A 72,089-nucleotide genomic window follows, 5' to 3' on the forward strand; every position below is an offset into this window, starting at 1 on the left:
AGTGAAACAAGCCAGGAGAGAGAGTCAACCTTAACGTCGGCGATAAAAGGAAGGCAGAGCAGAATCTCATCATGCAATGCATGGAAATGTACATGAATGAGTGGGAAAATTATATAACACAAGTATATAGACATTGCAATTTTTACCTACCCGTTTTATTATCTTTACGTCTGTACTGGGACCACAGTTTTGAAACACTTTGACTAAAATCAACATGTATCCTTCGGTCATCGATCAGAGCATTATCCATCTGTCATTAGAAATAATAAAAATGAACAAAGTTTTGCTAAAACAAAGCAGCTATAAGACTTCTCAAAAAAAAAATACTTTAAATTATAAACTATTTACTCATTTATTCGATAGAGTAATTGGATTAGTCTGAATTAAAAGTACAAAGTTTATCATTTCTATTCTTGTTGATGTCCATTAGGTTAAAGCACACTATCTCCGTGTTTTTCATGGCTTTCAAAATGCATGTGGCAAAGGACACTCCACCACATCACAAATAGATTATGCCTACAGACTTCAGAAGACAATTAAAAGGGTAGCAATGTAGCAACATGAGGTCCTATTTTTTTCCTTTAGAATCCTTCTGATTTCAAGTTCAGGATGTCACTCAAGTAATTATTTAGATGAGGATAGAAGCAGAAGAGATGTCAGGCATCTCAATAGTAGTCTTTAAACAAGTAAAAATGATATATTAGAAAATGCCAGATGGAGGGCACAACTCATGTACACACAGTATACAAAAAGGCAAATCCAAGAAAGAGAGAGAAAAGAATTAAAGACCAAATCTTAAAGTTAAGGACATCAACAGAATCAATCAAAGAGCCAGATGTTTCATAAGAGTGATAATCAAAATCCATTCAGTATTTATGCACAGTTTCTTCACATCTTGATCAGGATAACACTCTTCAGCTGAAAGCTTTCCATTCCCGTTGTAATCTCACATCCCAACTCCGCCCTCCCCCGACACTCTGCCTCACCAACAAATCCTCCACAGACGCCTCCCTACTATTCCTTTTCACTGTTAGAAACCCTATATAGCTTACTAATCTCCAACTTTTCCTCACCAAACCCTAACCCTAATTCTTTAAAATCCTAGCAGTCTAGAACTTTCAAATCTGATTTGGTTTCTTTCACCTTTGTCCTATGTCATTATATATTCATTATTATCAAGTCTAGGAATTTCTCCTACTTTCCTTTACAGAGACACAGACAGTAAAAGAGAGTGCTCAGTTCCGAATATGAAATGACATTCTGTCTAGGGGATTCATGTTAATATTATTGTCTAGAAAATCCTCTCTCCTCGCATAGTTTTTAGAGTAACTTAAGGAGTTAAGGCACAATTCACACCTGGACAGTGGGATAAATGATCCCCACTCATATGGAAAAAGTGTTAGCTTTACTCTTTACCCAACTATTTATTCTATATACCTTTTTATCTATTCTTTTTACACATCAAATGCTGAAGCAACACATACGTGTATATGAACAATAAGGAGGGGGGAAAAATGGAAATTATGTATCATCAATCTCAGCTGTATCAATACCCTCTATACCAAAACATGAGGAAAAATGGGAAAAGTTTATTTAAAAGGTAAAAGAACATTGAAGTAGGGGCAGAAAAGTACAGTCCAATATTTCACATGAACCAAAGATTCTCCCCAAAAAACTATATTTTCAAGAGAAATTGTTACAATGTGCAATCTTGGTAAACCTTACAAGAACAGAATCTTACCAGCTTAAGCACTAGATGCATGTCGTTAGTACTTGATCAAGGACATTAGATATGCAGGCAGATAAGAAATATATATACGCAATATTTGAGAGAGAGACATCATTTCAGTCTGACATACCTTAAAATAAGCTTGTTCACATGCCTCATTCGTCTCAAACTCTGAAGTGGGAAAAGTAAATTGATTATAATCAGAATATGTCATCGGAAACTTGATTCTATAACAGATAGGAATAGACTATTAATTAGGCAACTGAAGGTATGCAAATCACTTGGCCACATATAGAGCAGGGTAGAAAGAACCAAAAATAAATGCAACAAAAGAGAAAGATAAATCTTGATATCCATGCTAAACTATAAATTCCTTTATTTAGTGGAAAAATCTTTGTAAAGATAAACAATCTTGAATGTTGTTCTCAGCTGTTCTTTCCCTTCCTTATTTTGTTCTATTTGTGGTTGGTTAGAAGCAAGGATCGCAGGTCATCTTAGTTGAGTAATTTCTCTTTATTGATAAGTTTTTCCTCACCCTCCACCTTGCTCTTATAAGGGAAAGAGGTTGCATTTGAGCTAAAGCTCATTGGCATCATACTGGCGTAATAATAATGTCCAAGTGAAAACTTAGGGATAGCCATCAACCTAAATATATCCCTCCTTTCTCCAAGCTAAAGATAAGGCACTACATAAAAAACCAGAAGAATTTTCTGTAACAGTTTATCACATTTTAAGTTACCTGTGAATAATAATAATTTGTTGTTGTTTATAATAAAAGAACTGGAAATTAAATTCTATTTGTTAGTCCAGTTGTCTTTGCAATCTGTATGTGGAAGTCAATGAAAATGTTCTGAATACCACATCAGAGGAAAACCAGAAGGGGGGGGGGGGGGGGGGGATTAGGTGTTGAAACCAAAATTCTGAATACCACATCAGTGGTCATTTCAGATTGGCCACTGGAACAGAAATGAATATTTCGGTACTAGTGCGTACCAATGTACTGTTTCAGGATTACCACTATAAATATTTTATATTTGCAAATATATATACTCATAAAATAAATTTAAGAACTACATAATTCATGCCATTTCATTACTCTGTAAAATTTTTAAAACATGAACAATAACCAAATAATTTCATATGTACCATCTTAGAATTATTCTCAAAAGAAAAATAAAAATAAAATTTTTAGAAATAGTTAATTTAAAAAATGAAAATTTACATAATTAGGTCTGATTTGGGGGAGGAAAAATTACCAAAATCCCAAAGTTCAAAAAGAATTACAATTTTAACCAAATTCTATTCCGAGCCAAAATGGAGTTTTCATCCAAAATAGGCCAAAATGCCTAGAACACCCAGGTATGGCCAATATTTGAGTTAAAACACAACAGAGGGTTTTATGTACTGGTTTATGCACCAGTATGGTACTGCCCGGTACGGAATTGGATTCAAAAACACTGAATGAAACTTTACTTTCTCATGCACAATAAATAAGACTTAAAAGGTATCCTAGCATAAAATGGCAAAAAAGCCACTCACCTATGAAAGCATAGCATAAACTGTCTCCAGTCTTAATGTCACGAATTATTTCAGCCCTGTCACCAGCATTTACTTATGATGAGAAATGCATCTAGCAAACTACAAACTAACAGGCCCCAGCATAATTAAATAATACCACAAGAAAGTTCTATCATTACTTACGATAATACAGTTCCAAAACGTGAAAAGATGGTATGCAAGTCCTCATCCTGCAGTAAAAAAATGTGAATATTAAATACGACCTTTACATGACCGACTCATTAACAAAGGGTTCAATAAGTCTATCAGAATTCAGATTGTTATTGCATTCTAGAGCAGCAGCTTCCTAATAAAAGGAAGGATAGACATTCCCTATCACTATGAGAAAAAAACACTCACTTCAGTAACTGGATTCAGTTTACAAACAAATAGCACATTATCAGGAGGCTTTATTTCAGCATCAGGAATATCTCCAATCTGTATGCAGATCAGGCAAAGAAAAAAAGAAAACAAATAAATAAAATTAAAATGACGACATAGTTTATCAAAATTGGAAATTTAGGCTAATGAATACTGATACCAATATACATGTACCCAATACTTACACTTTCAAGTACAACTGCTCTGGAATGTGCTTCCTTTGTGCGGAGAACCTCCTCAAGCTCTGAAGCATCTAACTGCTCATCCATGGGCACCCAATCATCCTCAAGCCGCACATTATCATCAACCTAGTTACAACATTGGCGTATAAGTCATAACTTTCAAACAAAGATGCTTGCCTAGAAGCCACCATATGCTCAGAGAGCCAACAAAAAAAATTGAATTAACCTAGTTGACCCAGTCATCTATTCGCCTTTTTATTGCACTGCACCAAGTAATATTAATTTATTTACATCATTTTGGACGTATTAAACTAACATCGAAATATCTGCCAAATTAGAATTTTCAGAATTCCTAGTTCGAATCCCTAGGCAATGACCATGACATCAAGATGAAAGCACTCCAACTTGGTTTTGAAGCTTTTGATAAGCATATGATTCAATTAAATTTCTGACAAACATTAAAATGACTAAGATTTCCTTATGACTCCTTTCTAATTAGCTTCATCTCTCCCCCAATTATGATTGATTAATATCTGTATTCTGGTCATTACCTCATCTTTTGGTTTTCCTTCTGGCGAAGCATCAGGAATCAAGTCAGCTATCTGGGGAGGATCATCAAAAGGATCATCCAGTATGTATGTGTGTTTGATTCTGTTCAATAAATGAAAATGCAATAAACTTTGGTATCAAGAGAAAGTCAAGAAAATTTTAATTTCAGAAGCATAATACATTGTCACTACATCAACAAAATAATATATAAAGAGAGAAAGAAGAATCAACCGAATATTCTTAAATGGTCGGCCCTTCTCATCCACATAAGCTTCATTTATCCTCGTCAATGTATCAAGCCCTTCTGCGATCTCCCCAAAAACCTGCAATGACCCAAAAACACTATTCAGATAGATTATACACCAAGAAACTCTCCTCGCATATCAAAATAGAAACATTTTTATCTAGAAGGGGATTTCACTCTCTGCAGCCTTATACAGCAGACTCAATATTTCCTAGAAAAAGGTTTGGTCCCCAGTCCTAACAAACCAGTTCTTCATTCTTCAAAGTGATGGTTGTCAAATTGACTAACATCCCCCCTCCCCCAGGGAGACAAATTCAGTTATCATGCCCCAAATCTGCCCTTCAAATGTAAAAGTGTATTACAAAACAGAACCCCCCTCATGTCTTTCCATGAAACAGCTTGTCAGAAGGTCAAGCATCCCACACATGTTAAAGCAAGAACCTAATACTTTTGTTGGACAACCATCAAGGCAAACTAATGCATGACAAGCTTAAATTAAGCTTAATCACTCAATTTAAGGCTGCAATTTAGAACCACAAGGATCTCTTAAACGCCAATTGGATGGTGCAGAACATAATGACTTTACAGAAGGAAGGGACAGATAAGTAAAATGTTTTCAAGTCTAAATGCTGATAGAGAGTGACACTCATTCCATGAAAAAGTTTGCAAAAATCAAGCTTTAAAAACAATATTACATATTGGTCTCCATATTGGTGAGCTATCAAAATGATATATATTAGGCACTACGGACATTGTACTATAGTGATCAGCCTATATGGATTACCAATCCCAAAGAAAAATAATAATAATAATAACTAGCTTATATGGATATGATTGGGTAACAAGTCTATCATCTAAATTGAAAGAATCTTTTTAATTTCTCATCAAGGAGTACCAGTTACTCAATACAAAACCAATAACTTCCATCCGAAACTCATACAAAAAACAAAATAACTTCCATTCGAGACCAGCATAATGTAGTTTATATAAATTTGTGTACATGTACAAATTTACCAGAAATGAGCAACATAATTAGGACTCCCACAAGATTACAGAAGCAGCCACACATTCAAATATCAAACACACAAGAACCTTCCGGTCAACATTGCATCCATGATGTCTAAAGGAAAATAAAGCACTAACCACAACCTTCCCAAAAAATGCAGACTAAGCAAACCAAACAAAGAGAACTAGAAAAGAGCTGAAGCACTCCTCCCCCTCTATTCCCATTCTCTATAAAAATAAATAATAAATAAGTAAATAAATGGCCTCTCTTAATCAACAAGGTCAAATTTTAAAAAAAATAAATAAATAACTAAAATAATAATAATAATAATAATTTGTAATGGTTTTCTCAGCATCAGAAGTATGTCCACATTTCTGATTAAACCAATGAAATTAAACAAGCACACAACATCACAAAAGAGACAAAAAATATCATAAAAGTCAACAATTCTTTATTCCTTTGAGAAAGCAGCAATTATTAATTCAAGATATAGTAACCAACAGGTCACTGGGATCAGAAGACTCACAGTGTGCTTCTCATCTAGATAGTCAAGATCATCACGCAGTGTGAAATAGAACTGAAAACAAAAGCAATTTTAAGAGTAAATAAATAGGCTAGGATTAAAACCAAACAAACTCTATTTCCCAATAAGATGCAGAAGAAACTTTGAATGCGTCTTCATCTTCATAAAGCTATATAAAGCAAAAGAATTCTCGGTACCATTAAGAAAGAAAAACACTCTAATACCTGAGAAGCATTAAGATTCTCTCCAGCACTGGCCATGGCAACAGTGCCTGTCTTAGAATGCTTTAAATCATGATGAATCTCATCATTGAAAAAGCGAGCTTGGTCGCCATAAAGAAATCTGAAAGTAGAATGTAGAATGGAATAAGTACGTTCTGCCTCGTTATGTAAGAACTAAAGTTACTTATAATAGCAGATACCAACTAACTAGACTATTGTCATTTTATTAATAACCAATTGCCCTAAAAGCTTAAGTTAATAGGAAATAGTGAATTTAATCATTTCACCATAATTCTAACACTCCCTCACATGTGGGTCCAACGCATGGAATTTTTAACTCATTAAATGGGAAGTAAAGTATAGACAGGGTTCGAACTCAAGATCACATGCTCTAATACCATAATAAATTACCAATTGTCCCAAAAACGTAAGATGTTAAAAAATGGTAAAACTTAATCATTTACCCATGATTCTAACATATAGAAGGTGTAACAAATTAAATCCTAAAATTCTAAAATACAAATTAACCCTAGGGTTTCAAAATGTAACGAATTAATCGCTCAGCCTATATAAAACCCCAAACACAATGCTTATCCAATCAAATGTGCTAAGGTTTAAAATTAAATCTTTTTAAGCAAATATGATATACATACATATATGTGTGTAGGGAAAATGATATATAAATTTCTAGTCAGCTTGCTTCAGGAAGATGTTCTTACTTGTAGATTGAATCGCCACCGGACCCGGTACCGGTGGGGTCACCGGTTTGTGCAGTGAAGTCCTTCTGGACCGTGTGAAATAGACACCCATTGTAATACTTGATTCTGAATCAACCATGTTATAATAATAATTTGTAAAAATTACACAAATTTTATAATTAGTTTCTGAAGAAGATACACATTTGTTTGATCGCAACCTGTAAAAATAAATAAATAAATTCTCAAAGCTAATGAATCAGTTAAAGACTTACTTGCAAAGCTTCAAGAAGTTTTTGGAGGTCAAGGGGCACTTGTCTGTGTGCAAATCCACCACTATGTCCCCTAAGCTCGTCACTATCAGCACCGACATCCTTATCAATTTTTGGTGAAGCGAAGCGAAGCGAAGCGAAAGGGCGATAAGAGATGAAGCGAGAGTAGAGGCGGTGGTGAGCGGTGGTTCTCGGCGACGACAAGGTGGGCGAACGATTTCTGGGGGCGAGGAGTATCCGAGTATAAAGCTACGAAACTGTCTCCATTTTAACTATTTTTTACATTCAGTGGGCTAGGGGAACGACGGCGTTTCCCACAGCCCTTTAGTTTCTTTCCTTTTTTTTTTAAATAATTTTTTTCAATCTTTTGAAATTAAACAAAAAAAATCCAAAACGATGTGGTTTTGGTAAGTTAACCGCAGCATTTAACAGAAGATTAAGGAAGAACTGAATTAACTATACTTGAAACTTATAGGACTAAAATGACAAAACTCTAACTTAGAGAATTGAAATGACAAAATGTGAAATTTAAATGATCAGTTTTGCATTTTAACTTAAATATTTTATGGTCGGTCAACCTGTTATTATATTTAGGTTTGACTGGCAATTTTATAGTAACCCAAACACACATAAATGTTTTTCTCAAAAATAAAAAATAAACACAAATGCAAAAAATATTTTTCAAAAATCAATTTATGTAGAAACAAATACAAGAATTTAACCTTTTTAAGTTCACTTAAAATTTCAGCCAAGTCAGTTGAAATCAGAGTTTAAAATTTAAAACTAAAAAATGTTAAATTCATAAATATTGTCATTTTATAGAGTGAGAATTTATCTTCAATAAAGAGTAACATTTATCTCATCGATTGCAATATTTTTTCTTAGTAGACTATGGCAAATATAAGCCTAATTAATTTATATTATGGTAATTCTTTAAAAAATAAAATAAAAATAATAATGTGGGGGCAGAATGGTCAAAACACGCATTTGGGTCTTGGGCCTGATTTGGTGGAGCAAATCTGTCCGAGCATAGCCTTTGAAGCCCATAAGCCAGTTCTTGCTAGAAAGGTTGATAAGGTTGTCCAAGAAGGGGCATCTCCTCGGCTAAGTCAAGTGAAGATCATGTGACACGTCATGGTGTTTGGAGAGAGAATTCTGGAAGGTCTGTTGGGTAAAAATATTTTCCACATAGCTATAGAGAGGAAGAACGCATGAGAAATATCATGGAAAAAACTGTTACCACCGCATTAAAAACTCTGCACCTACCTCCTTGGCCGCATTAATGGAGAATTGATCTCTGAACAATAACAATTAGCCTTACTACTATTGCTTGGAGACTTCAAAATGGCGGTGAATGGGACAAGTATCTAAATTGATGATCTGGCACATACATGGAAGATAGAGAGAAAAAGGAAGGGAGGATAAAAGGAAAGGGGGAACATTCAAGCAGGGGGAGGAAAAAAAGAAAGAAAAATATTATTGTACACACTACCTTTAACTATACTCGATTGTTGAAAGAGGAAAGGGCAATACAAGATATCCTCGGCCTACGTCCGAGGAGAGTTTCTGTCACATAATCATTTCATTGCACGTGTATTGGCGATTTAGCCCACCATATTTTTTATCTAACATTCATAAAATCTAGGGTTCTAGCCCACCCTCTACAAATTGGATTGTATAAGGCCTTTTGGGCCTGAACTCATCCCAAGGTTGGGTCCGGGTACAAATTGTGCACTTACAAATAATATGGTATGGTATGAAATATAATAGAGAATACATTAAAAACACTCACATAATAAACTATCTTTTTTTTCCTTTCTTTTATTTCTACCTCACTTATATATATATATATATATATATATATATATATATATATATATATATATATTTTTTTTTTTTTTTTTTTTTTTTTTTTTTTCGGATAGGTCTACCTCACTTATATTGTTAACCCTATGGTTTTAAAAACAGCCAACTGGATCCATTTTTTATTCTTTAACCGTTCTAGTTTTAAAACCATAGTTAACACCCTCAACGTCCTTAAGGAATATATTGTTTTACATGAAACAAATGTCAATGGGCAATTACCAAGTAACTACCCCTTGGATATGTTGCCACGAACATTAAAACTATCGCATACAACTGCATGTGATCTTGGTCCATATCTTGCACTACCAACACACCATCAAGGCCTCCATTAGAGCATCCACAATAGTGGTGTTAAATAACTATATTGCTATTTTAAGCACCACCAATACTTAAAAAGTATGTTGCAGTAGTGGTGCCATGGCTAAAAAATAATAATATTTTATTAAACTTTTCTTAATAAAATATTTCTTTTGATTTTTGTTGGTTGAGTCTTCTACAATTTTTTTTTTTTTTTAAATGGCACAATGAAGGTCTTGCCATTTGAAGATTATAGTTTAATTTCTCATTTTGAAAATGCTGATAGTAGAACTGTTGCCTTGTACTATGTGATGTTCACAATCTTTATGCCATTTTTGTGTTACAAACATCAAGAAAAAAGTTGCATACATGGTGGATGTGCGTTCTCTCTGTATATATCCTTGTGCAAAGTTGCTTGCACTTCTCCTTGCAACTATATTCCTTACAAGATTTGGTGGATTAGCATTCTACGAAGTCAGTGAGAGTAGCTTTGCTAAGCTCTTTGGCTTGCTTGGACTTTCATAGTTGACATGGTTAGTACTATGCAGAGGGTTGTTTGTCTCCATAAGTTCAGGAGGCATGTTGAAATTTGCAATGGTGGTTGGGCTTGTTTCTTAAGCTATCTCAAAAAAGGCGGATTCACTACGTACGGAAAGGAAATGATGAAATGAACCACGTAATTAAGCCTGGACTTTCATGGTTCATTGAAATGAACCACATAATTATTTTTTAGCCCTCTCTCTCTCTCTCTCTCTCTCTCTCTCTCTCTCTCTTTATATATATATATATATAAAGAACCACATGCTTATTTTTCAATGGAATGACAAATTGTTGATCTTCTTGAGTGTATTTGAGTTTGATGCACTTGCATAATCTAATTTTCATTGGCAATCTTCGAGCAATATCTAGATTTCCATTAACCTTTGGATATTGTTAAGATATAGTCTTGGAGTGATTGGTTTATATCGTGATTTAACTTTGGAAAGTTGTTATGGAACTTTTGAGATACCACCATATGTTATTTATATATTACCAAAAGTTTTATCTTTAAGAAATTAAGACATTGTTGAAAGCATGAACTTAACTGTTGAATTTTATGCCTAATTATGGTTCTTGAGATTAATTAGAATAGGAAAATGGGTTGATATGAATTATTGAGAGTTGCCTTGTTAGTGCAAGGTTCCTGCCGAAAGTTTAGTTTCAAACATATGTTGAGTGCATATGAAGTTATACTTGATGTTAGCACCCTTTTATAACATTTTTAGCATTTTGGTTCCAAAGTTATCGGATGGTGTAAATTAATGACTCTTGAAAGGGAATCTGCAAAGTGCAACGTCGAATGATAATAGCAATGGCAAACAAATGTACCTCATTTTGTTGATTTATCTCATTTCAGTTTTCTTGTTACATTCTTTCTTCCTTGGGATTAGCTTTTGCGGTACTAATTTACTCCAATTATATAATGAGAAATATTACTTTACATGGTACTTATATAATTCCAACAAATGTACCACAATCAGTGATGGGACTATACTTGGACTTGGGGGGAGCAGTGCCCCCCTCCCCCAAAAAAATTTTCATTTTTTTTTATAGTATATGTATGTGTATTAAATTTAGCAATTCGTTTCAATAAATTTGTTATTTGCCACCCTCCAAAATATTATTGATCTTTTTAAAGGCTATAAAAAATATTATTGATCTAAAATCTGAAATAAATTTAACAAGCTCAACAACAAAATTTACCAATATCAATTTTAAGCCCAAACAACACCCCAAAACAAACCCACACAAGACACAAACAAAAAATAATATAAAATAAAAAACTCCTAAGCCAATTCTAACTAGTCTAAGTGAACACCCACATAGGGATGGCAATGTGGCGGGGAGGGGCGCAGCCTAAGGATGGGGTCTTCGTCCCTGCCCCGCATGGTTTTGTCTTGCCCCATCCTAGCCCCGCCCTGCATGACGGGGAAAACTTTCTCACCTCATCCCCGCCCCTTGGGGACCCACAAAGCCCCGCCCCACCCTGTAAAATTTTACTTTTTGTTAATTTGTCTTACAACTAGTACAATTTTTTTAATGAAACCTATTTCATTAATAAAAATATACTTGAAATTACAACTAAATTTATTCCATCAAATTTAATCAATTTTTAGAAAAAAATTGAATAATATATCTTAGTGTTTAAGAAAACAATCACAAAAAAAAAAAATAATAATAATAATAATAAATCTCATAGTATAACACATAACAAAAGAAATGCAAAGAATCACATTAAGTAGAATAAAATAAGCTAATATTGATATGTTTGTTTAAATAGTAAGGTTTTAAGGTATGAAAAATTTACAATTATAACTCTTAGCAACGCGAGGCAGGGTGGGGTAGGTCTAAAAAGTCTATACCCATCCCCGCCCTGCCCCGTGGTGTGGGGATAAAATCTTGCCCCATACCCGCCCCACCACCTTTTTGGGGTGGGAAAAACTCGCATGAGGCGAAGCGGAACGGGGCAGAATTGTCATATCTGGACTCATCTGACAACACACAAGACACCCAAAAAAATGTTTTTTTTTTTTAAAAAGGTTTTTTTTTTTTTAAAAACTTAACTTTCTATTGAGAAGTGCTACGTCAACAACATTTTCAAGATAAATCACACGCAGTAAGTTGTTATTGGTTCTAATTTGAATCCACAACTTAAATTACTTATTTACCAATTCATAATAACCAATAATAACTCACCACTTACAATTTGTTGTAAAAATATTGTAGACATAACATTTCTTTTCTAGATGAATGCTTATTTGGAGCTTCAAAAAAAAAAAAATTGTTTGTACTTTTGCCTCCCTAACTTCAAGTCCTGGCTCTATTCCTGACCACAATTTCTTCTTGATTTTAGTTTCCTCTCAGTATAACTTTTAATGTATTACATGTCCTATTATAATTTTTGTACTTCTTTCTTATATAGTAAAATTAATGTCTTATTTAATGGTGCAATGTCTAAGTACTTCAACACTCAAATCATTATGTTTTGACTTTGTGTTATAAGTGGATTCTAAAGCTAACCTTAATTGTTAATATTTTGTTAGTATGGGCCTCGCTCGTGCAACCCAAACTAATAATCTCTGTATAACTACTCAAACACCAACTTGGATTTTTTTTTTTTTTTTTGAGAGAAAAAAAGGCTTGTAACAGACCAATAAAAGACAAAATGGCATTTTGCTACTCCGGTTTTGATGTTAAAAATCATGAAAATCTCTTCATACTCCCTCTAGAGTATTATATATTTTCTATGATGAGTCAAAAGCCAATTAAATTGATATAAAGTGAAATTTGGTACAATATTCATGTTTTTGTCATCATCAAATGATAACAGTCAACTCAATTTATCCCCTCATAGACTAAAGTAAACACGTGTAAGCATTAATCTCAAAATAGTTTGCTCATGGATAATTTGAGCCAAAAAAGACATTTGCTAGGTATCTCCACCATGAGATTTAATGGAAAAGAGACAAAAATCTTCACATATAAATAATATAAATTCAAGATCAACATAGATTAGGTCACATGTTATATGTCATTCATTGAATACCAAATTTTGCACCTCTTTACCACCAGTATAAACTTGATCACTTCACACAATGATCAATCTTGCTCTCGCTTTACATCTTATCAATCCCAAAATGGAAAAATAATTTTCTAAAATTAAAAAAAAAGAAGGTGAAAATACTATTTTCATTCCTATATTTTCACCTCATTTCTACTTTGTTATTTAGTCCCTAAAATAAAATTTTTTTAAAAAAAAACGTGTTTTATTTTAGTTCCTACCGTCATCTCACTAACAAAAATTGTCTACGTGGCAAACAGAGTGTACAGTTGGCACACTAAATGCTAACGTCAACATTAAAATAATAAGAAAATTTTTTATTTAGCATTTTAAAAATGCCATGTCTTTTAAAATTAAAATATTAATTTATTAATTTTAACTCAATAAAAAAAAAAGAAATAAACAGAAATAAAAATTAAAAATCATTAAATTGAGATTTAGATTTAGCTCGAGTAAGAACCATAAAGACACAAACTCAGAAAATTCAAAACCCAAAAACATCAGTCACATATCTCCAAAAAAAAAAAAAAAAAATTCAAATCCAGGTCAACACAAAATTAAATGCAAATAAAACCCCTCACATGACACCAAAACATCATAGGCTGATCAATTGTTTTCTATTTTCACACCACACGGCCACACTTTCAGCTCAAACTTTTTCTCTCTTGGCTCAAACTTTATCTCTCTAAGTTCTTGGGATCTTGGTTTGATGGGTTTGATATGGGTTAGAAAGAGAGAGGCTGAGTCGGTTTGATCTAGGTTAGAGAGAGATGTTGAGATCAGTTACGTTGTCACGGCATGGCTAGCGGCGACATGTGGGTTAAGATCAACCAAATGGGGAGTGATTTTAAGAACTGTGGCGGTCGGGTTCTGGTTTTTATTTTCCTGCGTAATCTGGGTTTTTTCTCTCATCTCACATTAGATGTTTTTGGGTTTTGAATTTTCTGGGTCTTGTTCTTGTCTGTTCTTCCTCAGTCTTTCTCTTTCTTTGACACACTCTCTGTCTGAAAGCTCTTTGTGGGAGTGTCAATGGTGGATCTGAAGTTAACATTTCTGAAGGTATAATTGGTTCTGAAATCAGAGCTCCTTGAAGACTCTGCTTTTGAGTGGATAGATGATACTCGTCAATGGGTTGAGCTGGTTCATTTCCTTTCCATCTCATATTCCTATAATGTTTCTCATTTGCTTTCTCATAATTCAAGCTCTTCTTTTTGCTCTTTCATATTTCATAAAGTTTCTATTTTTTTCATGGCGTTGATTATTATTTTTACTTTATAGGAAGCTATAAGTTCAGATGCCATTCCTTACATGTTATCCACATTTTTTGCTTGAAACTAAGAAACCCCAAAAAATCAATCAATGAGAATGACTGTGTTTTGAATGGCTAGTACGAGAGATTTGGGTTAACTGATATTGTTAAAAGAGTCTTTGGAAAACATTGAGATGGTAAATGGTAATATGCATGTACTAAGAACTAAGAATTGTAGATCTGATGTTAATTTTTTGGGTTTTAAATTTTCCGGGTTTGTGTTCTTGCTCAAATGTTTAATGTGTTCATGTTTAATTTATCAATTTTATCTGGGTTTGTCAAGATTGTTGGCATGAATTCTAATGTGTTCATGTTTAATCTAATGTGGATCTGAAGTTTAATTTTGTATTCTTATTTTCTGGGTTTGTAATTTTTGGTTTTTAATTTTGTGATCTTAGATTAGGGTTTGTATTCTTGTGGTTTTTGTTCAAAATAAACTTAGATCTTAATTTATGTAATTTTTTTGGATTTAATTCTATATTTAATTTTTTTTATTTAGTTAAAATTTGATAAATTAATTTTAAGAATTTAGGTGCTAATTTGGCATCTTTTTAATGGCATATAAATTTTTTTAGGGTAAATTACGTATTTGATCCCTATTCTATACATCATATTTCAATTTGATCCCTAACCTTTTAATTGTGTCAATTTGGTCCCTAACCTTTCTTTACCGTGTCAATTTAATCCTTACAGTTATCTTTTGGATGAAAATTAATGACATGTCTAATGGCCAAAATAAAAAATTAGCTTCTATTGATGTGATAATAAACTAAAATTTTATTTTGGCTATTTGCTATGTAAACAATTTTCATCTAATATATAATGGCAAAGACTAAATTGACACGACATTAAAAGGTTAAGGATCAAATTGACACAATTGAAAGGTTAAGGACCAAATTGAAATATGGTGTAAAGGCTAGGGACTAAAGATGTAGTTTACCCATTTTTTATTATTATTTTAAGAGAAGTGTTACGTCCATAACATTTTTACAACATTTTCACAACAAATCACCGGTGGTTAGTTGTTATTGGTTCAAATTTAAACTCAACACTGAGATTACTTTTTTAATCCAACAATAACAACTAGTAACAACCTGTCACTTAGAATTTGTTGTAAAAATATTGTGAACATATCATTTCTCTTATTTTAATGGCTACGTCAGTATTTAGTGTGCCAACTATACACTCCGTTTGCCATGTAGACAATTTCCATTAATGAGATGACGTTAGGGATTAAAATAGAACACGTTTTTTTAATTTTTTGGACTAAATTTGGTAAAATTAAAAAGTAAGGATTAAAGTGGAAATGAGGTGAAAATTTAGGCACGAAAATAGTATTTTCGCCATTAAAAAATATAGCAATTACATAGTAAATTCTATAGCATCCCAATAAGCATACACACATGAGCATAATAGTTACATATTGACATATATAATTATTTCTTGTGGTGAATTAGACTAATACATTATATCTTATTATGCTCATCAACAATACAATGATCAACTACTCAAAATATATATATATATATATATATATATATATATATATGTATATTCACCAAATTTATTTTCATAGAATTAACACGAAACGAATTATATATGTCAATATGTTACTATTGTTGGTTAATTCTAAGCATGAGGTATTTGTCAAAGTATACGAAACAATATGAACATAAGGTCTATGTCAAAATTGATGTCAACAAACAAGTTGGATTCTATATTTTTAGATAAACTGAAGTAAACAAATGAAGAAAAAGAACACATGCGCTTAGGTTCATTCATATCCAATAACCCGACAATGTAATTCCTCAAATTAATTGAAAAGAATACTTGAAAATTCATATCCAATGATCCATCTTCAAATTACTTGAGAATTCATATCCAATAACCCATCTTCAAATTACTTGAAAATTCATATCCAATAACCTATCCTAAATTACTTGAAAACTATTACATGAAAATCTATAGATGTCATCAAACCCATATTCCCAAAGGCTTAAATTGTCTTAGCACTAGTTATAGGAATTATGACCCACTCAAGCTGTGCTGCATCTTCTTTATCAATGGGACAAGGTAGTAGTTTAAAAAAAAAAAAAACTCCCAGACTTTAAGTCAAAAATGTGAAGGTAGTTATCAAACTACCTCAAATGATAGATTGCATTGGGCTTAACTCCTTTTGCTGCAACACAACATATAGCCGAATTGTTCAAACCCACGTATACAGAGAAAAAAACTATCTGCTCTCCTAAGTCATGAACTGGCACCAATTCGTGCGTAGAAAAATCCATTTTGAAAATCAAAAAACAAAAAACCAAATTTGGATTTTCTGCCAAACTCATCTTCACAATATATAGCAGCTCATTATCAGAGTCAACAAGATAATCTTTTGTCAAGTAATCTCGAGATGATTTAAGAAAGTTGTTTCTGGTAACTTCTATAAACTGAAGATCTGTTCCTACGATCTGAGCACTAAACAATGCATATCTAGGAGGATGGCATCCAACTTAGTCAGAAAATAAATACTCCCTCCAAAAATTGTCGCAGCAGCTATTTGAGTCACTCGCTCAGACTCAAACAATTGTTTCTTAAAATCTCTATCTCCAGGCTTGCAATGGAAGAATTCAAATGTCACAATGAAAAATACGTAACAATCATCAGTGGAATCAGCCGACACTGAAGAAAGGAGGCAAATATCAGAAATGTGGTAGTGTTCCATCATCGGAAGTGGCACCACCTCTTTAGTTATCAAAATTCAGCAAAGAAACAAACATGGGCTCATCCTTCAAAACCAGCCATTGGTTTCTAGTAGCACATACGAACTTCTTGTGCATCTCCAGAATACTGCATGTGAAACACTGACTCTCTAGAATATTGCTACTGTATTGGCTGTCTACAATTGGATATCACACATCAACTGGATGGCACATTGACTCTCTATACAGATAGTCAAACCTTTGTTGATGTGTGTCATCCAGTTGTAAACAGTCAGTACAGTAGCAATATTCTTAAGAGTCAGTGTTTCACATGCAGTATTCCAGAGATGCACAAGAAGTTCGTATGTGCTACTAGAAACCAATGGTTGGTTTTGAAGGATGAGTCCATGTTTGTTTCTCTGCTGAATTTGATAACTAAGGAGGTGGTGCCGCTTCCGATGATGGAACACTGCCACATTTTTTATATCTGCCTCCTTTCTTCAGCGCCGGCTGATTCCACTGATGATTGTTACGTATTTTTCGTTGTGACATTTGAATTCTTCCATTGCAAGCCTGGAGATAGAGAATTCAAAGAACAATTGTTTGAGTTTGAGCGAGTGACTCAAATAGCTACTGCGACAATTTTTGGAGGGAGTATTTATTTTCTGACTAAGTTAGATGCCATCTATGCGTTGTTTAATGCTCAGATCATAAGAACAGATCTTCAGTTTATAGAAGTTACAAGAAACGACTTTCTAAAACCATCTCAAGATTACTTGACAGAAGATTATCTTGTTGACTCTAATAATGAGCTACTATATATTGTGAAGATGAGTTTGGCAAAAAATCCAAATTTGGTTTTTCGTTTTTTGATTTTCAGAATGGATTTTTCTACGCACGAATGGGTATTAGTTCATGACTTAGGGGAGTGGACAATTTTTTTCTCTGTATACGTGGGTTTGAACAACTCAGCTATATGTTGTGTTGCAGCAAAAGGAGTTAAGCCCAATGCAATCTATTATTTGAGGTACTTTGATAACTACTTTCACATTTTTGACTTAAAGTCTGGGAGTTTTTTTAAAAACTAATACCTTGTCCCATTGATAAAGAAGATGCAGCATAGCTTGAGTGGGCCACTGCCACCACGCTCCACTGCCCACAGCTACTACCACAACCACCACACACAACCTCAACCCCCAACAACCAAAATCACACACCCTAACAGACTGAAAACCAAATTACAAGCCCAAACCTAAATCACAAAACTAAAATCAAATCATAGAATCAAACACAAATCCAAACTAAAAATCCCTTATTTTCAAACCTTAACAACCAAAACCAAATGAAAAAAAAAAAAAAAAAATATCTCAATTTTCAATTCCCACACTTGCTAATCAAACAGGGAGCCAAAAAATAAAAACCAAGAAGGAAAATAGAAAGAGCTAAAGAGAAGAGAGTTCGGCCTTGAATTGAGAGAGAGAGATTCCCATCATGAAGTTGGTGGTGAGTGGTGGCGTGCTTGTGAAGATTGTCCATGGAGGTTTAGCCTTGGAGGAGAGGAGCTTAAGTTGAAAAATAGAGAGACAAAGTTGTTGGTATAGAGAGAAGTGAAAACTAAGAGAGGAGAGAGAAGAGAGGAGGAAAAAAGATTGAAAAAAAGACGGTGGAATAAAATATTGATTTTTAGTTTAACTTGTTGTTACAGTGAACTGTTATAGATAATAGCTCACTGTAGCTGAGTGCAAAAAATTATAGCATTTGACATATTTGATGTAGTGTGTATTTTGTGTGTTCGTTATTATTAATAGCATTTTAGCATTCTTGATGTGAATACTCTAAGTGTTGTAATTATAAGATCCCAAGATGGTGGAAGGCTATTTAAAATGGTAGCTACTTGCATTTTGTATAACACAGAATTATCGGTGTTAGCCAATTATTTGGCAGAAAGTTCCACTATATTAATATGACCACCTAAATAATCACCTTCATTTATACGTGTACTATTAAATTTATCTGATAATAATTGAACATGCGTGTCAGATTTTGGTCCATATTTAGCTTTTAAGACTTCCACCAATCCCTTAGCAGTTTCTTTATCTTCAAACAGAAGGTACTATATTGTTTTTCATATGGTGTAATATAGAAGCTTTAGCAAGTAAGTCATACACTTCCCACTTATCTTTGGCTTTAATTTCCTCATGGTCATTTTTATCTATTGGTACATGTTTTTTTGTTGACAATGTATATAAAGTCATCTCATGCATTAATAAATATTTTATATGATGCTTCCATGATCGAAAACTAATGCCATTAATAATTTCAATACGATTAGAATCAAATGAGATATATAAAAATAAGTATAATGTGATAACAAAATAGAATTATTAAACACACCAAACTTAGAGTCTGTTTGGGATCCGCTTATTTTGCTGAAATTGAAAACTTATTGCTAAAAGTACTGTAGCAAAATAATCTAAAAGCTAGCTGATTGTTTTTTGGTTGAAAGTACCGTAGCTGAAGCTTAAAGTGCTGAAAGTACTATAGCTAAAGCTGATACTGTACCTTCCAAGTTATGTTCCATTAACCTTTCCTAAATAGACCACCATCATTTAAATAACATAAGTCCAAGTAACTGCCCATTATTACACACTCATAAGCATCTTTTCATTATTGCAATTCATTTAAATAGCCCAAGTAACATTGTGTACATAAGTCTCTGGAGGAAAAATAAACATTGTGAACATAAAAACATGCGACAAATAAGAGTAACAATTTATCAATGAAAAATTTACCTACTATGGAGTTATCCTGCTGATGTGTGAAACTATTTTTGGATGTTGTGAGGACTGTGTAACTGTTTCTACAGAGGTAGAGGAGTTGTTTCTGTAGCTATATCTCTAAATCCAACAATCGAATTCTCTATTTGCAAAAAGGCCCTTCCTAGCTATTATATGGTGGAGAATCTAATGCCCCTGTGATGACTAATGATTTAGCCTCAAGCAAACTGCGATTGAAACATACTTCAAATTATAAATTTTGATAAGTAATTACATGAAATTGTTTGTCTAGTGGGTAGAGCTAATCTCAATAAGCAAAAAAATAAAAATAAAATCCTAAGACTATGGGACACAAATAAGTATAATTAACAATTTAGAATAATAGAATCTTATTTAGCATGTCCATTCCCATCATTGGAACACTAGTGGCCTCCATAAACTGTATACTAAAAGAAAGCGGGGAGACATGTCATAGCCTATCTTTGCAACCAAACCCAAAGTTTCCCAACTCATTTTTTGGTTGATTTGAAGTCAGAGACAGTGAGATCTAGTAGGACAATTGATGTTTAGCTTAAATCACTTCCATTTCCCAAGCCAAACATGTCTTCAACACCACTTGCCACCCTCTTTCTTCGCTCAACAATCATCTCTGAATATGCCTTATAAAAGAGAATGATTCAAAATTACTTTCCTTCATTTCTTCTTTTTGTTTCTGTTTCTCTAAATGCAAATACTAGAACAGCTAATCCAAATTCTATTTCTTTCTAAAATTCCAAAAGGAAACAAACGGTATGTGAACATGTTTTAAAGAATCCTAAGCAGATTTATGTCTATCTATTTCATGGTTCTTGATCATTCCCCCTAAATTCTTAGCAAGGGAATAACATGATTATTGTGAATAACTATTCAACTTAATCTATGGTTTGCATGAAATAATAACAAGGTTATCAACAACAGGCCTTGGAAGGGCTAGCACAACAATTTGACCATCTCCTTGAAAGCCTTAAAGCCCGAACTAAAACATTGAAACTGGACTTTCCCAGGTTTGCAGGGCAAAATCTTTCTACTTGAATATATTCTTTCTTCCGCAAAAAGGTTGTAACATGACCAAAATTACAAACCAAAAAAAAGCAACAAAAATGATACAACTACGTCACAATAGAGTTCAATAGATATATAGTTATGATGGAAAGAGTCAAGCAAAGTTATTAGTTTACATATTGTTCTGTGCAACCTTGGGCAGTGATATAATGTAAGAACAAAACCCAACATCTCTATAGCTATTTCACACCTTTCTAACACTACAGAAAATTCATACAGCACAGACAAGAAAACAAGAGTAAAAGGAGAGACCAAAAATTGTACTAATAAACAGGGACACTTCTTAACAAAAGGCTAATAAGTTCCCTAGCCTTGATCATAATATATGAGTCCCTATCTTTCTGACACACAGAGAAGAGAGAATCATGAAATTAATCTTTCAAATGTAAAACAATGAAAAATAGAAACTTCAGGTAGTATTTAGAGAGTGCCCAGTATGAATCAACAAGAGAAATATGATTTCATCATTAAAAGCAAGTACAACATGCAGTCCGTGGTTTTGTGACCTTTTCTAGATGCCTCATTGCCATTGGTTTTCTAGAACCAGGACACAAATGTTTTAAAAGAGAAACACTCATATGTATGCAAACAACTTCCATATACATGTCAAATCGTACATGTAAAGCATCTCGTCATGAATCAGTAAGTTCAGTCATTAGTAAATGTTATTTCAGCAACTAAAATTCAAGAATCCCAGATTTATAATGTCATGAAGCCCTTTCAAGAACCAAAAAATCTTATGGATAATGGTTCATCGTTGCTTCAACAGATGTATCTTATTTCCATAGATAGCTCATAGAGGCATTTTATCAAACAGTTAAGTGCATTTCAATTAGAGCCACTTGAACCGTAAAAAACATAAAATCTCCGAAAATATCTTTATAAAACTAAATCAACTCAGTTCACCAAACCTCACAATGACTCAAAAAATTGAAACCCACAACAACATTGCTATGCACAGTTTACCGATGGATACATGCCCACATAGAAAAATATGAATGAAACCCACACAATCCAAATACAAACAAAGACAGGAAGACAAACCCACATAATTAAATGAAATACAGAGGAACCCACAGATAAGTCACACAAAAATACAAAACCCACAAACAAACCCATACAATTCCATTGATGTTTTGTTCATGTAAAATTCGGCCACACCCAACAAAAAGGGAAAACACACCGACACATCAAAAAACTCCAAAAATTTAAATACAACTCACATGGGACTGACATCGGCATCTCTCCCTCACAGTGGCAGCATCAGCTTTATGTTTGATATTCTCTCACAGCTAAGAAAATCACTGGTAAGGGTTTGTCCGAATAAAGGAATAAAGTGGTTGTTAGTGGGTTTGTGTATCAAATGCGAAGCATAAATTTGGGCAGTTGGTGGTAGATGTAAAATTTAAGAGCTTGAGGAAGAAGATGGGGCATTGATGAGGAGGTTGGGCTGCCAGAATTGAAGAAGGTAGATCTTCCAAGATATGGCTGAAGAGAAAGCAATTTTTCAAAAAAACTGCATTTTTTCTTTCAGCTATGGGCCCCATGAATAGTGAAAAGGGACCCACAAAAATAACTAAAATGCTGAAAATGCAGCAAACTTTCAGTTATCTAAAAGCATGCTCCGGTCCGTTTGGATAGAACTTATTTTTGAAAATTGAAAACTAAAAATTAAAAATATTGTAATAAAATAATTTTTAAATAATTAAAAAATACTGTTCATACCAAAAGTTACTGTTTATTGGCCTAAAATTACTGTTCATGACCAATAAACAATAACAAACACGCGTAAAAAAAAATAAAAAAAAAAAAGACGTGGACGCACGTTTGTGCTATCCAAACGCCTAAATTAAGTAGAATAAAAATACTTATATTGGCTTTGAAAAATATAAACACACCAAACTGGAAAATAAAATTAAAATGTATAATAAAACACACTTTTGTATATATATATATAAGCACACTATTTAAACGAAACTATAAAACTATTACATATTGATGTGGGATGAAAACACTCAAACCACCCAACCCGTCCATGGACGGATATCACCTCGGCAGCCGTCCAGAAGTTATCCTCAGGACGAGGGTAACGAACAAGGACGTCCAGAGGGTGAGCGAAGTTACATCCCTCGTCCGTGGGGTGCGCACAGCCTACCCTGAGAAGACTCGTCCACATGAAGATCCATGGACTAGGATTTTACATTTGGAATCGGCAGGTGCACACGACGAAGGAAATTCAGGACGAGGGTACCATACTTGGGAGAATCTCCGAATAAAATGTGACAATCCCTTATCCCACGCATAACGGTCATGTATCCGTTGTGAAATAGAAATGTAACTCCTGGACGGTTATGGCAGTTACGTTTCAGCCTCGAATCCAGGAGAGGTTCCCATTTCAATAACCGTCTATGATGGCACTATATAAAGACTGATTCAGACAAGGAAAAGATATGTTCAGTTTTCACTCCAAAAAAGTTGGAACTCAAATAACTTAGAGGAAAAAACTAACTTTGCCATCGGAGGATTTTTGGCCGGCAGCCCCGGTCGCCTTTGATACGCTTTTCTTTCTTTTTCAGGCCGTAGAAAGAACCAGTAGTCCTTTCAAGTCCGAAGCATCCAGCCTACTGATTTTCTTGGCATCATCACATATAACAACACTTGTAGTCATTCATGTGTGATGTATCCCTTCTTATATGCTCTTCTTGGGTTTTGACACGAATATCTTTTAAATGATTTTACGTATCTTCTCTTGTATTGTTGGGAATTCAAATTGCATCTTTGTCTTAAGGACCTGAATATAACTCTCCTCTCTCAAATTTGCTAAAAAATCCTTTTTCTTTTGTAATGAGGATTAGAAATACCTTTGACTTGTTTACACTTTGAATTCTGGTTGTTTCAGGCTTGAAAATGAGGATAAGCTTTTCTTCTATTGCTGTTAGTGCGAAAATTATTTTCCAATTTAAGTGAATCAGTAAATTTTTGTTTCAAGTCTAGAGACTCAAGACTTATGTCACAAATTGGACTCTGAGTTTTGGGGCTTGTATTTGAACTCATATCATGACTTGAAGAACTCCAATTCTTAATTGCCTCGCGTAGTGGGCTTGGAAGTTTTACTGGAGGCCTAACACTTTTCCTTGCTGTATGTTTAATACGTGGGCCCATTTTATGTGAATATATTAATGGTGTACTATATTGCTTTGTGTCTTGGACTTTGGGAGAGTCTTTGATTAAATAAGTACACAAAGTTGTATTTGTGGTTGGCTAAAGGAGTCAACGTTGCATATTGAAGCAAGATAAAATCACACAAAGATCTGTTTAGATCCAAATTGGAAGAATGCAAAGGGGTGTCTTCTCCTTCAAGCACTGAAACAATTTCACTTTGAAGCGGTGCTTGTTGGATTCTCTGCCTGTAGTGACGTTCTTCAAACTGTTATTCTTCTCTGCTTTTATGGTTCTCCAACACAGATTCTTTGGCAGCAACTTCTCCAAAAATTTTAGTTTTATCAACCAAATCCAAAATTTCAAATGTGTCACTATCATATGGGGTTTCTTCAATGTTGAAATAAAGGCGGCGTTTGTTTCGACGGTAAATAACTTTCAGAAAATGTTTTCAGCATTTGCGGGTGCTTGGCAACACCTGAAATTTTGGTCAAACGGAAAATCTAAACCATTGACCGTAAAATAAACCCTCCCCACCCGTAAAACATTTTCCATGTCTATTTTACCTTCAAATAGAGTTTTTCGCTGGAAAACAGAGAAGGAGAGGGAGAGAGCAACGACCCACACCAGAAAATAGAGAGAGAGAGCTAGAGGGAGATCGCCGAATCGGTCAGATCACGCCGATGAAGTCAAGATCACGCCGTCCTCAACCTAAAGGCCCGCCGTCGAGCTCGCGCTGGGCGAGATCGAGGCGCGATCTCGCACCGTCGAGCTCGCGCAGGGCGAGATCGACGCGCGATCTCGCGCCGTCGAGCTCGCGCTGGGCGAGATCGAGGCGCGATCTCGCGCCGTCGAGCTCGCGCAGGGCGAGATCAATGCGCGATCTCGCACCGTCGAGCTCGCGCCGTCGAGCTCGCGCCGTCGAGCTCGCGCCGGCGAGATCGGTGACCCACTGATCTCACTCTTCCTCCTCCCTGTCTCACCTCCCTCTCTTAGTTTGACCGAATGACTTGGCCATGGTGTTTTATTTGATTTTTGTTTGTTTAGAAGTTGATGGATTGTAATGTTCTATTATAAACTTTGTTTGGAATGTGAGAAAATGGTTGAGAAAATGTGAGAAATCAGTAAAAATTTTGCATTTTCAGAATGTTACCAAACACTTGAAAATATTTTCCAAAGTATTTTTTAAAATGCCACCAAACACCTAAAAATATTTTTCTTTCCCGAAAATATTTTCACCTGAAATTATTTTACACTCGGAAAATATTTTACACCCAATCAAACGCAGCCAAAGTTTGTTAGTCTTTTGGGTCAGTCCAAAAATGGGTATGTTCTTGTTCTTAAATTTCCAAACCATCAATCTCAAATTCGTGTGAATTCAATGTTTCTTCTTGTATATTTTCTTGTTTTGTATAAGAATCCTAATATTTTTCTTGAAGAACTAAATTTTCATTATGGTGTGATCACCTATTACTATTATATACTAAGTTACTAACAAGCATCTTACAACATAGATCAATTTATTTCCTCCTAACCCCAGCATATGTTTACAATGAAGGTAACTGAACCTAAACTTTCACACATGCAACACCTTCATCCACCACAACTTGCTTATGGCTAAGCCCATTCAAGGTTGCCATAGTCCAACACAACACATGTTGTACACAATATACATTACTGCTTACAACCTACCAAACTAAGACCATAAAGCCAACATTAACACAAGGCCACAATCAAGCCTTAAAGCCACTGACTTATGTAAGCTATGCACTCACAGGGGCAACAACACCTGCTATTGCCCACAACATGCCTCCTTCTTGCCATGATTTATATGGCTATAATAGGTTCAAGGTGCCACTACATGTTGCCACTGCTATTGCCTCTCAATGTTTTAGCTTCTAACTCATGGTGAGTTATCATAGCAATGTAAAGATTTTTCTTAATCTGTTTAATTTTAATTACCTCCCACGATTCTATCTCTCTCGGTGGTGTGTGGAAATAATGGCTTGGATGGTATGAGTATGAAGGTGTGGGTCTTAGGTGGTAGTAAACAACATGTGTTACTATGGCTTGCGATAGTGCTTGTCTGTAATTAGTTGAGGATGACCATTTTTGTGAGTTTAAAGAAGATTATAGGGTGTGGGTGGCATCTTGTTTGAGGTTTTGATGTTGTTGATAGATTGGATCTGAGATTGTGGCAATTTGAGGTGTTAGGTATTAGGTAGTGAGACTTTCGGTTTCATGATTATTGATTTGTAACACTTCAAATTTGTTGAATTGAATGATCAATATTCAAAATCTTGGACGACCTTAAAAATAATTTTATTATTATTTTTTCAGTTACAATATAATTTCAACTTATGATTAGGGGCCCAAGTGCTTGCAACGGGTGTCACGGCCCAAATCTAAACTTTAAAATTTAGAGCATAACCGGCATATTAATATCAAGTTTACCTCAATACTAAAACAAACCAACTAAATTTGAAGGTTCTTATCAAGAATCGTTTCTTGTATTCCTTTGTATTTCCTTGCATAAAAGCCATAATATACAAAATTGATAAAAACTTTGAAACTTCATTTCATTTCGAACTTTGCAAGATTACAACTTGACTATAATTTAAGATATTCGTGTAAATATTATATAACTAAACGTTTAGCAAAACTTATATTTACAAACCTAACCCTAAGGCATATAACTAGGGTTCAAAACAAACTAAGGTTCTGAAATACAATTGTGCTTAAAATGATCAAGTACATTTTGATTCCTCCTATACAACCAAAGAGTCAAACTACTATACCAAAAAAAAAAAAACTATACATTCTAACAAACAAAAATCACAGATTCCTTGCCGCATCTAATACTCTCGCTGTTTCCAGGAAATAACTTATGCACTGAAATATAATAGGGTGAGCTGCGAAACCCATTAAGGTTTTAAGCTCCATGAGAATTTAATAAGAATAAATGTAAATCAAATATTTTATGGATATACCAACTTTGATAAATAGTCTTCATACTATTCATTCTATTCTTAAAAATAACTTATGAACTTTCAGATGAAAATACATCATTTTCCTTTCACATAATAATAAAATGACATAATAAGGAACTTAAACATAATTCAGTAAACTTATCTTTAAATAGACTATAAAATATTTTATCATAAACTTTTCATCTGACTTATTACATATTCAACATACCTTTCTTATCATCATACTTTTCTTATAAATTCCAAATTGCTTAATAGCTCATTCATAATACATATTAGTCAGATCAATTGTAAGTCTATCACAACTTTGGGAGGCTTCCAGCACATTGTGTCAGGCATTCAGCATTCCCCACAATGCTAAGAAATCCTAGGATCATATTAGAAAGTACCACACCTCTTTTGGTGTGATCATATCATCAACCATGGGGGTCGATTGGCATCTTCCACAACTTGGTCGTTCCCAATGAGGGCGGGTATAGCAGAATCCTCCCCACGTATAATGGCCAATCAAAATTTCCATGAAAATGCAAGTAATAGAACCCCTACTGGCTGATAGGGATGGCAATTTCTGCCCAACCTGTGGGTACCTGACCCGACCATAATGGGTTGGGTTTTACCTGGCCCGATAAAGAATAGGGTCGAGTTTGGGTTTAAAAAAAAAAAAAACCCAAATCGAGTCCGAGTTTTTATAAAAACCAGCCCCAATCCGGACCCGGACCCAGACTCGACCCGATTATTTCCTAATTACTAGAATACTACTGTGTGTGTGTGTGTGTGTGTGTGTGTATCTATACAACCTAACACCTCACTCTTCACTCTTCAGCTCACTCAACCGCCTCTCATCTCCAAACTCTTCTCACTTACTCTTAATCTCATTCTCAATCGGACTTAGTTTCACACTTTCACTTCACCAAACTCTTCTCTCACACTCTCACTCACTCTCAATCTCACTCTCAATCATTCTCCGCCAAACTGTTGCCCTTGCTTTGTCAATGTCAGTGCCATTGACCATAAACTATAAACAGGTAACTTCCTCCCATTTCTTATTTCATTTTGCTTCCTTTCATGATTCTTGTTGATTAATTGTGGAATGTTTTGAGATTTTGATAATGGGAACAAAACCCAGTGGAGTGAGGGTGTGGGTGTGTCGATGGCTGAGGATCGACGGGTGGCCAGCAACCTTACTTCCTTTATCTTCGCTAAATATGTGAGGTTAGGTCAGTGGATGCTGATGGTGGTGGGTGTTTGGCATTATTAGGGTCACGGTATTATTTTTTTGTCTTACTCTGTTTACTTAGCCCGATAAAGAATAGGGTCAAGTTTGAGTTTAAAAAAAAACCGAACCAGGTTTGAGTTGGGTTCGGGTTTTTATAAAAACCCAACCTGAACCTGGACCTAGACCCAACCTGGTTATTTCCTAATTACTAAAATACCACTATATATATATATATATATATATATATATATATATATATATATATATATATATATATAAACCCTAACACCTCACTCTTCACTCTTCAGTTCACTCAGCCGCCTCTCATCTCCAAACTCTTCTCTCTTCTCTCTTACTCTCACTCACTCTCAATTGGACTCAGTTTCACACTTTCACTTCACCAAACTCTTCTCTCACACTCTCACTCTCAATCATTCTCCGTCGGACCGCCGCCCTTGCTCTGTCAGTGTCATCTCCGTTGACCGTAAACTATAAACATGTAACTTCCTCCCATTTCTTATTTCGTTTTGCTTCCTTTCACGATTCTTGTTGATTCATTGTGGAACGTTTTGAGATATTTGTTTACCACCTGACCATGATTGGAAGTTAGCCAAAGATATTTGTGGGATGTTGAAGTTGTTTTATAGTGTGACTGAATTTTTCTCTGGTCGTAAGTACCCCACAACTAATATGTATTTTACTTTGGTGTGTGAGTTGAAAATAGCATTGAATGAATGGAGTTTGTCTTCAAATGAGATGATAAATAGGATGGCAGAAATCATGCTTGCTAAATTTAATTTTTATTGGGCTAATGTTAATGTTGTTATGACAGTTGCTGCTATCTTGGATCCAAGATATAAGATGAAGTTGTTGGAGTTTTAATGCCCTAACAATTATGGTGATAATTCTGATTTGGAGATTGAAAAAATTAAGAATCTTTGTTATGATTTACTTAATGAGTATGGAGAAGTAGATGAGTCCCTTGTAGATAATGAAGGAAGTTCTCATATGCCTGCAAGTACTTCAAATTATGGCACAATTGAAATGTAGGTTGACTGGGGCAATGTCATCTTTTGATATGTTTGTGAATAATAGTTCAAGTAGTTCAAAGAAACATGGAAGTGCTAGGATAAAATTTGATCATTTCATTGATGAGGGAGTGTTGAAGAGGAGTGAAGACTTTGATATTTTGGCATGGTGGAAAAGTAATGGTTTCAAGTATCCTACTTTACAAAGGATTGCAAGAGATATTTTAGCTATGATTTATTGATTTATGATTAAATGATTATCTTAGCTATGTGATTTATAAATTTATAATTAACAGGTGATTTATGATTAATAGTCTATGATTTGGCATTTGGACCACATTATATGGGCTTGAATCTACATGTTATAGGGCTTGAATCTAGGCAAGAATTAATCTGGGCTTCAAATTTTTTTTTTTTTTTTAGGTTGGGCCACGATTTGAGCTGCGGATTGGGCCCAAATCTAGTTGGCCTAAGTGGGGCGGGTTTGGGCCCCGAAAAAAAAATCCGTTTAATAAACAGACCAGGTTCGAATCGCAAGTCGGGTCTGGCTATGAAAAAACCCGGCCCAAACCTAGCCGGTTGCCATTCCTGTTGGTTCAGTTCAAATCATAACAATGGAATAACCCGAAAACTATATTTTTCTAATAATGATGCTTTTACATAAATACTTCATAACATTGGCATATTTACTTCATTCTTAAATATTATGTTCGCAATATAAATAATAGCATCAATATGCTAAAATTATCATGTATATAAGATTGAAAAACTCATTAACATATATGTTTACTTAAATCATGCTTATATGTAATATCTTTAATTATATTGTTTTGATGCATAATAATTTTTTAAAACAATCCTTATACTTATCAACTACACATGTCACATATCCCTTATCTAAAAACAGAAGACGCGAGAGATTTGTAAAAGGAGCTCAAGTGTCCACATTCTTGTTCTCGTCACCTAAATGAAGGACCAAAACTTATTACTAAAAAAATTTCCTAAACATATAAATTTATACATGAATCACAATCTAACTCTCAAACTCGAGAAAATCTTAATTCCCATCTCAAAAGGTTCACACAGCACAAGATACATTCATCAAACACATTATGTACCAAACCATAGAGAAACCAAGACATACAAAATTTATCTATGATCAAAACATACCAAAAGATGAGCATACTAATTTATAGCTCAAAACATTCACCTTAACTTTAGAATTAAATCCTCAAAGTTAAGTGTATCATTTACTGCTCACTGCTTATTTCAACAGCATATACCTCATTTATAAAATACAAATGGGCTATCTATTCACATCCAATTTTCATGCAATTTTACAAAGCCACTCCTTTGGATGTCTAGTAGATGTCATATCAATTTCAGAGTCAAAGCATAAAACCATGATTTACTAAAAATCATACAAGACAACATACTCAAATTTGTCCTAACAGAATTTCATTCATCTTAGAAATTAAACCATTATTTTTTTATTGATCCAATTGCTATGAGGTCAATTCCATTACAACCATGTGTCTTAAAATTCATAAGAATTACTCCTATCATTCTAATTCACATAATATGATTTAATCTAGATTTTTTATGTTGTAAACACTGAATTTGTCACAGTGACAACTTTAACATATTTTCTCACAAAATCATCAACTAATTGCAATTGGCCTTCATTTCGTGTGGGTGTTTTTACACCTATACTAGACATGTTAGAATACATTAATAGGCATCCAATTGACCATAATATCTTCAATCTTTCAAATTGCTAACACAAAACCACAAGTTTTAGCTTCTATAATCAAATTAGAGAATGAAGAAGGGAAACTAAAGAAAACAATTACACCATCAAAATACCCAAAACAAGATATAGTTTTATTTACTTATCACAAACTTTGAAGCTAAAACTTTAGTGTTAAGCTTTTAATTTCTTCTTAGAGAGAGAGAGATATATATATATATATAGATATATATATATATATATATATATATATATATATGGTTTCGGTGAGAGAAAAGGAGGGCCGCTAGTGTGAGATGGTGCTGTCGATTCTAGAACAAAGAAAGAGGAAAAGATAGAAGAACAAAGAAAGAGTTCTGGTGCAGCAAAGAAGACAAGGGAAAAGAATTTGGGTGGGGCATGTGTCTCGCTAAGGGGGGAAAAGGTTGATGAGTCACCCTTACAAATTTTTAAAATTTACTTACCACCCCCCCCTCATAAGCTTATATTCTAGAAAGGCCCAATGAATAACATAGTTATGCATATACACCCATACCTTATAAAACTTCTTTCCATAACTTTAAAAAAAAAAAAATCTATATCTTTTAAAACATCAAAATATCAAAGCCTAATGCACTTGAATTAATTAAGATAATACTAAGTATATAAATCCATAAATTAATCATGCAATTAGGCTAAGATGTTACAACGGATCTTGAGTCTTATCGTGGGAAGTACGCCTTGGCCTAGGGTGGACCTTGACAGAGGGTGTAAATAAAGTCGCCACCTATATTAGGTCTAAGAACTATATATATAGTGCCCTTGTGGAATGACTAATCTTTTACCAGAGCACATGCTTGGAGTTTAGGTATGAGAATGGGAAGGTCTTAGACACCCAACCCTACCCGACCTGTAGGTCGGCCTCTACTTAGTGCGTTCCAAATCCTAGTCACATCAAATGGTCTTCTAATAAGTTATTCTAAACTCACACATAGACACACACACACTAACATGCATCTAAAGCAATTAACATCACATATTGTCCCCAAAACCTAGCATTCATCTATCATAACATTCAAACATCTATCCAGGGGCAGCAAAATAGTACATACAAATTATCATAGTGCAGTGGCATTTGAAAAAGCAAAATCAAGTATAATCACTTCCAAACTTCAAGATGTTCAACCAAGCATATTCTCACCATTTAAACAACTCGTGTTCAAATAAACAAATGCAGCTATGCATGACTTACCTCACTTGCCTCACTGCATTACACCTATGCATCAATGCATATTTATGTTTTATGCATGTTCATGGCATTCGATCGATCATGAAACCCTAACCATCATTTAATAAATAAACAATACAAAACATGTTAATCCACTAACTCCAAGACTTAAACATGTGAAGCTAGACCAGACAGAGGCATGCGAAAGAAAACAAATAAAAAACAAAGAAAACTGAATCTTGGTCTTTGGGCACGAGTATGCATGCGCATACATAGGGTATGTGTGCATATCCTAGTTTTACGCGGACATGTGCATGGAGCATGCATATGCATACATGCTCAGAAACTCAAACCTAGCAACCAGAACAAGAAAGAATCAAAACAAGAAATCTAACAACCTATCATGCTTCAAATATGAATGTATAATAAACCTAAGTTAACATAAGTAAATAAAACATTTTAAACATGAAAGTAAACAACAAACAAACAAAGAAGTGAAGAGCCAAGGTTTGAACCTTTATCTCAACACAAGAACTTTCTAGAGTTTTGACTTAACCATTCCCCTCAATCAATATAATTAATATCAAAACCAAGAAGGTTAGTAAACTTTTAGAACTCAAAAGCCAAGACCAAAATAAGTCACAACCAAGTAAAACTTGACCGAAGGATGTTTTAATGTTTAAAAACTCCCTCTTTGATTCACTATTTTCTAGTAAATCTTGTATATGTTCCTCCTCCCTTGTAAAAGTGTCTTTTAAAATTTTTGATAGTGGTCGTAGAGGGGTATTGGGTGGCTCCTAGACGATGTGGGATTTACTCTATACAAATTTATGCCCAAAAACTTTCCTTTTATATATTTTGAGACCCTAGATGCGTGTGCATACTTGGGGCATGTGTGCACATGCCCTAAGTATGCGTATGCATACTTTAAGTGTGTGTGCGAACATGCGTGTATGCGTATGTATATTTAGGGTTTTTTCTGTACTTTTATTTTCCAAAAATATTTTTTCAAGTCAATATTTTACAAGATTGGGCCCTAAATCAACTTTTTAGGCCTCATAGTGATGTTGTTATAGAGGAACGAGATTTTGAGTTGTAAGGGGTACAAAATGAGATGTTTACAATGGCATCTATTTTATAATAATTGATCTTTATCATCAGGTTAAAACACCAAATTTTTTTGATAGAGTAGTGCTGTTGTTGTTGCTTAACAACTTGTGACAAAGGACTCAACAAGACTTGGTTAAAAGTTATATTAGAGCTCCAACATGACTTTAAGGTTGTCTACATTGTTGTAGTTGAGTAAAATAAAATAAAATAGGCAAAAAACTCATTTTAGTCCCTACATTTTCACGCGATTCCCACTTTGGTCCCTAACTTTTTTTCCACCGCTTTTAGTCCCTAAAATCAAAAAAATGATCTCGTTTTTGTCTCTACCGTCAGTGCCCTAACGGCAAAGTCCTAGATAGTAGACGGTAGCTGATGTGGCGCTGACGTGGCAATTAAAATATTATTACAAAATATTATTTGGCATTTTTATATGCCACATTAACATTTTAATTTTTTTTAAAAGGCATGTCAGAAAATTTGAACCAAAAAAGAAAATAAATTAAAAAACAAAAATTAAATCTAATTAAAAAACGGTTTAAAACTCATCAAAAAAAAAAAAAACGGTTTAAAAAAAATCTAATTAAAAGATCAAATCAAATTCTCTTCTCCTCTCTCTCTCTCTGAGCTATGGTCTTTCTTTTCCTCTCTTACTGGTGGTGGTGGTGGAGTCATCCCACGATGAGGAGAGGAATGAGTAGCGGCGGACGGATCGAGTTGCAGTCGACGGATGGACCTTAGTCTGTGTTGGAAGGAGCCGATTGGGTTGGAGGTTGGGTCAAGAGAGAGATCGTAGATCTGGGTTTGGATGAGGCGATTGTTGAAGAGTAACGGCAGACGGATCGACTTGCAGTCGACGGATGGACCTTAGTCTGCGTTGGAGGGAGCCGATTGGGTTGGAGGTTGGGTGAAGAGAGAGATCGTAGATCTGGGTTTGGATGAGGCGAGTGTTGAAGAGAGAGATTGTAGATTTGGATGAGGCGATTTTTGAAGAGAGAAACAGAGGTGTTTTTGAAGCATTTCCTGGTTGAAGAGAGCAACGGAGGGCTGTGATTGAGAGACGATGGGCTTGGGTGTGGGTGTTGATGTCGAAACTGTAGAAGATATCTGGTGATGGAGTTAAGGTTGTTGCTGCTGGGAAGGAGGTGGTGGCCAAAAATTTGAGAGATCGGAACTCATGAAAGACTCGATGATCGATGCGTTGTCGTCTTGTTCTGGGTTTTTTTGTTTTTGTTTTTTTCGAGAGGATGTGGATTTTTTTTTGATTTTATGGGTTTTTTGTGTGTTTTGTTTCCCAAGAAAATTTCTGGGTTTATGGGTTTGCTATGAATTGGGTTAGTTACTATGTTTATGGGTTTGTTTCTTGGATTTATTTTTTGTTTTTTTGGATTTGATGGAGATTGGGTTTGGTTGCTGGATTTGGAGTTTGCTAGAGATTTGTTTGGTTGCTTCTTGGATTTGGGAAGAACATGAAGAAAATTTCCTCTTAGTATTTAATTTAATTTTTTCTTCTTTTTTTGTTTGTGTTCTTCTGATATGGGTTTGAGTTCTTGATTGCTGGGTTCGGGCTGTGAAGAACACAAATAACAAGTTGAGGAACATGAATATTAAGAAAAGAAAATTTTAATTAAAATTTTAAATTAATTAGATTTAAGGTTTTTCTTAAAATTTAATTTTAAATTTTTTTTCTGACATGGCTTGTAAAAAAAAATTAAAATGCTGACGTGGCATATAAAAATGTCAAATAATATTTTTTAATAATATTTTAATTGCCACATCAGTGCCACGTCAGCTACCGTCTGCCACCTAGGACTTTGCCGTTAGGGCACTGACGGTAGGGACAAAAACGAGGTCGCTTTTTTGATTTTAGGGACTAAAACGGTGAAAAAAAAGTTAGGAACCAAAGTGAGAATCTTGTAAAAATATAGGGACTAAAATTGGTTTTTCACCAATAAAATATTTAAATGGTTAAAGAAAAGAAAATATTTAAATAGAAATATAAAAATAATAAATAGAGTGATGCGTATTTGTATATCAATTTACCTTGCTAAATAGAAAAAAAAGGACTTTTTAGTTATATTTAGCTTAAAGTAATGCAATAGCCACACATTATTTTACAATTTTTTAATAAACAGTTGATGCAACAAATTTAGAATTCTTACATGGTTTAGCTTAAAGTAATGCAATAGCCACTCATTTTGTCTCACAATCAATATCACTTTTTACTTACCAATAATAACTTAGCATACTAGCAATTTATAAAATTGTTTATGACTTTATCATTTTTTGTTAGGTTGAAATTTGGTTGGGCTCATGCTCCAAGCCTCAACATATATAAAATGAAAAAAAACTTATTTATTTATTTATTAAAACAAACACACAGGCATATGTGTGTGTCTATATAAAACTTATTTATTTGTTTATTATTAAGAGCAAACACTATAAGTTAAAACTTTCTTAAAAAAAAAAAAAAACTTTGAGATGCTTGAGGTGAATATGCTGATTATCAATAGGATTAAACAAAAAAGAAAAAAGAAAAAAAGAGAGAGGAAGAAGTATATACGTATAATCGTATATTGTATACTATTTTTTTTAAAAAAGATTTTGGCATATTACTGCGTGTCGGAATGGAGGGAAAGCCCCAGCTCATAAATTTCAAACTCAAAAAAGTCACGAAAAATTCAAAGTCATTCATCGCACCAAACACACACACACACAAAAAAAGACAAAAAGAGAGAACTTAATAAAAAAAGACAGCTATATAATACTAATAATAATTAACAAAAAGAGAAAAAAAAAAAAAAAAGATTAACATCGAAACCAAACCAAACCAAATCAAACCTGTCCTGTCCAAAAAGCAACAACTCATAACATAACATCACCTGTCCCATTTCCCATTTCTCCAACTACCCAAAAAATTCATCGAGAAAGAGAGAGAGAAAAAGAGAGAGAGTGAGGGGAGCTGCGATCAGGTATGTTGCAGCAGAGCAGCGGAGGTGGGACTGTGACTGTGGTGGGGCCGGACTTCGAGCTCCCCGACGAGATACTGTCGGTGATTCCCACGGATCCCTACGAGCAACTCGATCTGGCCCGGAAGATCACGTCCATGGCGCTGGCTTCTCGCGTCTCCAAGCTCGAGTCCGAGGTCGCCCGCATGCGCCATAGGCTTCACGAGAAGGACCAGGCGCTGTTCGACCTCGAGGACCGCTTCGGTTCGCTCGAGCGAGCCTACCAGGAGGCCCAGGCCAGACTCAATGTCGCTCTCGATGATAATGTACGTACTTCCCTACCTACCTACCTACCTACCTTCCTCTCTAATGCTTTAGGCGTTGTTGATTGTTTGCTGTGAAAATTTGATGTTTCCTATGGCTAGTGTGTGTGTGTGTGGGGGGGGGGGTGTTTAGCTCAATTGAATAAATAATTTGATGTTTCCTATGTGTTGATTATTTTTAATTTTTTTTACAAGTAATGATTAGGTGTTGATTGTTTGCTGAGTAAATTTGGGAAACAAAATTTGATGTTTACTATGTTTTTTTTTAATTTATTTTTATGTTTATGTTTTGATTGTTTTTCAATAAAGTGTGGGGGTGTTTAGCTCAATTGAATATATAATTTGATGTTTCCTATGTTTTTTTTATGTTTATGTTTTATTTATTTTTAATTTTTACAGGTAATGATTAGGTGTTGATTGTTTGCTGAGAAAATTTGGGAAACAAAATTTGATGGTTCCTATGTTTTAAGTTTTTTTTTTTTTAATAGTTGTGTGAGTCAAGAGTCAAAACAATTGAATAAATAGTTGTGTGAGTCAAGAGTCAAGATAATGAATTAAGCGCCTGTTTTATTTTTTATTTTTATTTTTAAATAAAGAAAGTTTTTGAGATTTGAGGGTTTCTTGTCCTTTGATTTTTGTAGCTATAGTTTAATTAATAGTTACTTATTTAGTTATCAAAGCAATAATTTGGTGCTGTTTGTTTGTTGAGAAAAATTGGGGGGAAGTTTTGAAGGTTTCTATGTTATTTTATTTTTGGGTAAGAATTAGTTATTTTTCATTAAGTGTGGGGTGTTACTGTTTAGCTCGATTGAATAAAATAGTTGTGTAGTTCAGACAATGTGTATGGTGGTTTTTTTTTAATACTACAAAATTTTTTATTTGAGTTATATAGTTTTTAATGATGATTTGGTGGGTTTTTTGCTGTTTGGATGAGGAGAATTTTTTGGGAGGAGGAAAGAAAAGAAATCTTTTGAGTTTTGGGGGGGGGGGGGGAAGAAAATTGTGAAATACTTTCGAGTTTTTTCTAGTTTAGGGATTTTGGAAATGAGTAGGATTTCATTAGAGTTACAGTGAAGCTTGATTGTGTAACCTTTTCAATGAGAAATTTAAGTTGGGATAATTTGCAATTAGGATATGAGAAAGTAGTGCTTTATATGTGTTCTAAAAAAGAGAAAAGGTAAAGGGAGCAATTTCCAATTTCTAATTTTTAATTTTTCATAAAAAGGGTTTGTTTGTTTTAGCTTAAAATGGCAGCATTATTTTCACTGCCAGTTACAATTATATTTTTAAAAATCTAATTTCTTTAATCAAAATAGGCCGATGAAAATCAGCCAATCCAAACACACTCTTAAACTCTATTGATGTTTTATAATTGTGTTGTGTGCTGTTGATTGGAAACCGATGACTGTAATTGTTGATGGAAACCCTAACGAGTTGATATATTAGATAATCCTGTGTTTGCCAGAAAACTTATTTGTTCCATGCTATTTTGGGTTGTCAATTGAAGATGGGTGGAATTATTTGAGTAAAATTGTTTTTATGAAGCCTAGAGAGTGGAATTGTATAAAAAGATGGGCCTATATAAGTATGCTGTATGAAAATGTTGGCCCCTATGAGTATGGGTTTTGTAATGATTTGAGACCTTAATCATTGCCTGGTTGCTAATAAAACTGAAAAAGAAAAATAAAAACTTTGATTGAATTTTGACAAGTTCTATATTTTGCATATGTTAAACTAGTTTAAATCAAGTAGTTGTATTACGGTCCAAGAGAGATGGGTTTTTAGCCTCCATTTATTTCCCTTCAAATCCTCACTAAAAGAATGAAGCATTTGAAACTGATTTTTACTTCCTTTATTTTTTGGATTGAAGATGAGGCTTTCAAGGGAACGGGATTCTTTGGAAATAACTACAAAGAAGCTTGGCCGTGATTTGGCAAAGGTGAGGTTTTACTATTTTTCTGTGGTTGAATTATAGTCATCTAGTTGTTCATTTGCTAAGGTTCTTTTTATTTTTCTATTCTATTAATCTTGCAACTTTTTCTTCGCGGTTGAAGAATACTATAATGAGTTGTATAGTGACATTTTGGGCTGCCTTTCTCTTTCTATTCTTTCTTCCATAATCGATGACAAAAGTGAGTCAATGTAGTTGGAAAAAAAGTTATTGGAATATAATGGTAGGCTTTGCCTCCATCAAAGCAATATTCGTTTTGGTCATTCCTTCCATTGTATATTTTTATTTCATCCCTATTTCCTTCCCACCAAATTAAAAAAAAAAAAAAAAAAAACTTTAACACTAACGTTCACCAGATTAACAAAAAAATCATTATTTCCAATCAGATCCTAGGTTTTGGTTCAAGGTTTAGTATGCTGAAACTTCCACAGAATTGATTTCTAAGACAACTGTAATGACCATTTAATAAAAAATTGTATAGAACAGATAGATGTAACTTCATTTAAAATGTCTAGCTAATGTGAAATATCAGAAACATTTTACATATAGACTAATTTGTTGCCATGAACTTTTAGCTGCTGATTTGTTAAATAAGTTTATAGAAATAACTGCGTCACAAAGAACTGCTTATGTTTGTGTTTGATGCTAAGTTTGGCATCTGTTGTAGTTGGCATTTCCTCTATGTTTACCTAGTTTCATTTTATTTTCCAGAAGTTAAATTAAATTTATTGTTTGGGATGTTAATACCAATTTGATATGAATCACATGTGGTTTGATTGTAAGATTATCTGCTTCAAGTGGCCAGGAAAGATATGCCAAATTGAGTCAATCTGATATGGCCTAGTGGCTCCTAGTTGGAGTTTGGACCTGCTTGGTGATGTTCAAAGGCCTTAAAAATGCTTAGTATTGGGCTCTTTGATATCTACTTTTGTTTGACAAAGTAGTTTTTCATTCATTTGGATCCAGGACAATGCACTCACAAAAGAGGACTTGATGTTTGAGGAAAGAAAAGGAACAAAAAAAAAAAAAAAAAACGGAACCTAGGAATCACCACCAATTAGTGAAAATAGCAAAATAAAATCTAGGAATCACCACCTAGGGTTGTTTGGAATCAACATCAAGCATTGGAGAAGGATAGGAACACTACAATCACCATTGCCACCAAGCAGTAAAAGAAAACTTCCAACCCAAACTTCATTAATCCATGATCAACTATCTACAATAGTGAGTCCAGGGGTCTTTTAATAGGCTCTTCTATTTATGTCAAATATGGAAAGAAAATAAGCTCATAATGACATTACATCACATATGAGAGTAAAAATCTAATAGCAATCAATTCTCTCTAATAACATCCATCATTGTCAATCATGATTTATAAGGCCAAATAAAATCAATCATCATTAATAGGTCCTGTCACAGACAAACTTAAACTCTAAATGGTGTGAATAAGTTAATGTTGAAAGAAGTAAGAAAATTACTAATTTATTAGGTATTGAAGTTCTAGTGGTCTATATAAGCATGCTAATTGTACTCCAATTGAGACAAGTTTATGATAAATAAAATTTCAGTTGGGAATTTTACAATGACTCAGTGTTAACTCCAGCCAACCCTACGTATTACTTCCTAGGTTTATTTTTATATTTTTGTATTGTTTTTCTTGCAAATTTCTTTGGAGAATAGCATACTGTAGCTCAAATGTCATTTTCACCTCTTGTAAGGGAAAGGTGCAGGATGAGTTTTTAGTTTCAGTTGTTCAAAGATTTACTGGGTGCATGTTTAACTTACTAGTAAAATTTGCTTCCCCCACCCCCCCTTCCTTAATACATGACTGCAATTATGTTTATTTCAGCAAATGAGTTGTTCATCTTTCAATTTGTATGGAATTTTCTTGTTTCCATTTTTTTTTTCTATTTATCCATATCTATATTTCATCTTGTCTGCTTCATAGTACTTCTTCCTTTTTATTTTTGGATAGGTAGAAGCACTATAAAGCAGACAGGATGAAATATAGTGCTTCTAACTGTACTTATGGAATTCCTTACTATACTAACTCGAGAGATAAAGTTACTGACCTATTTTTTAAATTAGGACTCAGTTTTTTGGTTCCCTCATGTTGCCCATTGTCCCTTGTTCTTCTGTTTAGAGTTTCTTTCTATTGTTACTTTCAGTTTTGCTTGTTTAACATGCTTGCTGCTACTAGATCTTTATTGTGGATACTGAAAGCTTATTTGATAACTGCTGGCCTGTCTTCTTGAATTGACAGTTGGAACAATTTAAGAGACAACTGATGCAGTCCCTAAATGATGACACATCTGTAAGATTTCCATATTTAGTTTGTTTCTACTCTTTTTTTTAACAAAGACATTTCATGAGTTATATGGAACTAGTGTATTAATGAATTTTTTTCCCTGAGAAATAATTAGCTTTTGTGTTTTGTTTTAACAGACAGCTGAAACTGTTGATATTGGTACATGTGACCAACCAATTCCTAGGGCGTATCCTGATAAGGGTATATTACCTGACTTCATGAATTGTTTGATAAATGTGACCGTATTATGAACTAATATTATCTAGCAGATGTTGAGCTCTTGGTCAAGGGTCTCACATTTGTTTCTTTTATGTTTCCTGGACGTGGTTGGCATCATGCATTCGTCTTTTTAAATCTTACAGATGAGGGGGCCAATGGCTATGTGGCACATCAATCTTTGACTGGCTCAACAGACCTAGCAAATAAAACTGATGAAGGTATATGATCTGTTTGTCTTTTTAGCCTAGGTTGTGCCTCTACATGGTTCCCTTTTAATAGCTTACAATTTTGTTTATAATCATATTTGATAGTGCATATGATCTTGACTTTCTCTCAATAACTTATTTATTTATTTATATTTTAGAAATCTTGCCGTTGATTACACATTATTATTATTCTTAACTTATTGGATATTAATTACTTTGATCAATAAACACATGTTCTGCCTATAATTTTTAAATACAAAAAACTAGAAAATTAAATATTTGATCAATAAACCATCTTGAAAATTTGCTAGTATGGAGATGGATGGTTTGTAGAGAAAATATAATCCCATGGTTAATTTGTCAAAATACACATCCAATTGAAAGTTATAGAGTAGTGTCACATAAACCTATTATATATATTTGAGGCATCTTAATTTCTTTATATTTTTTCAAAAATTTTTCCTTTTAAGATTACATAGTAAATCCTGTCATAGGTGAATTGAAATTATATAAGTTTCAGAGGTTATAAATTTATGCATGTAAGCTACTTTGGTCCACAGCATCATGGCGTTCTGGGCAAAGATTATCTATTACTCCATATATCACACCACGGCTTACACCAACTGGAACTCCAAAAATTATCTCCACAAGTGGATCCCCTAGAGGTTACTCTTCTGTTGGATCTCCTCAGAAAACTTCTGGTACAACATCTCCTACAAAACCACCATATGAAGGGCGTGCAATACTATCTTCGTGGTACCCATCAAGCCAGCAGTCATCAGCAGCAAACTCTCCTCCTCGGGGACGTTCACAGCCAGGTATTTAAAGGTTATTGGTATTTGAGTACAGTTTTGATAGCTTTTGCTGTTTTCAATAAATAGGTATCCTCCTTTTCAACTTATTTAGGCTTTGATGTGATTTTTGGGCACCTTAATGTCCCCATATAGCTTGCACGTGTATTTTCTGGTTCTGTAGCCTGTAATAGATGATGACAGTCTGCTGATTAGCTCATGTCTCAATTACATTTAATAGATTGTTACATTATGCTGTCTCATTTATCTTTTATCTTTTGCGGTTAAAAAAAAAATTGTGTAGGGCGGACTCCTCGAATTGATGGAAAGGAGTTTTTTCGTCAAGCCAGGTGTGTTCCATTATTTCTATTCCAATATATGTTGACTAATTTACTGCAATAATGATAGGGTTCTTTATGGACTGATTTACATATTTCCGTAATCAGGAGTCGGCTATCATATGAACAGTTCAGTGCATTTCTGGCCAATATCAAGGAACTGAATGCTCAAAAGCAAACTCGAGAGGTAATGAGTTGTTGAATGCTTGGTTTTTTGCTACTTATAGCAAGTAAACTGCTTGCACTTATGTTAAACTGGTAAATGGTTTGTAATTATTTCCTTTCAGGAAACTCTAAGGAAAGCAGAAGAGATATTTGGGACGGATAACAAAGATCTTTACCTATCATTTCAGGGATTGCTAAACCGCAATGTGCGCTAGAACTCAAAAGTACATTGCTTGTGATGGTTTTTAATAAGTGGTATGTCTATCTTCAGTCAACATCTCTGTGTGTGTGAGACATCAGTAGCCATTCTCAACTCACCTTTTCATCACAAGGCTTGGCATGTGTGTGTCATACCTTCCCTTTTGAGGTTCCACAAAATAGTCTCCACAATTAGTTTACATCTGAGATCAGTCTACTTTACTTTGATTCAAATTCATTGTAAATTTTGCATGCCTTTTGAAGCCACCAGGAAATGCATCTAATGTGATTTATCATTTGGAGAATCATTATAGAGCATTCCATTATCTGCAAGTGGCGATTAATATGAAGGCCTTTGATCCTTTGCTATTCTTTTTAACTTTTCTTGCACAAACCTGTTGGCTGTTGAGAGCCTAATGAAAGAGGCACAACACAGGATGGTAGAGCACCAACTTCTAACCAGTTTCCTAGGAAATGATTCAGAAAGAGAATCTCAGTTGAAAAGAATGCTCTGACTTTGTTGGAGTAAGGGATACAAAACCTTCCATAGTAGTATATATGATATTAGCATAAAGTGATAACATAGTGATTTTTCATGTACTTACTGGATCAAAGGGAACAATTAATTTTGAAATACTAAGGGTAACTTGTGAATATAATTATATAATTTTTTTTTTCAAGGGCGTCATATTGGATGTAGGACAACCATTGAGATTGAATGCTTGAGATCAAAGAGTTTTCTTGCTTAGAAAGGTTGCAGATAAGAATATTTTTTATTCAGAATAAAGAGAAGAAAATATTTCACCAAAAGGTTGGCTAGGTACTAACAAGGATATGCACATTGAGACATAATAGAACTTACATTGATTTAAAATTAAAAGTAGCTTTTCAAAATAGTATATCTTCTAGATTAAACCTTCGCTTCATAGGAGAAATCACTAGGCTTGGAGTAAAGCTAGAATATTTAGGGAGGAAGCAGTGATTTGTTAGCTACTTGCTTCAAACTACTTCAGCACTAAGTAACTTCAAAGAGTTAAAAAATTGCTTTATTATTGTTAGAATTATGGTTAAGTGAATAAATTCTCCATTTCCTTATGGTTTAAGTTTTTGGGACAATCGGTAATTTAACATGGTATCGGAGTAGGAGTTCTTGAGTTTGATTCTTGGCTTTAGTCTACCTCCCATTTAATTAAAAATCTCACTTGTTGGGTCACACTTACTAAGGGGAAGGTTGGGCCCATACATGAAGGGAGTATTAGAATTATAGTTTAGTGATTAAATTCACACAATACTTATTAAGGGGGAGTTTAGGCTCACATGTGAGGTGAGTGTTAGAATTATGGTTAAGTGATTAAATTCAAAATTTTTTAACAGTTTAAGCTTTTAAAACAATCAGTAATTTAATAATTATGATATAAGTAAGTTACTAACTCCATGGCAAAGGAAACCACAAAGAGTCGCTACCTAGGGTTGGCTGGAGTTGGCACTAGACCATATAACTAAAAGAAGCTATTATCAATCTCAAAATTTTTATTCAAAAATGGAATCCAATGGTCTTTGAATAGAGTAACAAAGTACATAAAAGAAACCCCAATTATTAAATGGCTATGCTTGGAAGGTGAGGTCTTTAGGCTCAATTATTAGCAGGCTTCATCCATTAAGCTATAGGTTGGGTAAACTTCTTTTTACATCTATGCCCATAAGTATGTATAATTGGAGGCCTATATCTTGTGTCCGCGTCACTGAACTTCCTTGGTAATATTGTAGCTGGTAATTTGACATACTAAACACCAAATTTGGATTAATTCTATTACAAAAATTATCAAAGAAAACCTGAGAACTTTTCTTTGTGAGAACAAGAAGGGGGGAATGCCGTTGTTGTCAGGGGTTTGTAACAATCTTACTTCTCTAGTTCAAGAAAATCAAAGAAGAGTTGATGTGGAATTTGATGAAAAGAGGTGTAGTTTTCAATATTTTACTAATGAATTGAAACAACTTAATCCTTTCATGAAATAAAAAAGTTATGAAAGTTATTGTTGGGAAATTTAGACCCGGTTGATAAAATTAACAAGTTTTAAACTCAAGTTGTTAATTAGATTTATTGTGTATAAAACTTGTTAAAACAAACAAACAAACCAACATCAATATCATGTCAATATCATGCACATCGGAAAATTAAATAAGACAAGATATGATGACCCAAGAAAGCCAATGAAACAAACTAGTTTCACAGTAAAAAACCTAGGGGAAAACCTTCCCGAAAAGCAATTCACTTTAGTAAAGCGAAGTTTAAGATCTAGTATAAAACCATTGTTCCTAGACTTTACAATCCCCGTAGATGAACTTACAGCAGAAACGTTCTACCGCTTTAGAAACCTTTGAACTCTTCAATATATGAATGCCATCCTTTTGTACGGATCTCAGTATGTGACTAACCAATGATGCACGACTCCTAGTACTTGACTAACTCACCAACTTGAAGAAGATTGTTGGCTGCAAAATTCTTCACTTCATTAACAATGAAGATCAAGAAGCACTTGGTTTTAAAACCCTAAGACGCAAAGACGCAGTAGCATCTTTCAGAGAGAATAAGGCATCGGTCACCTTTTGCATGTGTTCTCCTTGTATTCTCATATGTGATGATTTTTAAAATAAGCCTTATATATATGTTTAGGGTTGTGAGAAAAGAAACCCTACACATATATGTCAGCATGGGCCGAAATTCAGGTTTGGAAATCTGAATTTCGTAATTCTCGATAGATACAACTGTTGAGTTATCTGTCGAGACCTCGATAGATATATTTGTCGAGCTATTTGTCAAGATTCATTAATCTTTGATAGATATTATCTGTCAGCAGCTGTCGAGAATCTGTCCAGTTTTAATGAACAACTTTTCTTTACTCGTTTCTTGGTCCAATCTTCATGGCTTTAATATTAGACTTGAACTCTTGTTCTTTGAAGTATTAAACATATTCTATATTTACCCAATTACAAGTAAAATACGTTTTGTCAAAGGATTAGCCAATTCTAAATGACATATGTTCATAACATGTTCTACATATGTCCTAACAGTTATGGTGCTTGTTTCTGTCAGCCTCACTGAATAAGCAGGAAAACCAATCCTAGTCTTGACTTCTAAACTTGAGCACCTTTGCCAATACACTTTAAGGGTTTGTTTGGTTGAACGGATTTTAGGGGGGATGGAAAATGGGGGAGAGAAAAGTGTAGAGAAAATGAATTTTGGGAGTGTTTGGTTGGAGGGATTTTAGGAAGGAAAACTAGTGGTGCTCGGGTCTTTTCTCCCCAAGCCCACTAGATTTGAATCTCCCCAAATTGGGGAGAAAATAGGAAGGAAAATAAGGAGCTTTGCTCCTTATATTTTTTGGACAAAACTACCCCTAGCACCACAACAAACGTACTGTTTTTGGTTTGTCTTTTCTTTCATTTCTTGTCTTTTGTATTTGTCAATGTTTTTGTCTCACTCTTTTTTTCCCCTTCCTTTTTAGTCTTTTTCAATGTTGTTTGAGTCTCACTCATTTCTTTTTTGTCTTGGGTGCTTATTTGTTTATTTTCTCACCAGTTTTTTTTTTTAATATTATTTTTATAATAGTTTTGGGTTCTTGAATTTTTTGTGCTCTTTTATTTAGAAAAATAGTGTCCATTCATACACAATTTTTTTTAATAAAAATATAATGTTACTATTTATTTTTATTTTTATTTTTATAATCTAATAGGGATATGATGGTAAATTTATACAAACTCTATTTTCTATCCTCCTATTTTTCTTCTCAACCAAACAAAAAGGTTTTCCATCCCTTCACTTTTCTACCCCCAACTAAACACAAATGAGGGAAACCAAAATCTCTTTTATCCTCTCACTTTTTCATCTCCCAACCAAATGGACCATAAATTTCTGAGAAGTTTTACATCAATGTCTAATGCAAGAGTTACCTCCTATTTAACTTATGATGCTGACTGAAGTTACAGAATGAGTGCAATACTGTACTAGAGGATGCAATATATATATATATATATATATATATATATATATGTATATATATATATATATATATTTTAAATTTTTTATATTAGTAACTAGTAAGTTACATGCATGTAGTGGGTACTTATGATCTCACCATCCACCATGTTCTTTTAAGGGGAGGAGGTGCCATTTGGGCTAGAGCTCATTGGCAGAAGCAATGGATAAATTTATGGTTGCTTTTTATGTTTTAGATAAAGTCATTGATGTGCAGATGCCCCATTTGTTTTTCTGCCAACAAAAAATTGAAGTTGCCTAGATTGCTTACTCCGGCTTCAACTGTTGATGTACAAAATCTTGAAGATTGTATGACTACCAAAAAAAAAAAAAACATAAGCTTGAGTTTTCCTGTAGAGCACATGTACATGGCTTGGTTTGGGAGCTTATTATAATGAAAACATCATAATTTATACAGTGATTGACTTATGATGCTTCGATTGATGGTTGGATATTTGATATTACTAGTTGTTTAAGAAGCAGCTTATATGAGTATATCCCACTTTGATTTGCACTGTTTAAGAAAGATGATATCACTGTACTTATTGAAAAAAAAAAGAAAAAAAACAGAAGAATGATATCACCGTACTTATAAAAAGAAGAATGATACAACTGTAGTATTAGTGATATGCTGTTTAACTAGGATCACATGTAGCCATGAGGGAGTATTGTTAGGAGCGGTTGTTATTGAGAAAGAAGATTGAAGTACCACTTATATGTAACACATTGGAATGTGTCTGACTAACTATTGACAACCAATAAAAAAGTCTGTGGTAAGAAACTCAATGTATGTGTTGCATTAAATTTATGGCTCACATTTTTGTTACAGATGTGAGAACTGAAAACAATTCTATGGACATTAATTTTTTTGGTTATATATTAAAAAAAGACAGACATGATCCTGGAAGAATGTATGTTGATTCTGAAATTGGTTGTGTTATTTTACCCTCCATCCAGGGTTTATGATGTGGCTCAATGGCTGTGTGAAGATGAAAAAGTAAATGTAGCGGGATTTAAATTGGATTGGATGGAAAGGGGTAGAGGGATGCTTGTAATACCGTGGGTAGAAATAATGAAGAGGATATTATAAGCAGGGAAATGACAGAGACCTTAGATGACAGGATGGCATGAAGGTAAAAAATACATGTACTTGACCCAATTAGTTATAAAGGATCCATCCAATAAGGTCTAGCTCATTTGGCACCTCCTGCCCTAATAAATCCTAGGTGGAGGGTGAGGTTTGGGTTCAAGATCCACCCGATGTCAATGTGTGTATAGCTTGTCAATAAAAAATAAAAAAAGGATCCATGGATCTAACTTTGGAAGAGTATCAGGAAGGGGTGTGGCTCTTTTCACCATTTTGTTAGTTTTAAGGTGGGAGATGGCCTCTCTTTTAAATTTTTGCTTGATCTATGTGGGGAGCTTGCTCTCTAAAGGATAACTTCCCAGAACTTTATGGCATTGCTTGTAATAGGGATGCTTTAGTGGCAGAATTGTTATCTCTAGTTTTAACTGGAATGTCAGCTTTGTTCAACCAGCACAAGATTAGGAGTTGGACTCAGTTGCATCTTTCTTAGATTTGATCTATTCTGGTTTGATGAGATGGAATGGAGTTCATCAGCTTTGCTGGAAACAATCTTCCAAGCAGATTTTTGATGTTAGATCCTATTATGAGGTTTATAATTCTGATACCCAACTCTCTTTTCCTTGGAAAACCTTATGGAAGCTGAAGGTGCCAACAAAGGTTAGTTTCTTCGGATTGTTGCTCAGGGGAGGATTTTGACTACTAATAATTTGAGGAGGCATCCACTTGTTGTGTGACTGGTGTTGCATGTGTAAGAGAGATGGGGAAACTACTTATGGATTGCCTTATTACTAGAGAGATTTGGAACATGATGTTTTCATTATTCAGGGTTTAGTGGGTTACGCTGGGTGGGGTTGTGGAATTGCTAGCTAGATGGATGAACAAGTTCAACAGGCATAGATCTCTGGTGATTTGGGCCATGATCCCTCATTGTCTCATGTGGGGTATTTGGAGAGAAAGGAAAGCTTGTAATTTTGAAGGAAGTGAGAGATCAATTCATGATTTGAAGTTTTTTTTTCCTCTAGGCTTTGTTTGAGTGGAAAAATGCTTTGGGTGTTCTTACTTTTGATCCTTTGGCTGATTTGCTTGATTGTTGTAATTTTCATGCTCTGCAGTTTTGTAATTGCTGGTTCCTGAGCTAAGTTTATCTCAATATGTATAAATATTAATAATATTTCTATGCAATATCTCGCAAGGTGACAATAAAATGGCTGCCATGATATATTTATCAGCAGTGTCGGTGATAACTAATTTTAAAATAACATCCTGTATTGTTCTCCAAACTCCCATAATGGGATTTATCAATCAATTCAAAATGTTTGCTATGGCCTGAGAGTTTGTTCTGTGGTAGTGAACAAATAGCACAAGTTATTGTGGACTTAAAGCATTACAGACCTAGATATTCCAGGTTCTGGGAAATGCTAAACACCTGTTTAAAGTTTTTTTAAAAAAAGGTTTAACTTCCATTTGACTTTCTACTTTGGGTGAATCTACATGTTTGGACCCGTTTTCCCATGTTTGTGGTTTATATTTATTTTGTAATTGCATTACTTATTTTAGCCTTCTGATGAAGGACTTGAAAAATTTGAATTAATCTGTTTGGATTTTGGATCGCTATTATTGATTGCAGGTCAATTTTCCATTAGTGGTTGGCAGGTTGTGGACCAAACTTGTTCCTGGCTGCTTTGAGTGGTATTTAATTTGTCGAAGTTGTGATCAACATCAGTTTGATCAGCTATAGTTTAGTAAACAAGAGTAGGGTTTTGTAGGGTTCAGTATGTCCCATTTAATGCAGGTATGCTGTGTAAATAATTATGTTGGTTTCTGCATCACTTGCTCACTTGCTCACTTGCTCGGCTATCTAAGAGTACTTATTGACATTACTGTTAGAAGATTCATTTCTTAAACCTGCTTGTAAAGAGGGAATGCTCTTCAATGTATCTGATAAATTGCATCTTCTCTCTCATACAATTCATCTCTGATAAATGATTAAATCATTGAGATTTTATTTTTTTGCTCGTGTGCATGTTGAATTACATTTATTACATCACCGCCTATCAACATTTGATTGCTGTTGTGCCAAACTTGATTTACTCAGCCATCTAACATATTGCTATTATTATTTTTTTGATAAGTAGCATCAAGCATGTAACATGTTGCTATTAGCAAGAAATAATAAAGATTGCCTATTACTGGACTTGTTGAATGGAGATTGTTGTTCCAGCCAATGTTGTAACAGAAACCTTGAGCCCTAAATTTTTGATTGGTGGTTATTGTGATAGTCTTTGTTATCATTATTGTTTTTCGGCTTCATTTATGCTATGTTGTTTGGGCTGAAATGTAGGATAGATATGTGGGAAAGGAAAATTGAGGGGAGAGAACCCTTTTCACTTGTTTTGTTGGGGAGAAAAGAGGGGAAAGAAAATGGTGTGGCTAGGTGTTTTCCACCCTTGAGCCGCCACTTGCTCTTGATTGACCTCCCTCCCCAACTCACGTTTTAAACAAAACCCTTACCTTTGTTTGCTAGCACAAGCAGTAACATTTGCTTCGTGGCTCAAAGAATAGGAATTCTAGTAATCTGTGACAACAAAGTTGGTCTTGAAGGTCAAGTGGTGGTGAGAAACTTTGGGGGGGGGGGGGGTGTGGGAAATGGTTGGTAAGGAAGAAAGGAGATGAGATGGTGGAAGAGACAGAGGGGATGAAAATGAAGAGCGAAGAAAGGGAAGGCAGCTTAGGGAATAGGGAAGAAAGACAAAGACAGAGACATCAGCAACTTTAGGGAATAGGGAAGAAAGACAAAAACAGGAGATTAGCAACTGGGTGACGAGTGTTGAGAGAGAGAGAGAGATATGATTCACTTTGACACGATTCAATTCAGTCTTTTCTTAGTTCATCTGTACAATTTCAATTTACATTGTTAAGTTCATCAAAACAATGTTTTGGAAACTGAAAAGTACTAAAACTAAAGCGAGATTGGAAAAAATGATTTGATTGAAACCAGATTAAACTTATAAGGATTGAAATGAATTGAAAACATGTCAAAAGTTATAGGGTATAGTTTAAAATATAGTATTAAAAAAAAAAAAGAAAAAGAGAGAGAAAGGAGAAAGGAGAAAGGAGATAGAGAAGAATAAATAAAGTTCTGTTCGGCCTCACCCGAATCTAATTAAAACCCATTCATTCGTTCTTGACCCAAATTCAACTAAGTCTGTTCAAGCTTGACCCAAATTAAAATTCAAACATATGTATATCATTACCCATATATTACAACAAATCCATCGTAAATTTGAAGTTTCTTGAAATATATTTATTAATGCAAATACGCTATTGCGAGGTATATGTTTTTGTAAAACCTTGAAGCACCATAAAAAAAGAGGAAAAAAAAAAAAAACTTCTTTATATAAGGGATGCTTGTAAATTCACATAAAGTTACATTTTTTTTTTCTTTTTCTTTTTCTTCTCAACTAAAAGAAATCTATATACTATATTTATTTTACTTTGCATATAGTTTACGTCTGCAAGATGCTTTGTGCTATGGATGATTGTCTCAACACTCACGCTGTACAAAATGGAGTATGCATTGCAAGCAAAGGCTTGTCTTTGAAGAGACCTTTTTTTGATGGACTTTTTTTTTTTTGAAGAGACCTTGGGGATTAAGTTCACACTGAAATTGATATGCTTGTCTTTGAAGAGACTTTGGGATTAAGTTCTCACTCTGAAATTGATATGCTTGTCTGTCCTTTGTGCCGTTCTGCGATTAGATTTGCAAATTGATTGATATGCAAGTTGACATGCTAGCTAGTCCATGGTCACATATGTGGGGCCATGGATGATGTTGTCCCATTTTTGTTACAATGTTGGGCGTGCTTACTATTTGCAAAGGCACAAAGACTTGGCGGCGTGTCGAGTTCCCATGTCCTTTATAAAGAGTAATTCTTGGCGTGTCAAGTTCCTAGGTCCTATATAAGTAAAGACTAAGTAAAAAGCTCCAATTTTTATCAAAACTATTTTATGTGGTAGATTGTGAATGTTTGTGTGTTACTTTTATAAAATCCCATTATTTTTATTAAACACTTTCAGTGTATTATATAGATAGTTATGACAAAAGTTACGGTTTTTTTATATGGTCCTGGAATTTTTGATAAATAAATCCTTGTTATCAGCATGCTACTCTTTCATGGATGTGTCGTTGTTTAGATTTGTAATAAGTCCATAGAGATAATATTTTTCATAATTATTGATATAATTTATTGTGATTGGTGCATAATAAAAATAATTTAAACGGTGAATTAGGTGGAAGTGATGTTTCAATCACAATGGACATTGTTTTTTGATAAATTGATTGTTGGGGATAAGAGGATTTAAATCATGGATGTTTAAGTTGGAAACACTTCGAGACGCCTATTGAGCTACAAGAGTCTTGTCCATAATAGACACGGTTAGTTGTGAAAAAAGTTATTCCTAACAATACTCTTAGATCTACACATATTATTTTGCTTTCACAATAAGTTATTCCTAACAATACTCTTAGATCTAAACATGTTATTTTACTTTCATAATAGTACATATCAACGTGTGGACGTACTCATATAGTTCACTCATTTGAATGTGCTTTATTTAGGAAAAAAAGATATTGTGTATTCGGTATATGTAACCACCCTTTTATATAGGGGTGGATTTCACAAGCATGAGACTCACCCTACGTGCGAGGGTGATTACATATACCGAATACATCATATACCCTCTCCTTTTTTAAGACTCCTATTATATCAATAAAAACAATTTGAAGAATCGTCTAGTCAATTTTTCTCATGGCTCTTAGGAGTAAAACAGTTTTGTGATAAAGGGAATAATTGTGCAAAAAAAGATAAGGGGAATAAAAGAGTTTATGGGGTGCAGAAAATTATTGTGTTTATGTCGTGCAGAAATTTTGTTTTGTCATTTGTGGCATGCATGAAAGCATTGAAAGGTAATGTTCGACGTAAAATTTTTCAGAGATATATATATATATATATATATATATATATATATATATATATATATATATAAAATTGAACGGTAAATAAAGGCATTGATTATGAATATTCCAACAATTATTTTGGTGGTATCAGTGAAAGAAAAAGGTTATAGAAAATAGATTTTGGGCCACCTTCCCCAGGTAGAGCTTTGTAGATATTTATTTATCTGTATTTTTTGGGGCTAGGCAAGTTGAGCCTCCTTTGATTATTCTGTATCATTGCTTAAACAAATCATTCAAAAGATTGCGAACAACAGAAAAGCGCTCTGATTGCGTTAAGACAAGGGAGGAAATGCATATGTTATGTATATAAAAAGCTTGACAAATCAATAAAGGTACGTGTACTATGGAACACGAATTATTCTTATATGGAAAAATGATACGTGAAATAGACAGAAAAGTGCTGTAGGGACTTAGACCACAATAATTTGAAAAGATAAAAATAAAAATGCTGTAGCGATCATATGCTTGAAAATCAGCCTGTAGATTCACTTCTAGGCAACATGCACCGTGCACCAACATGAGCTTGTTGGACTATACATATATGAATAATTTGGGGACGGGGTTTTAGAGATAAAAGATGTATTTATGTTAGAATCTTAGATGATTGGAGAGTAATTTAATCTTACCAGGATTATGTTAAACAAAGGGGTTTGTTTGTTTTTCATGCAGTAAAACAATTGCAAATTATGTTATTTCAATTATATTGGGACACAAACCTGTTAAGAGACTTGTAATTCAATTAATTAATACCTTTTAATGTTGTTAATGGATTAATTATCATAAAATGGCTTAAAATTCTGGGAATTTTATTTTCGACTAAACTCCATTATATATATGGGCCTCATCCTCTGTCTTTTTGTAAAAAGAAAAAAGAAAAAAGAAAAGAAATGCACAATTAATTGATCAGTATAGGGTTCATTTTTGTTAATTATACATAATGTTTTAGTTATTTAGATTTTAGAGGTGTAAAAGGGTATTACAATACAATGTAATTCAACGGTAAGTTTACCACAAAGTTGATCTAATGAAAATTAATTTTAGATGTCTATGGTAAATGTTACACCAAATGGTAAACCAAGTGTTATTAAAGAAACAAAGTTGGCAGACTTAATTAAGATTTAACACACAAATTCAAAAATAACTCTTTTTTGCTTCAATAATCAGTTGGATTACATTACAAGTTTGGTATCAAGTACCATGACTAAAGAAGAGAAAGTATATATATATAAAGCAAATAGGAAAATCATAAACCTAACTGTTCATACATACAATTAATTGAAAATAGGGTTCACTTTGTTAATCAAACAAAATGTGTAAATTATTTAGAGCTGTAAAGGGATTGGTGATACATTTTAATTTAATTTAAGTTTGCCACAGTTTGATCTAACGTAAAGTTATTTAGATGTGTAAGATAAAATGTTACACCAATTAAATGGTGGTAATATAATTAAAAAATAAATACGCCACAAAAGCATACGAATCATAAATCTCATTGATAGAAAAAAAAAGTTTGATAAATATATGTAACCTTTTAGGGTTCTTGAGCAAGTGGATTTTAAAATGGGTATAGATGCATATAAACTCAAAGATTGTGTCTTATTTGCCTCGTTAAAATGAAATTTAGCATGATCCAGAACATGCGATAAAAGTCTCAACAGACAGACAGAAGCTAGAGCGGGCCATGCACAAGCCTGACACTTTTGACCATTATCTGGGGCTGGATTTCTCTTCATGTTTGAACTTATTCATTTTAAGTAGGCACTACGCAATAGGCACAGTAGTAATAAAAGTCGTACAAAATGCCTCAACCTAATTTCCAAATGACTTAAAAAAAATAAATTAATTTCTGTATTTATGATACTGGGTATGGTATGTGCGTGATGAATTCAGGAGGGTTAGTTGGTGCCAATATCATGCCATTACCATTCGGATACATGGCGGGTTAGCCTTAAAAATAAGAGTGTATGTGTGTGTTTATATATATATAAACACATACACTCTTATTTTTAAGAAGAAAAAGAAGAAAGAAAAAAAAAAGAAGAAGAAAAAGACACAAGCCTTTTTTAATGTCTCTACTTATAAAAAAAGAAGAAGAAAAAGACACAAGACTTTTTTAATGTCTCTAATTTATATATATATATAAACACATACACTCTTATTTTTAAGAAGAAAAAGAAGAAAAAAAAGAAGAAGAAAAAGACACAAGCCTTTTTTAATGTCTCTACTCTTGTTATACATTTTTTTAATAGTAAAAATAATGGGTTGTAATCTTTAGGCATATAAAATGATGTTTTACTATTTAAATGAATTAAAATTTGTATTGATATGAATAAAATCAAAACACAGTCCTCATAATCTACTCATATCACTTTAGACACTCAAAATAGCTGAGCTAGACTTTAGCTCATGAAGCTCGAGGTTGTTCAACCTAAATGTGGGAGTAATAACACACTCTCGAAAATTTTGCCTTCAGTAAGAACAATTAGCTCACATGATGAATTTAGGATAAAGGTCGCCCATAATATGCTATCAATTCTTATTATAAGCAAATTCCATGCAGTACTCATGGTATGTACTTAGGCTTTTAGGCACCAAAGACCCTATAGCCGGTGCCATGGTGACTTTCCAATTTTTTTTTTTTTTTTTGGTATTCATTATTCATGTCAACCATACAGTCAACTAATTTATCACTTTCTTCTAAAAAAAACTAATTTATCATTATATCAAATAAAAGTTTTAAAATTGTTATATACTCTAATTTTGAAACCTCTAATTTAATAAAAAAAACCCTTGATTTAAGATGTTTGGAGAATATTAATTATGATTAATGTATAATTCAGATATCACATAGTGACTTGGTGAAAGATAATATATTTCTTCAGTTATGTAACGATAGATTGATGTAAACATGTTTGTTACACCTGAAATAAATACATGTTTTATAAATGTGTGTGTGGAGACAGATTTTTATTTTTATTTTTATTTTTGGATTTAAAAATTGAGTTCTTGTTTGGGAGGGTTTATTTATTTATGGGAAAGAAGAATTTATTATTTAAAACAGTATAGAAGAACTACAAAAAAGCAAGACTGCATGCCTCAACCCTGACAATAGACTCAAAACAAGAGAGGGCATCGGCCTATATCAAAAGAACCAGATACATTATGCTTGAAAGACCATTTGGCTAGGCTGTGGGCTATACCATTAGAATTTCTAGAAACCCAATTTACAATTCGGTGATTTTGTGAGAGCAAAAAATGTTTGTGGATTGGGAGGGTTTATTTACATGGGTTTGTTAAAAAAAAAAACTAAGCAGATGTAAGATTGTAGTTTTAAAAAAATTGCATACAAGACATAAGCTGAATAAACTGGAAATAAGTTGTGGTTACTTGACCCCCCTCCTTTTTATTTTATTTTTATTTTACTATTCTATATATATATATATATATCACAGTTTTTTTTAATATATATATATATATATATATATATATATATATTATATATAGAATATATGTCACAATTGAGCTGCTGGTTTAAGTAAGAATGTGGCTAATCCACATTCGAATTGTATAACCCTTTTAGATGGTATCTTGCCACGCCACCTCCAACCCAGCAGGTTACTATAAAACTGGGCTCGAATTTGATCAACCATGACACCTATGTCTTTAGGGTCTAAAAGGCAGGGTAAATGATTGTCTTTTTACATGAATTTCAAGTGAAAACCAAGGAAAATTCGTTACTTCAGGAGGCCCATATTTGAGACACGCAAGTGGGTATTTAAGGATCAGGATGGCTGGCCAGTTATTATGTTTGATGATGGGATGGAAAGGCTATAACCACAAGCACCAGATACTATGTACTGTGTCTGGAAAAATCTTCCATTATCTCCATCTATTACTTCGCTTTTTGTGGCAAATAGACACAGAATGTTAAAATTTGTGCCACAAGCCTCTAAGATACATTGCCTTCGAGCAGTTAGTTTCATGACAATTTACACTACCAAGTTGCTCTCTAAATTTATATATATTTGTATATGATACTTAGTTGGTAAGATTAGGAATCTTTTGAGATAACAAGAGATATCGTGACAAATGTAAGAAATCTTTTTTTTTTGAACCAGATACCATTCAAACGCAGAAAAAGTTTTCAAAAAAGAAAAAAAAAAGTACTAGCCAGTGAACCTCTTAGTTCTGCTACTTATAAACAGAGCGCATAAGACCTTTATTATTATCATTATCTATTATCTATTATCTATTACCATTACCATTAACTTTGGATTAGTGTCTTACTTTAAATTGGGGGTGCATGCGAATGTCGTAAACTAGGTATATTATAGGTTTTCATAATTAATATTCTGATAATTTATTAGCCACCTCAAGAGGAAACCTAGCACACAAGCAATATAGCTTTGCAAACCCATAAGAAGGAATTTTTCAATTGTAATTCACTTTGTGTCTCTAAAGTAGTGGTTTAGCTTAGCTAATCGTAGTCAAATGATTTGTCACAAAGCATTTTATTCTAATTCCTCCAATTGAAGCTTCTGAATCAGTAAGAAGGGTGATTTTGTAATCTTAAAAGTAATGCAATTAGTTGGAATCCGAATTGCACATCAACGAGGCCATTGGTTCAAATTTTCTCGCTCTCATCCACCCTCTTTAGGACCAAAACTCACTCATTATCCCATAAAAAAAAAAAAAAAATACTATTTTGATTCTTAAATTTTTAACAATTTCTTTTTTTGTCTTTAAATTTAAATTTTCTTTTCATCTTTTAACTTTGTAAAATGTTCTTTTAATAGTTTAGAGACAAATATAGAGATAAATTATTTTTTCAATAGTTTAGGGATTAAAATAATTTTTTTTTAAAAAGTTTAAGGATAGAAAGTAAATTTTTTTTAATAGTTTAAGATGAAATGCGAATTTTTCAATAGTTTAAAGATGAAAACAAACATTTTAAGTTTAGGAATAAAAACAATTTTTTGGTAAAATTTAGAGGCCAAAATATTATTTATAAAAAAAAAGAAGAAGAAAGAATCAAGAGGGATATGTTCAAAAGCATGAAATAGCTAATTATGGCACTGATCAACCCACACTTGCACTCAACAAGCCCGATTGACCCGAAGACACCCATCCGAAAAATGTTGGCTTTGAGAACTGGTTTAGCTGGGGTGGCATCAATGAAACCTAATCAAGGTCGAGTGGCGGGTTTTCCATATGTAAATCTAATGAACCTGACTTGTTCGAAGTGTAGAGCTCAATGCCTTACTTTTGTGATCATTGTTGTGCCACCATTCTTTGCTTGATATTTGATGGATATCTTGACATCTCTGTTAGATTTGATGGAGATCTTGAGATGCTGGTTAAGGTTTTGAGATTTTTTCCAAATTTGACGAATAGGTTCAATTGATTTGATCGCTGAATCTCCCATACAATCTGTATACCCATTAGTAGCAGGTTAACAAATTTTAGAGTACTTGATTGATTGAGTTGGTTGGTGGGTTGACACTAAATCCAATCTCGAATGATTTGCAATCGTCCTAACTTGAATGATCTTATTTTTCAACTTATTAAGCTTTTGTACAATTTTTACGAATTCACTGTTTTTGGTATATTTTATTTTTTTTTATTTTTTACAAATACACTTTTTAATGCTTTAAGATATACTTACTGGACTCTAGGGTTAACTGGCCTGGGAAAAAAAGAAAAGAAAAAAATGAAAACAACTCCTGGGCCAAACTGAGCTTGAATTTCCTCTTCTTAAATGGAGACAGTGCCAGGATTGAGATAGAGAATTAACATGTTATCATTTACAAGGACAGAGAGAGATATGACATTTTGTACCAAATGGAAGTTGTGATTTACGGCGCATGCAGAATTAAGAACCTTCCTTCCTTTGATTAATAACAGCAGAGAGAATATGTTCATTATTTCTTTTCTTTCATGCAAAGCTAATCCTCCATTGGAGGGCTAATATTATTGGTGCCACGTGTCACTGTCAACATAGGAGTGTGATGCACAATTTATACTTTATAGCGAGGATAACAAATGTCATTTTGCATGGCATATATATTATAAGGCTAAGCTATGAAAAATAGGAAGCTTAAAAGGTAATGGCAAGGGGGATATATGTTGTACTTGATATGTGGATGCATAATCTAACAAGCCCATGTGTTAGATTCCTGGTCTATATGACTAGGTCAGATCACTATAGTACTTATGGGTGTACACAGCTTTAGCCTTTAAACAGTAAATAAGAATAATATTCACATGAACCCCTCTCTATTTCCCTTTATCATCACTTTTTTCTTCTATTCTGTATCTTCATCATGTATGAATCATATCTGAACAATCTGAGTCCAATAAAAATTATGCTCCCAATGATCTTCCTTAACTAGTTTGCACAACCAAGACTTTATGTAATAATAATAATTAATTTTTCTCACTTGTTGAAATGATTATGGCTATAGTAATAAGCATTCAAAATTATTTGATAATTTTGAAATGAAGGGACTCATATTTGATGATTAAAAATGGATATCTGTTTTGCTTTGTTTATGTGATATCAAAACAACCCACCTTGTATTTGTGAGAAAAAAAAACTATCCAACAATTATCTAGCTACCATAGTTACAGCATTCTAAATAGGGTGTGACACTTTTGCCAACTAAATAGTAGAATTGCAAAAAGTCTACTTAAAAATCTTTAAAATAAGTGGTAGAGAATTTTTTTTCACGTGATATATAATTAAATACAGTAGGTCATAATGTAGTGACAGTTGAGTTAATTAGTTTTAAACTAAAATTTCCTAAATAACAAGTTTAAGTTTTTATTTATTTAATATTGGCTATATTGATCACGTTAATTATAATAAGTGGTATAGAAATTTTTCACGTGATTTATAAATAAGTCATAAAGTAGTGACAGTTGAGTTAGTTTTAAGCTAACACTTTTTGTAGTAAAAATTGGTAGTAATTTTAGCTTATCAAAATCAACCAAATGATAACCTAAAGAACTGATTTTTGTTACAAAGTTTACGCGTTTACAGAGTTTAACACATAGTGACAACTTAATAAGACAGTAAAACATTATATAGCACTTAGTTAGAGCTTAACACATAGTGACAGATGAGTTAGTTTTAAGCTAATTATGCCAAAAAGAAAGTGAGTCAGTCTGTTGTCCAAGCTGGCAGCAGAACAACTTGGCCAAAAGCCCGTGCACTATCACATTGCTATATAAGTTCAAGGCTTAGAGAAAAAGGTTCAGAGTGTCACATAAAGCCAAATCCAGAAGAGACACCATTATAATTAACCACTTCCAAGCCTCTCTCATCCTCTGCAATGGCTTCTATTCCTCAATTCTACTCCGATTGCACATGGGCTACTGATAATCTTTCTCAGTTTTCTACACCAACTATGGCTGCAGGTGTGAGTAGTGGTGGTGCTGGCCATGGTACAATTTTTGGTACTGGTCCAATATGGAGTACTGGTCAAGAAAGTTTAGTGCCATTATTTGATAATAATGGTGCAATTGATCATATTGTGTCATCAGTATCCGACAATAGGATGCCATCAATTCCAGGGCTACTTGGAACATCGTCGACAAACTTAGCAGCCGCCCCGGCATTGCCTGACTACAAAATGGAATCGTGTGGTATGGCTGGAGTTGGCAACTTTGGTAGTGGGTACCAACAAACTATGTATGACTTTGGAGATGAATGTTGTGGGTTTTTGGAGGATCTTAAGCCTGTTTATCCTGCTGTTGGAGAAAATTGGGTAAGGTTATATTATTGATTGGGGTTGTAGGAAAAAAAAAGCATATATATATATATATATATATTAAAAATTTGAAAACAAAGAAAATATATCAAGAGTGAAGGAACTTCTTTTATATGTTTATTAACTAAAGAAAACCGAACTTTATTAGTTTCTCTAAATATAGCATCAACTATACGTACTATTGAGCCAATGGTAAAGGAGCTAATTTACTGAACAAGCTAGTTTGAGATTGCTCTAGATGCAGTTGTAACAATTTAAGAAAATATCTTTCCAGGTGATGAGAGAATTAGAGCTTGAAAATTTTCATCTTATTCGAGGATAAATTATTTAGATTAGCTATATGTTAATTACGTTAGCACTAATTTTATTTCAATGTTGTATTTTGTTGCAGGGAATTCAAGGCAATCAACCACCTCTGATTGAAGAGTCTAACATCAAAGTTGGTCGGTACTCTGAGGAAGAAAGGAAGGAAAGGATTCTAAGATATATGAAGAAGAGAAACCAAAGGAACTTCAATAAGACCATCAAGGTCTGTATCTCTCTGTTTCTCTCTGAGACACACATGTAGACACGCACACTCGCACGCGCACATGCGCACACACGCTTGCTCTCATTCAAGAATCTTTGGAGAGACACAGTAGAATAGTTTTTGTTCATTTCATAGTCTGACCTCTTACATGTGCAATTACTCCATAATCCACTGTATACAGTATGCATGTCGCAAGACCCTAGCTGACAGGAGAGTCAGAGTTCGTGGGCGATTTGCAAGGAACAGTGAACTATGTGAAGAAGAAATGATAAGGAAAAAGAAAGACAACCCTCACAAGGAGCAGGAGTTTTGCTGTAGTGATTCTTTGCAGGTAATTTCTCTCTCTCTCTCTCTCTCTCTCTCTCTCTCTCTCTATATATATATATAAATATATATAATATTACAAACAACTTTTCAAAGTATTCTATGTATTTATGAGAGTTTATTCCCTTTAAAATGAGTATTTGTTTCCTTGTATGATTGGAAATCTTATATTTTATATATAATCTTTCTTTGATTAATGTGATATATATATATTGATAAAGACATAGGAGGGATTAGAGAGTATATAATTGGAAGTTGACGGGACAATCTTTGTATATATAAAAGAATAACTATGACAAAATCCTTTTCAATATTTCTTTACATTTCCATTTTTTTCTTATTGAATTCATCAATTTGCAACCATGTTTATTCATGTTATTTCTTGTATAATTTTGCAGATAAAAACTGACGAGGATGAATGGCTGCAAGAGGCTATGGCAAGTTTAATGTATTTACCATATATTGCTGGGTGAGATATGCATGGTGGAGCTAGTTTATGCCAAAATTGACAACTAATGTAGAGATGTTTGAACAGGGCATGACTTTCTATCTTGTTTCGAGAACAAGGCAAATTAATGTTGGGATTTTCTAATATTATTCGCTTTCTAGTTGGGTTGCTTTCAGCAAAATGCTCCACAGTAAAAAGTTCACTTAACTATTTTATGTTACTTTCTCGTTCACTTTATTGCTTCGAAAAGCACATGTAAACTTTGGCAGGTTTTGTGTTGTTGCATACACTAATTATATGCATGGCCTAGTGTAGTGATATTGCCAGCCATTTATTTATCAAAGGCATCACTCTTTGGGTTTCTTTCTGAGCCTAGTTTGAATTGACATTTGTGTTAAATCTAAAAGTCCTTTGAGAGTTGAGACGACTTGAAGTCTCATTTAACAAATCAATTAGATATGTTAATGATTTGATCTCATGGATATTCGCCAGTTCAGCCACTGTATTTTACATTCCAGCAAATGTAAATTCATAATCTAGAAAGGAATTCTTGGATCTTTTTATTTTTAAGAAGGGAAAGAGGAAATTCAAACTAATTAATAACCTCCACTTCATCAATGCCACTGATTCATTGAAATTATAATTTGAGAGGTGATGGTCCCAGTCTTGTGATTTGCAAAATAAATTTTACTTGGAAGACAACATATATGGGGCAATTCAATTTTCATGAGAGGTTCATAGAAATTTTCATTTTACTAATAATATGCTCGTGCGGTATATAGTTTAATGAAAATCATATGTGAATTAATTGTATATATAGCTTAATGAAAAATCCATGTTTTAAAAATAATATGCATCACAAGAACATGATATTTGTTTAAAATGGGCATTTATAAAAAAAAAGAAAAAAAGAAGCTAGCTAGTACCGTATTTAAAACACTATTTTAGAATTTTTAAAAACACAAATTTTCTTAAAACACAAGATTAGGCCACAAAAATGTCTAAACAAATGCACCCTTAGTATAAGTGACACGAACGCTGGAAAGAAGATTGAGAGTATACTTGAACTAGTGAGAGAATAGTTGTCTATAGTCAACGTTATCAAATTCAAACTGCGAACAATTGGTAGGTGCCACACCAATATAGTGTTAAATTACTGATTGTCCAAAAAGTTTAAACTATTGAGATGCGATAAATTTAATCAATTAACTACACAATTCTAACACACGTGTGGGTCTAGTAGTAAGACCTAACACGTAGGATATTAAATGGGAGGTAGAGTAGAGGAAACAAGGATCAAACTTAGGACCTCTTGCTCTGAAACCATGTTAAATTATTGATTGTCTCAAAAGTTTAAGCTATTGAGATACGGTAAATTTAATCATTTAACCATATACTTCTAACACCCCCTTCATATGTGGGCCGAAACTACCTTTTAATAAGTGAGACCCAACACATGGGAATTTAAATGAGAGGTAGAGTAAAGGAAACAAGGATCAAACTTAGAGCATCCTACTCTGATATCATTTCCTTTTTATACATAAATACATTTGAGATATCTTTTTTATACATAACTACAAAATACTTGATTTTTAGCCTTGATTGTAACCACTACTAAAACTATTAAAACTACTACTAAGGCTGAGTTTGGATACAGCTTCTTCCACGTCTGCGTCTGCGTTTTTTGTTTTTGTTTTTTTTTCTTCTTCTTCTGCTGCTGCAGCATGGGTCAGGGGACAAGGCTACTGTTCATGTTACTGTGCATGAACAGTAGCCGCATTTTGCTGACTTTCAGCACATTTGTGGGTCCCGTGTACTGTTCATGGGACCCACAAACTTCACTTTACAGAATTTTTTTATTAAAAATGGGTCCCACGATACTATTCACACATTTAAAAATTATTTTGCTACAGTGTTTTCAGTTTTCAGCAATTAGCTCTATCCAAACGGACCCTAAAAGTCTGATAGATCTATACTAGCGGTTCTCTAAACCGCTACTATAACCTGAAAAACTGCTGTTAAGTTTCCATCACAATAGGTTATAACATTGGTTTTAGGAATTGCTGGTATAGAAAATATTTAAAAACTGCTAGTACACTCATTGATTCCTTCCTTTTGGAATTAATTATATATACTAGCGGTTATGTAATTGTTGCTATAGATTATTTAGCAATAGTTTGTTAGGATTAGTGCCCTTAAATCCTATTGTATGATGCTATGTATGATATTATGTATGACATGATGTATGACTTAATATTGTGATTGATAAAGTTATTTTATTATTATCCAAAATAATGGTAACATGAATATGGGACATTATCATATAGTCCATGAGATGCATTGTATGTGATTTATGTGAAAAGTCACAGAAGATGTAAATCACAAGTTCTTTGTAAACTCAGAATTAATAGTTCGTAGTCGGTGATGAAATTGGGCATTTCATCTGCGAAGACTATAACGTGTCAACTAAGATGATTTGTCTTGATCATGGAAGTGGAAGCTTCTAGTTGATATGTTGATATGTTTTAAGAGTTAAAACATATTGAACAGGACTGCTGTGAGATTTATTATTCTTCTAACGACTGTCAAATGAATAATAAATCTCACGACTTCTATTTGCATGAACTCTTAATCCTGAGAGAATAATGGACCTGATCATGAAGTGTAGGTTGCTTTGATATATCAGGAGTGAGATCTGAAGTGACGGTCAAAACCTCAGTATATTGGGCAGCCACATTTAGTGTTGATGGAACATATATTCTCAATATGGAATTCATAGTCTCTTGATGGAGATATAAAATATTCCCTTGAGATAAGTTTAATGGTTTCAGTTATTCAGAGAGTTAGGCCTAACCACTTTAGTAAGAAATTACTAAAGTATATATTAATGAAATTGGATTTCATAAATATATAATGAATAACTTTAAAGAATTAAACTGGGTACTCAAGGATAAGATGTAGTAATTTACAAAGTGGCAGTCTACATTTATGACTTTGTGTTACTACGAATATTTTATGAAGGGGTTACGTGTATAATAAAGTATTGGGATATAATTTATTAATAAGGCCTAGAGTGCAATTATATTTATATAGTGGTATTAAATATAATTAATGGTAACTTTGGACTTGTCAAGAGTTGACGGAAAAGCCCAAGGCCCATTGGAGCTAGTGTCTTATTGGTCCCTTTTGGTCCCACTCCAAGCCACACATTAAAGCCCAATTGGAAATGCCCAATAGGCCAGCCCAATTAGATAATCAGTTAGTTATAAAGGGAGAAACATACATAATTTTTATTAGATGAGATTAGAAAAGAAAAAGAAACGGTGTGTGAGAGAGTGTGAGACACACTTTCATTCTCCCTTTGAAAAACTGATTGAGAGACCACACATCTTGGGCGTAAAGTGGAATTGGAGTGAAGATTAAAAGTGTTCCCAAGTGCTTCTAATCTTTGTTTTGAATTTCTCCACACCAAGGTATGCTATCTTGTTCTTAAATTCTGAAATTTACATTGTGCACGTTATCAATCATGAATGAAATAGATCCTAGTTCGTCGTTTCCGCTGCGGGTTTTGCATGAGATACAAAACCAGAATTTTTCCTTCAATGTTTTATATACCCTCGCTAGAAAAATTAAAAATGCTAGTATACCTTTCCCTTATCTTTGACATACATTATTTTTAACTGCAGTTTTCTGAATCACCACTAGAGATTCTTTAGCAATATTTCTAAAAAAACACTATAAACTAAAAATAAAAACTGCTAGTACTCCCTTTCTTACACCTTATTATAAATTAGTTATTGCAATAGAAAACAACTGTTACTATAGGTTTTATATAGGAGCATGCTAGAGTCATATTTATTATGTATTGACATATCCTTTGAAAAAATACACTTTAATTGTAACTGAGTAGATCTAAGATGTGTTCAGAATATTATGAAGTGTGTTGAGAAATCAAAACAAGTGATGTTATTGAAGACATGAAGATTGAACCAAAAAACAAGTGAAGAAAAGCTGAAATAGTGATCCTAGACACTAGTTTTGACATAAGCTTAACACTAGCATCTACTGAGATTAAATGATGAACCTCGACACAAGCTCAACACCTCTCGATCTATCGAGCTATGTAGATTTAGAATTCCCAGATCAGAATTTCAGCCCATGATGACTTGGATTACTAGGGTTTCTTTTACTAAACTTCTAGAGGATATAAAACCTCTATTTTAAAGTCATCAAAGACACATAGACTCATCTAGAGAACTCGTATACTTTTAGAGAAGCTACTGTGTTCTTGTGTGCCTTAGGGTTTTATAACCAAGTACTTCTAGATCTTCAACGTGCTTTGAAGTGAAGAACTTTGCATCCACAAACAAACATCAGTTGCTGAGAACTGGGAAGTTAGTTATGTATTGGGATCCATGTAAAAAGGAAGAAGTCTCTATAAGATCAAATTCAATTGGGTATTGGAGTGAAAGTTCAACTGTAAGTTGATATTTTGGGATATACCAGGGTAGTAGTAGGATTCTTTATACTTGTAACCGCTTGATTATTGATTAGTGGATTCTTGGGAGTGGTGACCTAAAAATCGCCCGGTAGGATTTTTGCCTTACGAAAGGTTTTCACCATTAGTCAACAAATCATCGTGTTAAATTTAATTTCTACTGCACTTTAGTTTATTTGGTGATTTGTGTGTGCCTCAATGATTTACATGTAATTTGACTTAATTAATTTACTTGGGTAATTGAATTAATTAACATGGGTCAATTTATAATCCAACAGAGTAGTTACAAAAACTACTAAAGGTATAAAAATTATTGAGTTTACTATTAGGACATATGTGATTGGATGTTAAGAACATATGTCAACATTTTATGTAATTGGCTAATCCTTTGACAAAACGCACTTTACTTGTATTTGGATAGATCTAGGATGTGTTTAATATTTTAAATAACAAGAGTTCAAGTCTAGTATTGAAGCCATGAAATCTGTCCAAGAAACAAGTGAAGAAGTGCTGATTCGTTAAAGCTCGATAACTGCTCGATAGATAACTATCTATCGAGGTCTCGACAGCTAGCTTGACAGTTGTATCTATTGAGTTTTACGAAATTTAGATTTCCAGATTAGATTTTCGGCCCATGCTGACATGTGTGTGTAGGGTTTCTTTTCTCACAACTCTAGACATATATAAGACTTATTTTAAAGACCGTCACATAAGAGAATACAAGGAGAACACATGTAAAAGGTAACCGAAACCTTATTCTCTCTAAAAGAAGCTACTGCGTCTTTGTGCCTTAGGGTTTCGTAACCAAGTGCTTCTTGATCTTCATTTTTGATGAAGTGAAGAACTTTGCAGCCAACATTCTTTTTCCTCAAGTTGGTGAGTGAGTCACGTACTGGGATTCGTGCAAATGATTTAGTCATGTATTGGGATCTGTGCATCAAAAGGGTGGCGTTCATATATTGAAGAGTTCAAAGGTTCTGAAGCGGTAGAAGGTTTTTACTGTAAGTTCATCTACGGAGATTGTAAAGTCTAGGGACAAAGGTTTCGTACTAGATCTGAAACTTCTCTTTATTATGGTGGATTACTTTTCGGGAAGGTTTCCCCTCAGGTTTTTTTACTATGAAACTAGTTTGTTTAATTGGTCTTCGTAGGTCATCATATCTTGTCTTATTTAATTTTCCACTGTGCATAATATTGACATGATATTAATGTTTTTTTTTTATTTAACAAGTTTTATTCATAATAAATCTAATTAACAACTTGGGTTTAAAATTTGTTAATTCTATCAACTGTGGTCTAAATTTCCCAACATTTAAAAAATATATTTTTGGTTATTAATTTGTTCCCTGAAAATTAGTAATATAACCTGTTTGAAAATTTTTTAAAATCCACAATTTCAAAACTCAAATTAATATAGTAATTGTAAAAAATTAATAATATTGATCCAAATCCCAAATAAAGCCTTACAATTCGAAGTTTGAAATCCCAAATAGCCAAATAATAGTACAAACAAATTTTTTTTTTTTGTACTTAAGATAAGACAAGGATAAAATAATTGTAGACAACCTACATTAAAAACAAAAACTATAAATATTTCCTTTGAAGCACACCGAAAGTCACTCCAACAACGAAACTTGGTCTTCCTTTATATTCCAGTGTATTGTCTTAGTTTCTTGGAATATAATAAACCTTATATTTGCATTAGTAAAAACTATCTATATAGGAAAATCTTAGAGTATATATCGAAGGACCATTGGAAAAAACTGATAACAAATACAAAATATTCTCACATGTGTTATTTTATTGTATTACTTGTAAACCAAGAGTCAACAAGCTCAACATAATTTTGGCGATTTATTATATTTGGAGTCTCAGTCACTATTTGTGTTGCAGTTTTTGACTCATCAATGCTTTGCTTTCAAAGCACATTTCCAATTCTCCATTGATCACCCAACCTTTAAAGTATGACATGCTTGATTATCCTTTCTATAATCTCATCTTGGGGGATGTCAAACTTTGACTGAATCATAAATACATGTAAAAACCATAACCACTACGTAGAAGTGTTGAAATTTTGAAAAGAAGTATAATATATATTACTAAAATTTTAATACCTCAATGATATTCTAACAATTTTCTTTGTAGTCATTTAGCATTGTTTGCCAGTTAACAACATAAATAGGACCTAAGTGAGGCTTCCTCATAATAATGCTTATAATTTGATTAAACCTACCGCCTTCATGTTCAACATAGGTTGAAAATAACGTTAAAGACATCTTAACCTTATTTTTAGGGGGCAAATTCTATATGTCAGACAAACTCGTTATTCCAAGTATGTTACAAATACTAGTATGATCCTTTTATGTACAAAAAAAAAGTAGTCAATACCATAAACATACTTTTAATTAAGTGTTTCATGCTACAAGGACTAAAAACATAAGTAATCATATTTATAGATACCTGTAATTTGAACTTTTACTTCCATATATTCTTCATATGAACGATCATCGATTTCAGGGTGAGTCTCTAATAGCACACCTGATTGATTAGTTGATGGGTTAAGTGACTGATTAGGCCATGATGTGTCATGTGATTGATTAGGTGTTGATGAGTTATGTGATGGACCTTGTGGATGGGATTGATTTTCAATCTCAACTAAATCAAAATTGATAGGCCAAGAATGTATTGACTCCTTTGGTAAATTAAATCAATTAATTAGTTAAGTGAATTAATTAGATTCAATTATATGCAATACGCGTGGTAGCACAAACAAATCACCAAATAACTAAATACAGTGAAAAATAAATTTGACACGGGTGATTTGTTTACGAATGAGAAAAACCACCAAGGCAAAACCCCACTGAGTGAATTTAAAGTCAACACTTTTAAGAATCTACTATTATCAAAACAAGCAGTTTCAAGTAAAGGAATCCCAGTACCTTATACCAACCTACAGTTGAACCCTTACCTTGATACACAATTAGGTTTGCAATGTAGTGACAATCTCTTTTTTTCAATGCACAACTTCCAATATGTGACTAACCAATCGATACGCAGATCTCAGTACGCGACTTACTCACCAACTTGAGAAAGATGTTGGCTGCAAAGTTCATCAGTTTATCCATGCGATGAAGATCAAGAAACTCCTTGGTTACAAAACCCTACGGCGTACAAACGCAGCAGCTTCTTAAAAAAAAAGATGAATTAGGGCAAATTGTCTCCGGTTACAATATGCGTGTAACAAGTGCAACAACCCCAAGATGGCCCTTGTAATAATTCTTATATATGTCTAGGATTGTGAGAAAAGAAACCCTACACAAATAGCTTAGATATGCGTGAAAAACAGATTTGAAAATCTGATTTTTGTAAATCTCGATAGATAAGCTATCTGTCAAGCTGCTGTCGAGTTTCGGGCTAAAAACTCATTTTAAACCTCGATAGATTCAATCTGTCGAGCTATTTGTCGAGTTTTAAAATATAGCAATTCTTCACTTATTTCTTGAATAGATTTGCATGGTTTTAACTCTTAACTTTAACACAAAGTTGCTTGAAGACTTAAACCATCTTAAATCTATCTAATTACAAGTAAAGTGCGTTTTGTCAAATGATTAGCCAATTTTAAATTATATATGTACATAACAATTTCCAAATATGTCCTAACAAAAATATTCCATTCTCATATATGTATGAAAATATTTTTGTAGATAATTACTCACATATGTTTGTAAATATATTTCAAAAATTAAAGCAGGAGCATACTACACATTGAATACTGTTAAAAACTCTATGAATGAATGAAAGCTTTTTAAAACAAGGGAAAATTTAATGTAGCTAAATGACTAAACTCTTGAAGCTCAAAATCACTTAATTTATTAAAATATTATATTTTACATTTCTTCAAAAACTATGCATTATTTCATGTCTTTACAAAAGATTTTAAGATTCTAAATTCTTAAACAATGCTGTAACACAAAATAATTGACTACTAAGTAACAATCCTAGTAATTATAAAATTAATTAATTTTTTTTTCTCAATTTCAATTTTTTAATAATTTCATTTGTTTCTCAATAATGCACTTAAAGTTTTGATCCATAATTTGAAGACTTCATTGGTTTCATTGGAGGTTTTTTTATTCACTTTGGTAAATAACTTAGTAATTTATATTGCAAATGAAAATTTTAAGAATTCACTATGAAAATCTTGTGATCTCCGCCCAGATTTGGTAGAGTGATCTTAGCCTAGATGAGATTTGTGGCCAAATTTGGTGGAGACTATGAGATCTTCGACGAAGAAATGCTACCTCTCTCGACCTCCATCGCTTCTCTCATTTTCAATAGAAATTTGCTCGGCTTGTGGAAAGTTTGACTTGATTTGATCCGTTGATGTTCTCAGTCGATGGTGGGTTCACCGTTCTACCACTCGATGGGATCGAGTCAAGTCCAAGTTGAGCCTATACCTGACTAGATCCGACCCGTGGACACCTCCAATTTTGACCCCAAAATAATTACGCAGTGGAGTATTTGATTAATGTTGAATTATGCCAATTGTTTTATCAAGTTTTAACAATTAAAAGAGGGAGAAAATGGGCATTCCCTTTCGCCAAAACTTTTCAACAAAATACCCCATATCTGAAACTAATTAGGGAAATACCCCTGTTTTGTAATTCGATTTTCTAAAAATTGAGTTTCAATTTAAAACTCGATTTTTAGACAATCGAGTTATAGCAAACTGAAAAATTAAAAAGTTTTTTTGGTACTTGAGTTCCATGAACTTGAGTACCATGTGAAGTACTCGAGTACCAAAAAAAAAAAATCCTAAATCTACGTTCGTTATAACTTGATCTTCCAAAAATCGAGTTTTATATCTGAAACTCGATTTTTAAAAAATCGAGTTTCAAAACAGGAGTATTTCCCTAATTAGTTTTAGACGTGGGACATTTTGTTGGATTTTTTAAAAAGAAAGGGCAAAAGCCCATTTTGGCCATTAAAAGCATATAATAAGCTGTCACCTAATCGTAAAGCAATAGACACATGACATAGTGACAAAGTGGAAAACCAATAAAAATGTTTTCTGAGGAAAAAACAACTACGAGGGTAACTTTCCTTAACAAAACAATTCACTATATCAAGAGAAGTTTTACCGTCTATTCTAAAACCTTTATACTTGGCTATACCATGTAGATGATTCACTATAAAAACTCTTACAGCTCTGGTATTTCTACAACTCTTTGATATATAAATGCCGTTACAAATGATGCATCTGCGATCACGACCAAAATATTTGAACGACTCTAAAGATCTTTTGAAGAGTTATTTTACCTCAATGACACACTTGACTTTGTGATTTCAAAGTTGATTATAGCAATTCTATCATGTATATCTCTCAATATGAAGTTACGAGTTATTGAAAACAAAGGCTTCGATTTTCTTTTTATCGCCCATTCCCCAAAATACCCTTGTATCCTAACGTAGGG

At 33.5% G+C, this 72,089-nt stretch overlaps 3 protein-coding genes and 1 long non-coding RNA gene across 5 annotated transcripts in view; 2 read left to right on the forward strand and 2 right to left on the reverse strand.

Moving 5' to 3' along the window:
* LOC142617394 (peptidyl-prolyl cis-trans isomerase CYP59) overlaps positions 1–7,604 on the reverse strand; it is a 9,846-nt gene extending 2,242 nt beyond the window's left edge. The window contains exons 1-12 of the mRNA XM_075790222.1: positions 7,363–7,604; positions 7,112–7,216; positions 6,396–6,513; positions 6,175–6,225; positions 4,630–4,721; positions 4,401–4,500; positions 3,853–3,975; positions 3,647–3,724; positions 3,431–3,477; positions 3,269–3,324; positions 1,860–1,900; positions 151–250 (exon numbers count right to left, since the gene is read on the reverse strand). Of these exons, the coding sequence (XP_075646337.1) occupies positions 151–250; positions 1,860–1,900; positions 3,269–3,324; positions 3,431–3,477; positions 3,647–3,724; positions 3,853–3,975; positions 4,401–4,500; positions 4,630–4,721; positions 6,175–6,225; positions 6,396–6,513; positions 7,112–7,216; positions 7,363–7,460 (1,009 nt within the window). The 5' untranslated portion in view covers positions 7,461–7,604. The remainder of the gene's footprint in view (positions 1–150; positions 251–1,859; positions 1,901–3,268; positions 3,325–3,430; positions 3,478–3,646; positions 3,725–3,852; positions 3,976–4,400; positions 4,501–4,629; positions 4,722–6,174; positions 6,226–6,395; positions 6,514–7,111; positions 7,217–7,362) is intronic.
* Positions 7,605–19,733: 12,129 nt separating this feature from the next.
* Positions 19,734–22,574, reverse strand: LOC142615023 (uncharacterized). The gene is made up of 2 exons (XR_012840641.1): positions 22,227–22,574; positions 19,734–20,129 (listed from the first exon to the last, which is right to left on the reverse strand). It is a non-coding gene; the product is annotated as an uncharacterized LOC142615023 (long non-coding RNA).
* A 13,720-nt stretch (positions 22,575–36,294) lies between these two features.
* On the forward strand, positions 36,295–50,036 carry LOC142618097 (uncharacterized protein At4g15545). Of its 2 annotated transcripts, none has more exons than XM_075791099.1 (10): positions 36,295–36,731; positions 38,599–38,667; positions 40,943–40,993; positions 41,125–41,188; positions 41,350–41,424; positions 41,973–42,230; positions 42,508–42,553; positions 42,650–42,728; positions 42,829–42,961; positions 49,655–50,036. In XM_075791099.1, exons 1-9 carry the CDS (start codon positions 36,432–36,434, stop codon positions 42,919–42,921), a joined length of 1,035 nt encoding a protein of 344 aa, XP_075647214.1. In that variant the 5' UTR covers positions 36,295–36,431; the 3' UTR covers positions 42,922–42,961; positions 49,655–50,036. The 2 variants fall into 2 exon arrangements, with proteins under 2 accessions (XP_075647214.1, XP_075647215.1); XM_075791100.1 differs by having other exon boundaries at positions 49,671–49,807.
* Positions 50,037–60,302: 10,266 nt separating this feature from the next.
* LOC142617686 (uncharacterized) lies at positions 60,303–62,385 on the forward strand. Its single transcript, XM_075790640.1, has 4 exons — positions 60,303–60,813; positions 61,208–61,345; positions 61,527–61,676; positions 62,068–62,385. Exons 1-4 carry the CDS (start codon positions 60,379–60,381, stop codon positions 62,140–62,142), a joined length of 798 nt encoding a protein of 265 aa, XP_075646755.1. The 5' UTR covers positions 60,303–60,378; the 3' UTR covers positions 62,143–62,385.
* The last annotated feature ends 9,704 nt before the right edge of the window (positions 62,386–72,089 follow it).

Source organism: Castanea sativa, chromosome 11, assembly GCF_040712315.1.
Source record: "Castanea sativa cultivar Marrone di Chiusa Pesio chromosome 11, ASM4071231v1".
Lineage (NCBI taxonomy): Eukaryota > Viridiplantae > Streptophyta > Magnoliopsida > Fagales > Fagaceae > Castanea > Castanea sativa.

Coding starts and splice junctions, on each gene's coding strand:
- LOC142618097 (XM_075791099.1), top strand. CDS start 36,432: ATGTTGCAGCAGAGCAGCGGAGGTGGGACTGTGACTGTGGTGGGGCCG. Junction 38,668..40,942: donor TTGGCCGTGATTTGGCAAAG/GTGAGGTTTTAC, acceptor TTGAATTGACAG/TTGGAACAATTTAAGAGACA. Junction 41,189..41,349: donor TAGGGCGTATCCTGATAAGG/GTATATTACCTG, acceptor TAAATCTTACAG/ATGAGGGGGCCAATGGCTAT.
- LOC142617686 (XM_075790640.1), top strand. CDS start 60,379: ATGGCTTCTATTCCTCAATTCTACTCCGATTGCACATGGGCTACTGAT. Junction 60,814..61,207: donor CTGCTGTTGGAGAAAATTGG/GTAAGGTTATAT, acceptor ATTTTGTTGCAG/GGAATTCAAGGCAATCAACC. Junction 61,346..61,526: donor ACTTCAATAAGACCATCAAG/GTCTGTATCTCT, acceptor CACTGTATACAG/TATGCATGTCGCAAGACCCT.